The sequence below is a fragment of the Elgaria multicarinata genome, chromosome 8 (assembly GCF_023053635.1).
Source record: "Elgaria multicarinata webbii isolate HBS135686 ecotype San Diego chromosome 8, rElgMul1.1.pri, whole genome shotgun sequence".
NCBI classification, from domain to species: Eukaryota; Metazoa; Chordata; class Lepidosauria; order Squamata; family Anguidae; genus Elgaria; species Elgaria multicarinata.
The window spans coordinates 1,137,473-1,207,367 of NC_086178.1; the positions used below are offsets into that span (position 1 = coordinate 1,137,473).

Sequence of the window (69,895 nt, forward strand, 5' to 3'; positions counted from 1 at the left end):
TCTCCCCCAGCTGCCAGGGAGAGAAGAGGAGGAGGCCTCCGAGTGAGAGAGGGGACCTGCCGCCCTCCAGAGTCCCCTTCCCCTGCTCCTCAGACTCTGGCTGGCTCCCAGCCTGGCCTCCCAACCGGTTCCGTCGTTCCTGATTCTGGGAAATCCTCAACTGGCTCCTTCCTTCCAGCTGCCTTCAACTCCAGAGGGCTGCCGGACCCAATCCACTGGACCCGCTTCCCTGGATTCAGCTCCTGCCGCCCCTCGCCTCCTCTCCACGCCTCGCGCTACAGATCCCCAGTGCAGCCCCCTCTTCCTACGGCAGGGGCATCCGCACAGCGGAGTAGGTGGGCCGAAGAGGCTTGGGCTGCGGAAAGCCCTCTCCCGGCACAGCCCCGGGGGTTCGAGCGCCACTCGCCTGGTAGTACTGGCCCTGGGAATCGACACACCCGCAGCTGCTCTCGTTGACGCATCGGTCTCCGCTCAGGATGAAGCCTTCGTCACAGAAGCAGCCTTCCACGGGGAGTGGGCTGCAGGGGCCGGGCAGCGCGGGGGCAGCGCAGCTGGGAGCGCACCTGCGCCCGCAGCTCCGGTAGTGGCTCCCCGCAGGGCAGGAGAGGGCTGGAAGGGGAAAGAGGGCAGAGAAGGACTCAGGGGAGGGGAGCTCTATGCCGAGGCCGGCCCTGGCCAAATGTGCCTCTGAGGGCCACTGGCTTGCAGGGCGGGGAGGGAGCCCCACTTGGGGGCGCATCTCTCTCTCTTTTTCTCTCTCTCTCCACCCTCCGGCAGGTGACTTGCAAAAGCACCCGAAGGAGGCATCCACATAAGCAACCCAGCGAGTGCTGAACGGGACAAGCCGGAACAAAGAAGGCTGGGGAAGCCCCCTCCCTGCTTGCCCTAAACAGGAAGAGGCATTTTCTGCCTTGAACCTCTGCAAGCACGCAGCCGGGGCTCTCTGTGTGCAGCCAGCCCGGGGCGGAAGGGAGGCCAGGGAGTAGCAGCACTGCGCGCATGTTCAGTGCAGCGTGGGGGGGAGGGGGCGAAGGGGGGCAGGGAGGGGAAAAGAAAAGCATCTTGTCTGTTTGCCCCCCCAACCTGTCTGCCCTCGTGTCCCCAAGCCCAGCCCCATGGTGCCTCCTGCTCTGCTCCTGGCCCAGATCCCACCAAGGCTTCCCTCCCCGGCGCTGCTCACTCCCTAACGAAGGCCCAACATGAGCTTCGCGGCACCACTCACGGCAGAAGGTGGAGTTCCTCCACTCCAGGCACACGCCGGCGTTGGAGCACCGCTCTGCGTAGGCCTGCAGTCCGTTGCAGAGGGAGGTCTGCTGCCCGTTGGTGAGGCAGAGGTCGTAAACGCAGTTCTCAAAGGCGGGTGTTGGGTCTACCAGAGAGTGGCAGTGCCTGAAGATGCCTGGGCGAGGGGAGAAGAAGATGTCGACACGTCCAGAGCTCCGGAGAGCTCCGCCCTCCCCCGGCCCCCACTGCTGTTCGGTGTCACAAAAGCAGGTGCGTAAGCAGGGCGAGTGGTGTCTGCCACTGAGAGGACCCCTCCCGTGAAAGCTGGCAGGCGCCTCAGCCTTGGCAGGTGTGTTAGCATAGGTGCCTCCATTTTCTAAAGGAAGCTGTGAAGTAGCCATTATACAGCAGGCAAGATGTCATGTATGCGAGAATATCTCCTTGAGTGCATCCTTGCATCTGTCTTATCTAACATAAACAAGAGCTCCGGCTCCAGTATTCCTGTGTCAAAGTTAACTTCCTGTAACTTCCTGTAAGGCCAAAGGGATTGTTTACAGAACAGAGAGAATTGTTTAGCATAATTAGCTATGCCCCAGTGTTATGTTCTGATTGGTTAATGCTGCTACTGGGCCCTGCCCCTTGCAGGCTCAAATGCTCCACTGAATTCCCAATGTCTTTGTCTGATTGCTCCCTTTGAAGAGACCAGGCCTTGATTACTAATCAATAAAGCGCTTTTGAACCCTCTGTCGCTGGAAATATGGAGTCGTGCTTAGGGGCTGTTTGGATTTAGTCCCTGGGTGAAAGAACATTGATATAACAGGTGGAGATCCAGATCTGCCTGACCACGCCCCCAGGCCACTGCCCTTGTCTCGAACGTAATGCCTCCCCCACCCCACTCCCCCAAGGATCTCCGAACGAGGCTTTTCCTAGCCTTGCTACCCGGATCCTTTTGAACTGGACCAGCCAGGAATTGGACCTATTATTATTATTTATTTATTTATATAGCACCATCAATGTACATGGACCTGGGAGCTTCTCCATGCAAGGTGTCCGCTGTCTTCCGCGGAGCGCTGGCCTGGTTCAACAGGGGCTCAGAGCCAAGGTGCAGCTTCCCTTCATAAGGCCAACCCGCCCGCCTGCCCCACTCCCCAGTGTATCAGCTTCCACCTGAACCGTCCATTCATCTCGCACACGGAGCTTGGGATCTGGAGCGGCCAGGTCCCGTGTGCGTTCTCATCAGTGGCTAAGAAGTCTACCTGTTGGGTCGGTGATCAGGCTGCAGGCAGAGTCCCGCCGGATCTCACTCTCCAGCTCCGGTTTGCAAGGGGTTTCTGGTGGGCTGGAACATCTGCCGAAGGCAGGGGAAAGAGAGGCGGGCGTTGGTGCCGTTTCATGCGTGGTTCATGGGGGCTACATTTTTGTTGGGGTAGTTTGGGAGGGGGCTAGGAATATGCCCCCCCCCCTGCACCACACAGTGGATTTCAGAGCTCCCATTTAGGAGCAATTCCAGCAAAGCCATTTGTGGATTCAGCCCATGGAAAAGGGGGACAGGGGTGGGCACCTCACGGCCTGTGGCCTGCATGCACCTTTGACCCCACTCCAGGTGGCCTGTGGAGTCCCGCTGTCAGCTGGGAGGTGGGGAATGGATTGCTATTTTCCCAGTGCGGTAGGCGGGGGTCAGAGCAGGGAGAAGGGGCTTTAACTCCCCCGTCCCCCGTCCCACTATGTTCTTGCCACAAAAAACAGTTAAAGAAGAAAAGTCGGAAGAGCTGCCTTCCAGCAAGGCCTCTTGGAGCCCCCTTTCCCCCCCTTGCTCCCTGCCCGCATGGAAGCAGCCCACAAGGGCTCTGCACGCCACGCCTGGACCCCGGCCAGCTGGCACCACCCTGCTGCAGGCACAGGTGCAAAAGGCAGCTGCAGCCACAGGCGAGGGAGCACAGCGCTCCTGGCCCGGAGGATCCTGCGCTGGGCGGCCCACGGGGCAGCCCGGCCTCCTCGCTCTACCACCAGGTGCCTCCTCCGTGGAGCACCCACATGCCAAGTGCCACGTACGTGGTGAGGTGTCCATCTGGGACCAGCCAGCTCTCCCCCAGGAGGGTGGAAGTGTCCGCAGGTTGTCCGCTGGGCGTTAAGTTGTCGTCGCTGGGATCGCCGTTGAAATTGCCTTTGTGGGTCGAGAGAGAGAAGGGAAGGGAAAGGGGGGGGGGTGATGACGACTCTTCTTCTTCTTCCCGCGCTCTGGGTTCCCACCTGCCTGGCTATGGGAAGGGGGTGACTATGGGCGGCGGCCGCCTTCTGCTGGTCAGGTCAGGCGGCCAGGATGGCGCTTCGCTGGGGCTGCTACTGGAGCCCCCGGAACTGGTTGGTTGAGCCAGTGGGGTTGGAGGCATCATTCAGGGAGGGGCAGGAGGGAAGGAGCCGGCTGGTTCCACAGGAGAGTTGGTTATGAGGGGCTCCTCCGTGCCCAGTTGTTTTGGTGAGGCAGCAGAGGACCGCCGGAGTGGCTGGCTCTGGCCACTAGCATTGTTCCTGTGTTAATGGATTACCTGTGCATTTAGCGCTGCCGGTGGGCAATTGCTGTATTGCTTTATGTATAGCTCCCTGGTTGTAATTGAAGAAGGTGGTGGTTCGATTCAAATCTTTGCCAGTTTTATTCCGTTTAAGCCCCTTGGGAAACACCCAGGTAGAGGTTACAGGGCCATAATAGGCTGGCCCTGGGCTTCCTCTCCCCACCCCCCACACATCCCTTCCTGCTGGCAACAGTGAACTGGAGGAGAAAGAAGAGCTGGGCTCTGTTTGGGGGCGGAAGGAAGTGCAGGGAGGGAGGTGCAGGGGGTGGGTGGAGTGTGGGTGTGGGTGTTCTTCTCCGGGGATCACTGGAGGGTGCGGGAGGAGGAGGGTCAGCAGCCATAGCAGCTATCAGAATACTGTGCCGAGTTGTGGGCGAAGAAAAGACAAATTCTGGGACTTCTGTTAAGGTATTAAGCCCTTCTCACGCACCCACCTTTGAGAACAGTTAAGCGGGCAGGCAGATGAGCCAGGGCCTTTTCCGCGCGTCTGGAATGCGCTACCATCAGGGGTCCGCCAGACTCCAGCCTTGCAAGCTTTAATAGGGGCCCTCAAGAGCTCCATCACACCAGGGGTTAACAGGCTCCCTACCTTCGCGTCTTCCTTCCTCAGTTACTTCCTCTGTTCAAAAGAGGAAGGACACAAGGAGCCTGAGGTCCGTTGTGTCTGCTGCTCTAACGGCGCTGCTTCTCCTGCACACAGCAGCAGAGAGCAGCGATTCTGAGGTTAAAAAAAACATCGGACTTAACCAGGGTGTTTTTTTTGCCGCGGAAGGAAGGCCAGAAGGGGCGGAAGGGGCGCGGGAGGCGGACGGCGCCATGGGAGGGACCTGAGCAAACTCCATGAGGGCCCAGGAACGAGCGTGCAATAAAACTCTCGTCTCATGGAGCTCTTATACTTGCTTCCTCTGGGCCTTCTCCTCAGTAGGGTTCAGTGGACTATTCGGGGTTTTAGCTGAAATTGTGTTTTAGATTTAAGTGCTGCCGGGCCGGGCATTTTATTGCTGGTGTTCGTTGATTTTACTCATTTTTGTCCTGAGTCCAAATCCCTGGTCAGCCTCTGTTTAACTTGGGGCCTCTTTTCCATTTGCTCAAAGTGGCTTCCAGAAGATCTGCGGGATGCAGTCTGTAAACACTTCCAAGTTGGTTTGATGTTAAAGGCTGAGAAAAAAAACCTTTGCTATATATTGATAATCTTTGTTTTTCACATCTTTGTTTTTCACATCTTTGTTTTTCACAAAATCTATTTAATTCCCAAAGAACAGGTGTGTGTGTGTGTGTGTGTGTGTGTCAAATAGGATCAAGAAATCTTCACCAGTCTCCTAACAGAAATAAGAGCACTCTTGTGTGTGTATATGTGTGTAGGAAGCACGTGACGGGTCGAGTGGGGCGAGGAAGAGGGCTGATTGTGACCCACAGAAGCTGTTCTACTTTTTCCTGGCCTGGGATTTGGCACATGTCAGCAGGCTCATGGAACGAGCTGAGAAGGGGGAAGGTTATTCATGGGTCGCAGGGCAGGGCACGGCAGGGCAGGATAACGCACCCCCCCAAAGCTGATTAATTTAGGGCAAGAGGATTCCAGAGCCCATCCTGCTGGGAGAGAGTAAAGGTCCAGGGCTCACCACACAGGCCACAGAGTTGTCTCTTGAATTCAGGAGGCACGGAGACATCCACGTAATGGTTCCCATCAAATCGGACCTCCAGGCCAAAGTCTGTTTCCAGGAAAACGTAGCTGCCGCTGCTCTGCAACACAACCTTGTTGTTGGCAATGAAGACGGGCAGGTTGCGTCTGCTGCCATCGACCTGAGCAAAAAGTACACGACAGTTCAGGCCCTGCATGCCTTGGAGATCTCCAGGCTCTGCCCAGCTCCCAATAATAATAATAATAATAATAATAATAATAATAATAATAATAATAATAAATTTCTTACCCACCTCTCCGTTTGGATCGAGGCAGGGAACAACAATAAGTATAAATACATAAAATTGATTAAAAACATAGTACACATTATTAAAACATCCTAAAAGCATCCTAAAATTCCACTGGGTAGGCCTGCCGGAAGTAATAATAATAAATTATTATATTATTATTGTGACCAGGACCTCTGGAAGGAGCCCAGGAGTCCCCCTGGCATCTTCCCCCTCCACGTACCCACTCCGTGTAGGAATGGACTCTATAGAAGGGTCTGTCGGAGGCTGCGTTGCCCCTGTGGAACTCCCTGCACTTAGAGGACCAGGCATCTGCCTGGGCTCAGGTAAAACCTTTTCCTAGGGGCAGATTTGGTGGCCGAGGCCAGGCTCCGAAGGGTGGGAGATTCTCAGTAGGGCTCTTCTAAAGCCTGGTTTCATTTGGATGTAGCCAGGTCACTTTGAAAGTGTGACTCCGCCCCAAGCCTGTGAGGCCGGGGCGGGGCGGGGCGGGGCGGGCTAAACCTTCAAAGGACTGAATATGCTTTTCTGTTAAGCAAACTCTCCCCCAGAGCCCTCCGCCCTTGGGTATGTGTGGGGTAATTGGGCTGGGGGGGGGAGTGTGATGTGCAAACTGTTAAAGATCTATTTCTTCTATATTGGACCTCCAGGAAAACATTATTATTTTTAAAACGATATATCAAAATACGGTGCTGAGTTATGCACGAAGGAAAGCTAAACTTTGGGAACTCTATAAATTCAGGGGATGGAGAGGACCCTAGTTTTGGAGGCAGAAAGGGCCGGATTCAGCCCATGGCAGCATCTCCAGTTCAAAGGGTCCAAAGAACCACAGCGAACAAAGACATCTCTCTCTCTCTCTCTCTCTCTCTGCCTGAACTTCTAAAGAGCTGCTGCCAGTCAGAGCAGACAACACTGAGCTCCATGGGCCAATGATGTGAGTCTAGAAATGCAGCCTCAGATATTCAGTAGACAAATTTGCCTGATTTCCTTCTACCTGCTGCCATTTTCGCTCTTTGGGATCACTGAATCTGCTTCAGTGTACCCTGGGGAAAGGCAAGGGCCTGGAACTGCCACCCTCCCTGGCCAAAGAAATCCTATTCATTAACCCTCCCAGCTTTTGTGCCTTCACCAGGCATTGCCCACACAGTTTCAGCCTTAAAGACTAGAAGCTTGCCTTTTAAATGAGCAAGAAAGAAAGCTGAAATTCATTGGCAGCTAAGCTTTGCTGCAGCCTTAAACTGGCCCCGCAGTTGCTTTGGGCGTCCCACAGAATGGCAGCGGAGAACTCTGCTCCCCTTCTCCCCTCTCCGCTGCCAGTCCTTGAGCTGACCACCCTCCTTCCTGTCTGGCACACAGGACTGCAAACCTCCTGGGTAGGGACTGCATTGCTCAGGTATTCTGTGTGGCACCCATAGAATCATAGAATAGCAGAGTTGGAAGGGTCCTACAAGGCCATCACGTCCAACCCCCTGCTCAATGCAGGAATCCACCCTAAAGCATCCCTGACAGACGGCTGTCCAGCTGCATCTTGAAGGCCTCTAGTGTGGGAGAGCCCACAACCTCCCTAGGTCACTGATAACATAACCCATGGTAACTGGTAACATAACCTATGCGTGCTCTGTACGGGGGTAGGGGACTCCTTACATTGACTTTCCCATTCTTCAGCAAAGAAACCCGGTGGCCGTACACCGCCACGTGCACCGAATTGACGTAAGAGACGGCCGTGTTTGCTCCCCGGTGCTCGTTGGTGGTGGAGACGTCAAAGGCAGCTGGCCCACCGCTGGAGCTGTTGCAGACCTTGGCCAGGGTGTAGGTGCAGTTGCCCATGAAATCGTAGGCTCTGCCATCAAACGTGGTGTAATGGGGGTCCCCCGAGGCACTGCAGCTTCCTTGAGAGGAAGGAAGGAAGGAAGGAAGGAAGGAAGGAAGGAAGGAAGGAAGGAAGGAAGGAAGGAGAAATTAGCCCACTGGTGACCATGTCATTGCAGGAATGATGCTGCCCGGTGCTCGTGGCACTGCCGGCTCCAGTTTTTGGAGGGCCTTGGCAAAACACCCTCCACCGCCCCCTCAGTTGGGCCTGCCTTCTCACAGCCATGGTCACCGGCTGCTCTTGCTCCTCCTCCTCCTCTTTCTCACCATTGCTACCACTTGCTTCCTTGACAGGCAGAAAGACAGGAAACAATTGCTGCTTTGCATGTCTGCCACTGACTTGCCAGAACAAGAAGCAGGTGAACAAGCAGACTGCAAGGGAGAAGAGGAGCAGCCACTCCAGGGGGCTGTTGCCAACGAGCCTCTGCTGGAGCCTGGCCCCTTGGCAGGAGCCCTGCCACACACACACCCCTGATGTCGGCCACGGCTCCTGGAAGGGGATGCTCGCAAAAGCCAGGGATCGGAAGCAAAGGAGACAAGAGGATCTGACCACTTCCTCCAACATTCTCTTTCCATGAGTGGCCAGAGAGATTGCTCTGAGGCGCCCACAAGTGGGGCATGACGGCGAAAGCCACAGCACACACATACACACCACTTATCCCCAGCATATACTGCTCCTGCACTTGAAGGTTCAAGAGACGGAATAGCAAAGGTGTCACACTGCTGTGGAATTCTGATATTTAGAGTTCCATTTCTATGAATACCCAATGCCTGTTTAGAACCAAAACTAGGGTGACCCTATGAAACGGAGGACAGGGCTCCTGTATCTTTAACAGTTGTACTGAAAAGGGAATTTGAGCAGGTGTCATTTGTATATCACAGAATCATAGATTAGCAGAGTTGGAAGGGGCCTACAAGGGGCCTACAAGGGGCCTGCATTCAAGAGGCAGCTGGACAACCATCTGTCAGGGATGCTTTAGGGTGGATTCCTGCATTGAGCAGGGGGTTGGACTCGATGGCCTTGTAGGCCCCTTCCAACTCTGCTATTCTATGATTCTATGATTCTACAAGGCCATCTGCCCAGGAAAACATGCAGAACATAATGGGAACACATGGCAGGACCCAATCCGTTGAAGAGGACGCCTGTAGAAACCCCAATAAAAAGGATAAAGGGCAGCGCTAACTGGAATGCAGAGCTGGGAGGGGTTTTGGTGCATCTGCCCATGAAGTGATGAGTTTGCTTGTCAAACGTGTAGTAATGAGGGTCACTGGACACCAGACAGGACTCTGCGGAGACCCCCTTGATCAGCTGTTGGACACCCTCTAAGCTCAGCGGCCCAGCGCCATAGCTCTCCCTGAACCTGCAATACTTCAAGCCAATCTAAACCCACCCAAGAAGCTTCAGGTGACAAACGCCAGACGCAGACAGAGGGCACTGAATCAGATTCATTTCTGCTTAGGAAAAGAAAACCCTCCCTTTCGTGGAAAAGCGTTGAGACATGCATGAGCCAGATCTGCAAAGCAGTACTGGGAGCAGAAGCCCCGGGAGGCCCCGATCCTTGGAGACTCACCGAAAGAAGGAGAGGGTGCCGGGGTGCTTGTAGGACTCGTGGTAGTGGTGTCCGGGGGACTCGCGGTCGTGGTGTCCGGGGGACTCATGGTAGTGGTGTCCGGGGGACTCGCGGTAGTGGTGTCCGGGAGACTCCTGGTAGTGATGTCCGGGGGATTCTTGGTTGTGGTGTCCGGGGGACTCGCGGTTGTGGTGTCCGGGAGACTCCTGGTAGTGGTGTCTGAGGGACTCCTGGTAGTGATGTCCGGGGGATTCTTGGTTGTGGTGTCCGGGGGACTCGCGGTTGTGGTGTCCGGGAGACTCCTGGTAGTGGTGTCTGAGGGACTCCTGGTAGTGATGTCCGGGGGATTCTTGGTTGTGGTGTCCGGGGGACTCGCGGTTGTGGTGTCCGGGGGACTCGCGGTAGTGGTGTCCGGGGAACTCGAGGTAGTGGTGTCCGGGGGATTCGCGGTAGTGGTGTCCGGGGGATTCGCGGTAGTGGTGTCCGGGGGACTCGCGGTAGTGGTGTCCGGGGGACTCCTGGTAGTGATGTCCGGGGGACTCCTGGTAGTGATGTCCGGGGGATTCCTGGTAGTGGTGTCCGGGGGATTCGTGGTAGTGGTGTCCGGGGAACTCGTGGTAGTGGTGTCCGGGGAACTCATGGTAGTGGTGTCCGGGGGATTCGAGGTAGTGGTGTCCGGGGGATTCGCGGTAGTGGTGTCCGGGGGATTCGCTGTAGTGGTGTCCGGGGGACTCGCGGTAGTGGTGTCCGGGGGACTCCTGGTAGTGATGTCCGGGGGATTCCTGGTAGTGGTGTCCGGGGGATTCGTGGTAGTGGTGTCCGGGGGATTCACGGTAGTGGTGTCCGGGGGACTCGCGGTTGTGGTGTCCGGGGGACTCGCGGTAGTGGTGTCCGGGGGATTCGTGGTAGTGGTGTCCGGGGGATTCGTGGTAGTGGTGTCCGGGGGATTCGTGGTTGTGGTGTCCGGGGGACTCGCGGTAGTGGTGTCCGGGGGATTCGTGGTAGTGGTGTCCGGGGGACTCGCGGTAGTGGTGTCCGGGGGATTCGTGGTAGTGGTGTCCGGGGGACTCGCGGTTGTGGTGTCCGGGCGATTCGTGGTAGTGGTGTCCGGGGGATTCGTGGTAGTGGTGTCCGGGGGATTCGTGGTAGTGGTGTCCGGGGGATTCGTGGTTGTGGTGTCCGGGGGATTCGTGGTTGTGGTGTCCGGGGGACTCGCGGTAGTGGTGTCCGGGGGATTCGTGGTAGTGGTGTCCGGGGGACTCGCGGTAGTGGTGTCCAGGGGATTTGTAGTAGTGGTGTCCGGGGGACTCGCGGTTGTGGTGTCCGGGCGATTCGTGGTAGTGGTGTCCGGGGGACTCCTGGTAGTGGTGTCCGGGGGACTCGCGGTTGTGGTGTCCGGGCGATTCGTGGTAGTGGTGTCCGGGGGACTCCTGGTAGTGGTGTCCGGGGGATTCGTGGTAGTGGTGTCCGGGCGATTCGTGGTAGTGGTGTCCGGGGGATTCGTGGTAGTGGTGTCCGGCGGACTCGCGGTCGTGGTGTCTGGGGGACTCGCGGTCGTGGTGTCCGGGGGACTCGCGGTCGTGGTGTCCGGGGTGCTTGTAGGACTCGTAGTAGTGGTGTCCGGGGACCTTGTAGGAGTTGTGGTAGTGGTGTCCGGGGGAGTGGTTACAATGCCTGCGATGAGAAATGCCATTCAGTTTTTCCTGTAAGCTTACCTCCCAGGCTATACAGGGGTCTTGAGGCGGAAGCAATGGTCAGCGAAACCTGCCTGTAGCACGTAAATGTTACAGCTGAATACCCTCCCCCAGGCTGAAGGTACTTTACGCCACGGAATTGCCAAAGTTGACCCCCATGCGAGGCATGTGGCAGTCCCCCAGGAGAAGCTGCTCCATAAGGCTCTTCATGTCCCCCTGATCCCCAGGGTTGGTGAAAAGCTGGTCTTGTGAACTAGATGCACTCGGGTGATGCCAAAGACTTTGACTGGGCACAGAGAGGGAGGAGGCATTTCTGGGACATGGAACCCTACCAGCCCCTCTACCCAGCACAGTCTTCGCAGTGCTTACCTAATATGTCAGTGATTTTCATTTTTGATCGTCCCCCCTGTGCGCAGAAAAATAACCACTCTAGGCAGCAGCAGTGCCACTGATCAACCCTGAGACACTGGGGACTTGGCAGTCTTACCTGAGGAAGCCCAGCACCATGGTTCCCCCCTGAACCTGTAACATTTCGAGCTAATCTAAACCCACCCAACAAGCTTCAGGCAACAAACGACAGATGTGGAGGGAGGGCAAGGATCAGTTTCATTTCTGCTTAAAAAACAACAACTCCCCTTTTTGTGGAGAAGCGTTGAGACATGCAGGCGCCAGACCCGGAAAGCAGGACTGGCAGCAGAAGGAACGCCGACACCTGTTGAGGTCTCACGCTCGGGAGCCTGAGAGCAGCTCCACTCACCACAGCCGGTCTCCTTCCTCCAGTCGCCAAGGTCCACGCCGGACAGGTTGCACGCGGCAGCGTATGCTTCTAAGCTTTGGCAGAACTGCCCCGCATCTCCCTCGGTGGCACACTGGTCATACACGCAGCTCTCAAAGTGCAGTTGAGGCGGGATGGCCCAGTGACAGGCGGCAAAAGGCCCCTGGCTGGCCAGGATCACTCGGCAGAGGTCTTCGAAGCCCGCTTCCTCAGCAGGGTCGCAGGGACGGGGAATGACAGGTGAGGGGTCACACCTAGAGATCCGACCAGAAGGAACAAGAGGACACCATCACCTGCTTCGGTACGCACAGGGAAACCGGCCACCTAACTTCTGCATTAACGCGACCCTGGCAAGCCGTGGACTTTGGTGGGCTGAAACGGCGAAGGAATGAAAACATGACTGACTGGGCTCGTGGCCAGAGTTTGCTTTGTGGCGGAAATCCTGGTTCGCTCTGGCCCCGTCTTTGGCTCCTGTCCTTAGAACATCAGAGGAGCCCCGCTGGATCAGACCAAGGGCCTATCAGTCCAGCTTCCTCTTACCCACCGTGGCCAAGCAGCTGCTCCCGAAAGAAGGAGGGCAAGAGGGCAAAGCGCAGCCTCCCCGTTTGCTTCCCCGATCCACTGCTATTCATACACCTCTGTCGTGTCTCCACTTCCTTGCCTTTCTGTGTGTGTAAATTCAGTAGCCCCCCATGCTCTGACCCTTCATTCCAAGGGAGCCGTTCGGGCTCCTTGGCCGTTTCGACTGCCCTTATCTGCGCCTTTTCCAGTTCTACAGAAGGACACTGCGGCATCTCCCTTTTCAGGTGCAGGAACGCTGCGGCGGAGGGGCACAGAGAGCGACAGATGGTCCTTGGCGAGGGCCCCTGCTCCCAACACTTACGGCCAGCTGTCGTCCGTCACTCTCCAGCTCTCGCCAAACTCATTGGCATCGAGTTCCAGGATTCCATCCGGCCGTCGGAAGTCGTCCAGCTGGCTGCCGGAGTAGGTGCCGCACAGCCCACACAGGTGCCCCTTGTATCTCTCGTCCACTTGGACAAACAGCTGATGGTCACCGTCAAACATGGCCCGAAAGCCAAAGGGGCTGTCGACGACCACGTACGGAAGGCTTTGCTGCACTGTGATCCCCAGCTGCAGCCTCGCAGGAAGAGTCGCCTTTGCTCCGTTCACCTGGAGAAAGGACAACGGGAGCCCGCTCAGCCTCCGGCTCCCGCAGCTGCTGCTGCAAGGAACTCCGTCCAGCTCCTCTGGCCTCACGGGCCGCTTCCCTTCGACAGGCTGTACTTTCTAACTCTCCACTGGACATCTGCAGGGAAGCCCCCCTCCCCTCCCCTCGGCAGATGCCCTGAAGGGACATCTGAAGAACACCGGCACCCAGATATCGGTGCAGTTGCCAGTCGAGGCGCTACGTGGCGCTAGTCGTGCCCTGCACACACTCGGAGTCGGCAGGGCCGGGCAAGGCGTTGTGGGGCAAACATGCCCACCGGGACATCCCGGAGCTGCAGCCTGGCTCTGGCTGTGGGCTGCAATACTCACGTAGACCTCTTTGTTCTTCCTCAGGGCGATGTGCAGGTTTCCGAACGAGACAGCCACGGAATTGAGCGCCGTCCAGGCCTGGCTCCCGCGATGTTCGTTCCTAGTCGTCACCGAGAAGCGCTCGGAGGAATTGGTGCAGACCTCCACCGCTGTGTAATTGCACCCGCCCTGGAAGTGGTACAGTCTCCCGTCAAAGGTGATGTAGTGTGGGTCCCCGAAGATTTGGCAGGTGGCCTTGTCTGGAAAGTCGCAGCGCAGGATGCCATTCTGCACCGTGCAGATTTGGCCCGCTGGGCAGGTCTCCGTGCTACAATCTAAGGTGTTGTTGCCCACGCAGCGGCACCGTCCGACGCAGTCCGCTTTCCAGAACGTTTCTCCTTTCTGTGGGAGACGAGCAAAGGAGAAGCGTGAGAGCCGTGCCTCGTGGCTGCAAGCTGCGGCAGACTCCTGATCGCCAAAGGGCTTTGGCGGGGCCCGGGAACCCACCTCGTAATAGTTGTCTCCCGCCAGGCAGCCGCAGTCCGCCAGAGACACGCAGCGTCCCCCGCTAAGGACCAACCCTTCGTCGCACTCGCAGTCCTCCACGCAAGGTTTGCTGCAGTTCCCAGGGGCCAGCGGGCTGGAACAAGTGGCCGGACAGGAGCTGGTGCACGGGTTGTAGTGACTGTTGGCAGGGCAAGAGGGGCCTGCGAAGCAAAGCAAGAACCGTCAGTGCTTCCCGGCCAGGACGGACGACGCTTGGCAGTTGGGCCTCCCTGCCTACGCTCAGGGAGCCCGCGCCTGTCTCTAAAGCGGCAGGAAGATTCCAGGCGATAGCTGCTCTCCACGTAAATGACCTGCTTGAGCGTCAGCCCCCGGAAGTGATCCAGCAGGCCCCCTCCCCCAACTACTGCATGCCCCTCCTCAGCCTTCAGAGGCATTGCAGGGCGCTACTCACCGCAGAAGGTGGCATTCCTCCAGCTGGGCAGGTCCACGCCAGCTCTCTGGCAAGCGTCAGCGTAGGCCTCCAGTGCTTTGCACAAGGCCGGCTGGCTCCCCTGCAGGGCGCACAGGTCAAAGACGCAGCTCTCGAAGAAGCTCTCGGGGTTGATCACGGACAGGCAGACGGCGAAAGGCCCCTGGCTGCTCGTCAGTAGCCCGCAGAAGGCATCTGTCCTGTAAAGAGCCTCCTGCTGTGGGAGGCAGGGCGGGGTCGGGGTCGGAGGCGGCACGGGAACACCGCAAAAGGGGGGGTCGTACTCCGCGCCTGGAACTTGCCAGCTGTTTCCCAGCTGAGTGGTGCTCTTGGCCTGCTCTCCGTTGGGCATCATGCTGTCATCCTGACGGAGGCCGTTGAAGTTGCCGCACATGCCACAGGTCCTGTTGAAATAGGCGGTGGGCACCCTGATCTCCACCGAGGCGTCGGTGTCGTAGGAGACCGTCAGCCGGAAATCCGTCTCCAGGGTCACGTATCGGCCGCTCCTGCCCACGGTCACAGAGCCGTTCCGCTCCCGCACGGGCAGGGTTCTCCACACTTTGTTCACCTGCGGAGGGAGAAGTCACATGAAATCCACAACGCCTTTCCCAGAAGAAGAACTCCCCCGAGACCTCCTTGCGAACCAACGGCCGGGAGGGGGCGGGCTCCTGTTCACTTACCAGCACCTGGCTCGGGTGGTTTTTCAGAATCTCAATCCGCTGCCCGTAAACCTCCACCAGCACCCGTTGGACGTAGGACACGGACGGGTTCCCGCGGTGCTCGTTTTTGGCCTCGATGTTGAAGGAGGGCAGCCCCGTGCCGTTGCCACACAGCCTGGCCAGAGTGTAGGTGCAGCTGCCCATGAAGTGGTGCGTCTCTTTGTCAAAGGTGTTGTAGTGGGGGTCGTTATGGACGCGGCAGAGCCCGTAGGTGTGAGTGTAGCAGTCTGGGACCCCGTTCTGGACCCCGCAGTACTGATCGTTCGGGCAGGAAGCGTCGGAGCACTTCAGCTGGCCGCCTGGAGTGCGGCACGTGCATTTGGAAGAGCAGGTGTCGTCGGTCCAGAAGTCGGAGCCCACAGGGTAGTGCTTGCCCTGGTGCCAGCACCCGCACTGGTGGCTGGGCACACAGGTGCCGCTGTAGAGGAGGAAGCCGCTGTCACAGACACAGGCTTCCGCACAGGGCAGGCTGCAGCTGGCCGGAGCCGTTGGCAGCAGGCAGGTGGCGGGGCAGGCGTTGGCGCAGGTCTCGTAGTGGCTGTTGGGCTGGCAGAAAATGGCTGCGGAGAGAAAATGGGGCTCGGTCAGGTCTAATGAAAGCCTTTTCTCCATCGAGCCCAGGACTACCATGTGCTGGGCCTGGCAGCAGCTCCCTAGGACTTCTGGCAGCGGTCCCGCACAGACGATGCTGAGAACTGTCCCTGGGAGCTCATACAAGCTAGCGTTGGCCCAAGGGCCCTCTCCGCTGCACTGTTGCCCTAGCAGAGTGGCGAGGAAGACAAGCAGGTGTAGTAATGGCAGTAGGGACCCTAGATCGTTGTAAGGAGGAGGAGGAGGGGGCGTTCCTGTCGCCCAAGGAACCGCACTGCACACGGAAGAGAGAGGGAATTGACCCACGTGGAGCCCCGTATGAGCAGTGTCCCTGGAAAAATCACGGAGAGGAAGAGCTTTTCTCTGAAGAGGGTAGGAAGCCAACTGCCCCCATGCTGTTTGCGGCCCTCCCGAGCTCCCCCACCTGCCCAGGTATTCTTGTGCACCCAAGGGAGGGAGGCTGCGGGTGCCGCTGCTCCTCCTCAGAAACTTACGACAGAAGGTGGCGTTCCTCCAGGGCTCTACAAGAACCCCCAGGGACAGACAGGCATCTGCGTAGGATTGCAGGCTCCTGCAGAGGGAGCCAGGGTCCAGGTGCAGGGCGCACTGGTCGTAAAGGCAGCCGTCAAAGTGCCCCATTGGGTTGATGGTGCCGTGGCAATGCCTAAACGGCCCCGCCGCATCCGTGAGGAGTCCGCAGAAGCTGCTGCTCTGGGCGGCTTCCTTCTCAGCCTCCGTGCAGAGAGGAGGGGGCCCTGCGGAGCAACTGAGAGACAAAAGCACCACCGTGATTTGGTACCTGGCGTTCCACGTTGCGCGGAAACTTCATACCTCCGTAGGGTGAGCTACAAACCTGGTGAGGTTGGAGACCTGCCAGCTGTTCCCCAGGCTGGTGGAATCCGGCTCCCGTTCCCCGCGGGGATTCAGGAAGTCGTCCTGGGGGTTACCGTTGTAGTTTCCACACATGCCGCAGACAAGATCCTTGTAGGGACTCGGGAGCGTCACTTCCACTTGATGGTTTCCGTCATACTTGACTTTCAAGCCAAAGTCTGTCGAGACCACCGTGTAGAAGCCGCTGGGCAAGATTTGCAGACCCCTTTTCGGTGTGGAGGGGACGACGACTTCCTCCCCATCGACCTGGAGACAGGGGCAGGCACGGCCGTTAGAGACCGACTGGTGTCGGAGGGGCGTTCTAACGTCCCTTCTGCCGGGCCCACATCCATCCCCAGCCAGCACCACGTACCTTCGCCGTTCCCCCTTTCTCCAGGGTGATCCGGAGGCCTAGCACGTCCACGTCCACGCTCTGGACGTAAGACACCTGTGTGTTGCCCCCTCTGTGTTCGTTGGTGGCTTCCACGTTGAAGTAGGGCAGCGGAGGGCTGGTTTGGTTGCACAGCTGGGAGAGGGTGTAGGTGCAGTTGCCCATGAAGTGGTGCGTTTGCATGTCAAAGGTGTAGTAATGAGGGTCACCCGACACCACACAGGACCCTGCCAGGAAGGGAAGCGGGTCAGAAGCAGGCTCGTGTGGGAGACTTTGTAAACGGGAAGAATCGGAGACCAGCGTCTCTGCGCGTCCATTCCTCAACACAATGACAGGTGAATCTGCCCGTGAATGGGCCAAAGGGGCTTCCGCTTGCCCTGTCCTGGGCGCCGGACTCCTCTGTTCCGGGGAGTAAGGTAGGTGCCCCATGGCCTCTGCCAGCCGGCGGTTGCATAGCAACACAGCCCCAAGCCCAGAGTGCTCCCAGCTGCCTGGGAAGCCTGAGGGAAAGGAGACCCCCTTGATCAGCTGTTGGACACCCTCTAGGCTCAGCGGCCCAGCGCCATGGCTCTCCCTGAACCTGCAATAGTTCAAGCCAATCTAAACCCACCCAAGAAGCTTCAGGCGACAAACGTCAGAGGCAGACAGAGGGCACGGATCAGTTTCATTTCTGCTTAGGAAAAGAAAGCCCTCCCTTTCGTGGAAAAGCGCTGAGATACAGTATGCAGGTGCCAGACTGGGAACGGAAGGCCCAGGAGGCCTTGATCCTCGGAGACTTACCGAAAGAAGGAGGGGATACCGGGGTGCTTGTCGGAGTTGTGGTAGTGGTGGTGTCCGGGGTGGGGGTCACAGGGTCTGCGATGAGAAACGGCATTCAGTTTTTCCTGTAAGCTTACCTCCCAGGCGACTCAGGGGGCTTGGGGCAGAAACGATGGTCGTTGAAACCTGCCTGTAACACGTACACCTTACAGCTGAATGCCCGCCCCCAGCCTGAAGGTGCTTCACGCCATGGACTTGCCAAAGGTGACCCCCAGGCCAGGGATGCGGCAGTCCCCCAGGAGAAGCTGCTCCCTAAGGCTCTTCACGTCCCCCTGATCCTCAGGGTCAGTGCAAAGCTGGACTTGTGAACTAGACGCATTCGGGTGATGCCAAAGACCTCGACCGGGCCCAGAGGAGGAGGAGGCATTTCTGGGACGTGGAACCCTCCCAGCCCCACATATGGCCATAATATGCCAGGGATTTTCTTTCCCCCTCACTGCCGCCCCCCGCCCCCGCCGCTCTCAGGAAAACAGCCACTCTAGGAAGCCTGCCACACAAGGTTGCCAGGCCTTTGTCCCCACTGCATCTAGCAGCAGCGCCACTGATAAGCCCTGAGCAATGGGGGACTTCGACGCCTTACATGGGCAAGCTCCCTCCGATACGGAGATGTCATCCACCGCCACGTCACTGCGGAAGTCTTCTCCCCACACGCCTTCCAGGAGGATCTACAGAGAGGGAGCATCTCCAGTCAGTTTCATGGTTGGACAAGACTCTGCCCGAGGTGCCCGGCGTGCCGTGGCAGAGGCGGTGGCGCTCAGTCCAGTACCTGCACCCTTCCTCTGTGATCCACGCTGACTTCTGCCATCTGCCAGCGGTCGCCCTTGTTCCCGGTCTCGGACCAGGTCAACCGGGGTGGTTCACCGTCATAGATCACGTAAACGTGCAGCGCCATGGTGCGGGCCACGCCGTACATGTGGTACCAGAAGCGCAAGCAGTTGGGCCCGTGTAAAGTGCACACGGGGCTGAGCAGGCGTGCTACGTCCCCTGCGTTGGCGTTGGCGTCGTTGCCGTCCACGTAGATGAAATAACCATCTGCAATAGAGAAGCACGGGTCAAAGCGACGGACCTCCTGTGGGATGTGGGGAGACAGCCCGGCACTGTTCATGCTCCCCGGGGCCCCTGGCGGGGTGAGCCTTGTGCCCTCCCTACCAGCCCAGGTCATCTCCCTCACCTCCCGTGGTGTGGTCGAACGATGGTCCCGTGGTCGGCGAGGACGTCGGGCCCTTGTGCCGGGTCCAGTCTAAGCTGTCGGCGGACGACTGCGTCCAGGAGCAGAAGTCCACATCAAAGGAGCAGGAGAAGTTGCACTGAGAGGTCGCATCTGACAACGGCACACAAAAGAGACTGAGACGTGTCCCGGAAACCTCCGTCCAATCCCCTGACGTTGGGGAGCCCTTTTTGGAGCAATGTCAGGGCGGTTGGGCCAAATGTGTTACGCGTTCAGCCTACTGTGCTTATCTCTTCTCTCCCGCTGGCGTACACCCCTATCTTTCCGCATCCTCCCAGAGGGCACGCAACTCCAAGGGTCACCAGCACGGAAGAGCTAGTCGCCTCCCAGCGAAAGCCATCCAGGAAACAGCCTCCCATGCCTCGCAAAGCCTGCTTCCATTTTCCTACGCTCAGCATGACAAGTGGCTGCACCCTGGGGTTTCTGGCAGGATACAGCCCCCCCTCCCGTTCCTCCCTCCATCACCCTCCGGTGGAATCAAGCTCACGGTCAGAAAGGCGCTGAGACATGCAGGAGCCAGATCCGGAAAGCAGGACTGGCAGCAGGAGGAACGCCGACACCTGTCCAGGTCTCACGCTCGGGAGCCTGAGAGCAGCTCCACTCACCACAGCCGGTCTCCTTCCTCCAGTCGCCAAGGTCCACGCCGGACAGGTTGCACGCGGCAGCGTACGCTTCTAAGCTTTGGCAGAACTGCCCCGCATCTCCCTCGGTGGCACACTGGTCATACACGCAGCTCTCAAAGTGCAGTTGAGGCGGGATGGTCCAGTGACAGGCGGCAAAAGGCCCCTGGCTGGCCAGGATCACTCGGCAGAGGTCTTCGAAGCCCGCTTCCTCAGCAGGGTCGCAGGGACGGGGAATGACAGGGTCACACCTAGAGATCCGACCAGAAGGAACAAGAGGACACCATCACCTGCTTAGGTACGCACGGAAAAAACAGCCACCTAACTTCTGCATTAACGCGACCCTGGCTAGCCGTGGAATTTGGTGGGCTGAAACGGCGAAGGAATGAAAACATGACTGACTGGGCTCGTGGCCAGAGTTTGCTTCGTGGCGGAAATCCTGGTTCGCTCTGGCCCCGTCTTTGGCTCCTGTCCTTAGAACATCAGAGGAGCCCCGCTGGATCAGACCAAGGGCCTATCAGTCCAGCTTCCTCTTACCCACCGTGGCCAAGCAGCTGCTCCCGAAAGAAGGAGGGCAAGAGGGCAAGCTCAGTCTCCCCGTTTGCTTCCCCGACCCACTGCTATTCATACACCTCTGTCGTGTCTCCACTTCCTTGCCTTTTTGTGTGTGTAAATTCAGTAGCCCCCCATGCTCTGACCCTTCATTCCAAGGGAGCCGTTCGGGCTCCTTGGCCGTTTCGACTGCCCTTATCTGCGCCTTTTCCAGTTCTACAGAAGGACACTGCGGCATCTCCCTTTTCAGGTGCAGGAACGCTGCGGCGGAGGGGCACAGAGAGCGACAGATGGTCCTTGGCGAGGGCCCCTGTTCCCAACACTTACGGCCAGCTGTCGTCCGTCACTCTCCAGCTCTCGCCAAACTCATTGGCATCGAGTTCCAGGATTCCATCCGGCCGTCGGAAGTCGTCCAGCTGGCTGCCGGAGTAGGTGCCGCACAGCCCACACAGGTGCCCCTTGTATCTCTCGTCCACTTGGACAAACAGCTGCTGGTCACCGTCAAACATGGCCCGAAAGCCAAAGGGGCTGTCGACGACCACGTACGGAGGGCTTTGCTGCACTGTGATCCCCAGCTGCAGCCTCGCAGGAAGAGTCGCCTTTGCTCCGTTCACCTGGAGAAAGGACAACGGGAGCCCGCTCAGCCTCCGGCTCCCGCAGCTGCTGCTGCGAGGAACTCCGTCCAGCTCCTCTGGCCTCACAGGCCGCTTCCCTTCGACAGGCTGTACTTTCTAACTCTCCACTGGACATCTGCAGGGAAGCCCCCCTCCCCTCCCCTCGGCAGATGCCCTGAAGGGACATCTGAAGAACACCGGCACCCAGATATCGGTGCAGTTGCCAGTCGAGGCGCTACGTGGCGCTAGTCGTGCCCTGCACACACTCGGAGTCGGCAGGGCCGGGCAAGGTGTTGTGGGGCAAACATGCCCACCGGGACATCCCGGAGCTGCAGCCTGGCTCTGGCTGTGGGCTGCAATACTCACGTAGACCTCTTTGTTCTTCCTCAGGGCGATGTGCAGGTTTCTGAACGAGACAGCCACGGAATTGAGCGCCGTCCAGGCCTGGCTCCCGCGATGTTCGTTCCTAGTCGTCACCGAGAAGCGCTCGGAGGAATTGGTGCAGACCTCCACTGCTGTGTAATTGCACCCGCCCTGGAAGTGGTACAGTCTCCCGTCAAAGGTGATGTAGTGTGGGTCCCCGAAGATTTGGCAGGTGGCCTTGTCTGGAAAGTCGCAGCGCAGGATGCCATTCTGCACCGTGCAGATTTGGCCCGCTGGGCAGGTCTCCGTGCTACAATCTAAGGTGTTGTTGCCCACGCAGCGGCACCGTCCGACGCAGTCCGCTTTCCAGAACGTTTCTCCTTTCTGTGGGAGACGAGCAAAGGAGAAGCGTTAGAGCCGTGCCTCGTGGCTGCAAGCTGCGGCAGACTCCGGATCGCCAAAGGGCTTTGGCGGGGCCCGGGAACCCACCTCGTAATAGTTGTCTCCCGCCAGGCAGCCGCAGTCCGCCAGAGACACGCAGCGTCCCCCGCTAAGGACCAACCCTTCGTCGCACTCGCAGTCCTCCACGCAAGGTTTGCTGCAGTTCCCAGGGGCCAGCGGGCTGGAACAAGTGGCCGGACAGGAGCTGGTGCACGGGTTGTAGTGACTGTTGGCAGGGCAAGAGGGGCCTGCGAAGCAAAGCAAGAACCGTCAGTGCTTCCCGGCCAGGACGGACGACGCTTGGCAGTTGGGCCTCCCTGCCTACGCTCAGGGAGCCCGCGCCTGTCTCTAAAGCGGCAGGAAGATTCCAGGCGATAGCTGCTCTCCACGTAAATGACCTGCTTGAGCGTCAGCCCCCGGAAGTGATCCAGCAGGCCCCCTCCCCCAACTACTGCATGCCCCTCCTCAGCCTTCAGAGGCATTGCAGGGTGCTACTCACCGCAGAAGGTGGCATTCCTCCAGCTGGGCAGGTCCACGCCAGCTCTCTGGCAAGCGTCAGCGTAGGCCTCCAGTGCTTTGCACAAGGCCGGCTGGCTCCCCTGCAGGGCGCACAGGTCAAAGACGCAGCTCTCGAAGAAGCTCTCGGGGTTGATCACGGACAGGCAGACGGCGAAAGGCCCCTGGCTGCTCGTCAGTAGCCCGCAGAAGGCATCTGTCCTGTAAAGAGCCTCCTGCTGTGGGAGGCAGGGCGGGGTCGGGGTCGGGGGCGGCACGGGAACACCGCAAAAGGGGGGGTCGTACTCCGCGCCTGGAACTTGCCAGCTGTTTCCCAGCTGAGTGGTGCTCTTGGCCTGCTCTCCGTTGGGCATCATGCTGTCATCCTGACGGAGGCCGTTGAAGTTGCCGCACATGCCACAGGTCCTGTTGAAATAGGCGGTGGGCACCCTGATCTCCACCGAGGCGTCGGTGTCGTAGGAGACCGTCAGCCGGAAATCCGTCTCCAGGGTCACGTATCGGCCGCTCCTGCCCACGGTCACAGAGCCGTTCCGCTCCCGCACGGGCAGGGTTCTCCACACTTTGTTCACCTGCGGAGGGAGAAGTCACATGAAATCCACAACGCCTTTCCCAGAAGAAGAACTCCCCCGAGACCTCCTTGCGAACCAACGGCCGGGAGGGGGCGGGCTCCTGTTCACTTACCAGCACCTGGCTCGGGTGGTTTTTCAGAATCTCAATCCGCTGCCCGTAAACCTCCACCAGCACCCGTTGGACGTAGGACACGGACGGGTTCCCGCGGTGCTCGTTTTTGGCCTCGATGTTGAAGGAGGGCAGCCCCGTGCCGTTGCCACACAGCCTGGCCAGAGTGTAGGTGCAGCTGCCCATGAAGTGGTGCGTCTCTTTGTCAAAGGTGTTGTAGTGGGGGTCGTTATGGACGCGGCAGAGCCCGTAGGTGTGAGTGTAGCAGTCTGGGACCCCGTTCTGGACCCCGCAGTACTGATCGTTCGGGCAGGAAGCGTCGGAGCACTTCAGCTGGCCGCCTGGAGTGCGGCACGTGCATTTGGAAGAGCAGGTGTCGTCGGTCCAGAAGTCGGAGCCCACAGGGTAGTGCTTGCCCTGGTGCCAGCACCCGCACTGGTGGCTGGGCACACAGGTGCCGCTGTAGAGGAGGAAGCCGCTGTCACAGACACAGGCTTCCGCACAGGGCAGGCTGCAGCTGGCCGGAGCCGTTGGCAGCAGGCAGGTGGCGGGGCAGGCGTTGGCGCAGGTCTCGTAGTGGCTGTTGGGCTGGCAGAAAATGGCTGCGGAGAGAAAATGGGGCTCGGTCAGGTCTAATGAAAGCCTTTTCTCCATCGAGCCCAGGACTACCATGTGCTGGGCCTGGCAGCAGCTCCCTAGGACTTCTGGCAGCGGTCCCGCACAGACGATGCTGAGAACTGTCCCTGGGAGCTCATACAAGCTAGCGTTGGCCCAAGGGCCCTCTCCGCTGCACTGTTGCCCTAGCAGAGTGGCGAGGAAGACAAGCAGGTGTAGCAATGGCAGTAGGGACCCTAGCTTGTTGTAAGGAGGAGGAGGAGGAGGGGGCGTTCCTGTAGCCCAAGGAACCGCACTGCACACGGAAGAGAGAGGGAATTGACCCACGTGGAGCCCCGTATGAGCAGTGTCCCTGGAAAAATCACGGAGAGGAAGAGCTTTTCTCTGAAGAGGGTAGGAAGCCAACTGCCCCCATGCTGTTTGCGGCCCTCCCGAGCTCCCCCACCTGCCCAGGTATTCTTGTGCACCCAAGGGAGGGAGGCTGCGGGTGCCGCTGCTGCTCCTCAGAAACTTACGACAGAAGGTGGCGTTCCTCCAGGGCTCTACAAGAACCCCCAGGGACAGACAGGCATCTGCGTAGGATTGCAGGCTCCTGCAGAGGGAGCCAGGGTCCAGGTGCAGGGCGCACTGGTCGTAAAGGCAGCCGTCAAAGTGCCCCGTTGGGTTGATGGTGCCGTGGCAATGCCTAAACGGCCCCGCCGCATCCGTGAGGAGTCCGCAGAAGCTGCTGCTCTGGGCGGCTTCCTTCTCAGCCTCCGTGCAGAGAGGAGGGGGCCCTGCGGAGCAACTGAGACAAAAGCACCACCGTGATTTGGTACCTGGCATTCCACGTTCCGCGGAAACTTCATACCTCCGTAGGGTGAGCTACAAACCTGGTGAGGTTGGAGACCTGCCAGCTGTTCCCCAAGCTGGTGGAATCCGGCTCCCGTTCCCCGCGGGGATTCAGGAAATCGTCCTGGGGGTTACCGTTGTAGTTTCCACACATGCCGCAGACCAGGTTCTTGTAGGGACTCGGGAGCGTCACTTCCACTTGATGGTTTCCGTCATACTTGACTTTCAAGCCAAAGTCCGTCGAGACCACCGTGTAGAAGCCGCTGGGCAAGATTTGCAGACCCCTTTTCGGTGTGGAGGGGACGACGACTTCCTCCCCATCGACCTGGAGACAGGGGCAGGCACGGCCGTTAGAGACCGACTGGTGTCGGAGGGGCGTTCTAACGTCCCTTCTGCCGGGCCCACATCCATCCCCAGCCAGCATCACGTACCTTCGCCGTTCCCCCTTTCTCCAGGGTGATCCGGAGGCCTAGCACGTCCACGTCCACGCTCTGGACGTAAGACACCTGTGTGTTGCCCCCTCTGTGCTCGTTGGTGGCTTCCACGTTGAAGTAGGGCAGCGGAGGGCTGGTTTGGTTGCACAGCTGGGAGAGGGTGTAGGTGCAGTTGCCCATGAAGTGGTGAGTTTGCTTGTCAAAGGTGTAGTAATGAGGGTCACCCGACACCACACAGGACCCTGCCAGGAAGGGAAGTGGGTCAGAGGCAGGCTCGTGTGGGAGAGTGTGGAAACGGGAAGAGTCGGAGGCCAGCGTCTCTGCGTGTCCATTCCTCAACACAATGACAGGTGAATCTGCCCGTGAATGGGCCAAAGGGGCTTCCGCTTGCCCTGTCATGGGCGCCGGACTCCTCTGTTCCGGGGAGTAAGGTAGGTGCCCCATGGCCTCTACCAGCCGGCGGTTACATAGCAACACAGCCCCAAGCCCAGAGTGCTCCCAGCTGCCTGGGAAGCCTGAGGGAAAGGAGACCCCCTTGATCAGCTGTTGGACACCCTCTAGGCTCAGCGGCCCAGCGCCATGGCTCTCCCTGAACCTGCAATAGTTCAAGCCAATCTAAACCCACCCAAGAAGCTTCAGGCGACAAACGCCAGAGGCAGACAGAGGGCACGGATCAGTTTCATTTCTGCTTAGGAAAAGAAAGCCCTCCCTTTCGTGGAAAAGAAAGCCCTCCCTTTCGTGGAAAAATGCTGAGATACAGTATGCAGGTGCCAGACTGGGAGCAGAAGGCCCAGGAGGCCTTGATCCTCGGAGACTTACCGAAAGAAGGAGGGGGTACCGGGGTGCTTGTCGGAGTTGTGGTACTGGTGGTGTCCGGGGTGGGGGTCACAGGGTCTGCGATGAGAAACGGCATTCAGTTTTTCCTGTAAGCTTACCTCCCAGGCGACTCAGGGGGCTTGGGGCAGAAACGATGGTCGTTGAAACCTGCCTGTAACACGTACACCTTACAGCTGAATGCCCGCCCCCAGCCTGAAGGTGCTTCACGCCATGGACTTGCCAAAGGTGACCCCCAGGCCAGGGATGCGGCAGTCCCCCGGGAGAAGCTGCTCCCTAAGGCTCTTCACGTCCCCCTGATCCTCAGGGTCAGTGCAAAGCTGGACTTGTGAACTAGACGCATTCAGGTGACGCCAAAGACCTCGACCGGGCACAGAGGAGGAGGAGGCATTTCTGGGACGTGGAACCCTCCCAGCCCCACATATGGCCATAATATGCCAGGGATTTTCTTTCCCCCTCACTGCCGCTCCCCACCCCCGCCGCTCTCGGGAAAACAGCCACTCTAGGAAGCCTGCCACACAAGGTTGCCAGGCCTTTGTCCCCACTGCATCTAGCAGCAGCGCCACTGATAAGCCCTGAGCAACGGGGGACTTCGACGCCTTACATGGGCAAGCTCCCTCCGATACGGAGATGTCATCCACTGCCACGTCACTGCGGAAGTCTTCTCCCCACACGCCTTCCAGGAGGATCTACAGAGAGGGAGCATCTCCAGTCAGTTTCACGGTTGGACAAGACTCTGCCCGAGGTGCCCGGCGTGCCGTGGCAGAGGCGGTGGCGCTCAGTCCAGTACCTGCACCCTTCCTCTGTGATCCACGCTGACTTCTGCCATCTGCCAGCGGTCGCCCTTGTTCCCGGTCTCGGACCAGGTCAACCGGGGTGGTTCACCGTCATAGATCACGTAAACGTGCAGCGCCATGGTGCGGGCCACGCCGTACATGTGGTACCAGAAGCGCAAGCAGTTGGGCCCGTGTAAAGTGCACACGGGGCTGAGCAGGCGTGCTACGTCCCCTGCGTTGGCGCTGGCGTCGTTGCCGTCCACGTAGATGAAATAACCGTCTGCAATAGAGAAGCACGGGTCAAAGCGACGGACCTCCTGTGGGATGTGGGGAGACAGCCCGGCACTGTTCATGCTCCCCGGGGCCCCTGGCGGGGTGAGCCTCTTGCCCTCCCTACCAGCCCAGGTCATCTCCCTCACCTCCCGTGGTGTGGTCGAACGACGGTCCTGTGGTCGGCGAGGACGTCGGGCCCTTGTGCCGGGTCCAGTCTAAGCTGTCGGCGGACGACTGCGTCCAGGAGCAGAAGTCCACATCAAAGGAGCAGGAGAAGTTGCACTGAGGGGTCGCATCTGACAACGGCACACAAAAGAGACTGAGACGTGTCCCGGAAACCTCCGTCCAATCCCCTGACGCTGGGGAGCCCTTTTTGGAGCAACGTCAGGGCGGTTGGGCCAAATGTGTTACGCGCTCAGCCTACTGTGCTTATCTCTTCTCTCCCGCTGGCGTACACCCCTATCTTTCCGCATCCTCCCAGAGGGCACACAACTCCAAGTGTCACCAGCACGGAAGAGCTAGTCGCCTCCCAGCGAAAGCCATCCAGGAAACAGCCTCCCATGCCTCGCAAAGCCTGCTTCCATTTTCCTACGCTCAGCATGACAAGTGGCTGCACCCTGGCGTTTCTGGCAGGATACAGCCCCCCCTCCCGTTCCTCCCTCCATCACCCTCCGGTGGAATCAAGCTCACGGTGAGAAAGGCGCTGAGACATGCAGGCGCCAGACCCGGAAAGCAGGACTGGCAGCAGGAGGAACGCCGACACCTGTTGAGGTCTCACGCTCGGGAGCCTGAGAGCAGCTCCACTCACCACAGCCGGTCTCCTTCCTCCAGTCGCCAAGGTCCACGCCGGACAGGTTGCACGCAGCAGCGTACGCTTCTAAGCTTTGGCAGAACTGCCCCGCGTCTCCCTCGGTGGCACACTGGTCATACACGCAGCTCTTAAAGTGCGGTTGAGGCGGGATGGTCCAGTGACAGGCGGCAAAAGGCCCCTGGCTGGCCAGGATCACTCGGCAGAGGTCTTCGAAGCCCGCTTCCTCAGCAGGGTCGCAGGGACGGGGAATGACAGGTGAGGGGTCACACCTAGAGATCCGACCAGAAGGAACAAGAGGACACCATCACCTGCTTAGCAACACACGGGGAAGGGGGGCGGAGCTTGGCGGCCATGGAGACGGCGGGTTTCTTTTGAGGCTCTAATCGGCTTCGCCGGGAAAAGCAATTATCTCTCTTTTAATGGGCATAAATCTTTGAGCAAATGATGGAAAAAGGACTATAAATGCTGCCGGTGTTGGAAAAAGCTGAAGAGATAAGGTGAGACAGACGGAATGTTTGTATAAGCTTCGGCTGCAAAAGTGAAAGTAAATCAAACTGGTCTGTCTGTTGGTGTGGCGCAGTTTGGAAAGAAAGAATTTGTTTTTGTTAGATGCTGAACTGATTTATAGTGATTCTCTCCTTTCATCTTCTATCTTAAATGGAAAAGACTGAAATACTGGCTTTGTAAAGTGGAAGCTTTTTGCTGTAATTATCGTCGTGGCGAGAAGGGGGGGTGTAGGGGTGGAAGAAAACAGCATTCGGTGAGGGTGATGTGGGATATTGATAGACTGTGTATGATTAGTTCTGATCCCCTCTAGTGAATGCTGTTGTGAATCGGATATATCCCCCCCCCCTTGGGAAGAAGGAAGAGTGTTTAACACACAGAAGATAAGCTAGTAAAAGCCACCAAGAAAGTGAGCTGGACTCTAGGATTTATGCCCTGCCCAGAAGCGTCCTATGTCTCACATTAAAAGGAGAATTAGAAAGGAGTGGGAAAGGTTTAATACACAAAAAAAGAAACCATCCAATCATAATCTCTCCCACCTCTCCCACCTGGAAAATACAGTCCCTGAAGTAGAACAGGAAGACGAAGATATAGGCCCAGTTTTCTTAGACACAGTACCAAACAAAGAAAAAAACATGGCTGAAGGGGGAGAAGCAATTGGCAGTCAGCCACCCTCTTTAGTGGAAATTAAAGCGGCAATAGCGGAGAATAATACCGTTATTTTTAAAAAAATGGATCAGCAAATGGATGTTTTTAGACAACAAATGCGTGTTCTGGCTGATAAGACATCTGAAAATTCAGACAAGATCAAAGATTTGGAGGCAAAAGCTGATTTGGGCCAGAAGAAGCAAGAGGCTTTTGAAAAATCAACTAATATTCAATTTAAAGATTATGAAATAAGACTGATAGCCTTGGAGGATCAATCTCGTAGATCTTCAATTCGAATAAAACAGCTGAAGCAGACACAAGGAGAAGATCTAAGAGAAATCATTCTGAATTGGTTCAAGGAGCTGATGCCTGATATACCAATAGACGGATCGGATTTGGATCGAGTCCACCGTGTGGGGGGGCAAAACTACAAAGGGACTAGAGACATTTTGGTGAAATTTGGTAACTATTACAAAAAAGAGCAAGTTATGAAAGAATTGAGATCTATGGCTCAGTTGCAGTACAAAGGCAAAGCAGTGCAAATTTATAATGATCTCTCTCAACACACACTAAATTGGAGACGCAGTATTAAACCAATAACTGAAACATTAATGAAGAATAAAATTCCTTATGCATGGGGTTACCCTGTTTTTCTAAGATTTACATATGGGAGGGGGGAACACAGAGTAACCTCACTGGATCAAGGTAAAGAGTTGCTGAAGAGGCTGGGTCTGTATGGGGAAGCAAGTGGGACTGGAGGGGGGGGGAACGAGGCTGGGACATCTGGGGAGTAATAGAATTGTTAATTATGTCTTGAGATAATTACAAATAGAAATGCCAACATAGAAACTTGCCGGCCAGGCGAAGCACTGCCTCCCCCCCCCTTTAAAGTAGATGGCTGGAGTATTAGACTCACGGGGATATGGAGGGGGGATCAGAGTGGGGGGGTGGGGAGGGGGGGAAGGTAGGAGGGGAGGGGCTGGGGTAGGAGGGTGGGGGTTTGTTGTATGGAGTTTGTGTTTTTATGTAAGTAAATTTGAGTTGCAGAGCACAAGGGATCGGAAGAGATTTCAAAAGGGTGAATATGGATAAAAAGATAAAAGTATCAACACTCAATGTTAAAGGTTTGGGGGCAGTCGTGAAAAGGAGGAGAATAGAACAAATGTTTAATAAAGAAGGATCGGATATTATAATGGTCCAAGAAACACACCAAGGCTCCGAGAATTCGAATATGATAAAATTAAAGTGGTTAGCTTATTATGAAAAGTCATTAGGGACATAAAAAAAAATGGAGTGGCCACTTTGATTTTAAAAAAAAGTGGGTTTATATTAGAAGAAACAAAAAAGGATGATAATGGCAGATATCTTATGTTAAAAGGTAAAATTGAAGGAAAGGTATATACGCTAATTAATGTGTATGCCCCAAATGAGAGACATAGAGAGTTTTTTATAAAGCTATTTAAAGAAATAGAAGAATTCAAGGAGGGGTATGTCATATTAGCTGGGGACTTTAATATGGATATGGATAATAGATGGGACAGGTCAAATCCCACTAATGTTGAAAAGAGGAATAATATAACTATATTGAATAAACTAGTAAAAGAAAATGATTATTCAGATTCGTGGCGTTTACTCAATGGGACTAAGCCTGGATTCTCATACTTTTCCCCAGTTCATCATACATACTCCAGGATAGACTATATATTTGTCTCAAAAGATTTTGCAACGAAGATTTGTAAAATGGAAAGGGGGGTAATAAAAGTAACTGATCATGCCTTGTTAAGCTTAGAATTTACAGTTAAGAAGAATTATAAAGAGGCATATAGATGGAAGTTGAATACAAAAATATTGAAATATAATAAAGTGGTAGAGAAAATTCAGAAGGAACTGTCAGAGTCATGGGAAATTAATGAAAAGGGAGGAACAGTTGGGTCAGTCGTTTGGGACACCATGAAGGTTGTAGTAAGAGGAATTTGTATTAGAGAAACGTGCAGCTTAAAAAGACAACAACGTGCAGAGCAGGAAAAGTTAGAGATAGAAATTAAAAATTTGGAGGAAGAATATTGGCGAGGTAAAGATAAATATAAATTAGTAGAAATACAAGCTAAGAAGAAACAATTAGAAAATTTAAATATAGAGGAGGTTCAAAAGAATTTAATGTATATGAAAAGGGAATATTTTGAAAATAGTAATAAGAATTCTAGGTTGCTTGCCAGACTCACACAAAAAGAAAAAGGGAGGAATGGGATAGAAACATTGAAAGATAATCGAGGGAACTACTGTCATACAATGAAAGATAAAATAAAAAATTTTCAGGAATTTTACCAGGAATTATATAAGGGTAAAGAAACTCAACAAGAAAAGGTGGAGGAGTATATTGGAAATTTATAAAGAATGGAATAAAATCAGAATATAAAGAGTTAATGGAGAAAGTAATAACTCAAAGAGAAGTTGAAGAGGTTATTGATAATTTAAAAGTTGGTAAATCACCGGGAGCAGATGGTTTAGGACCAGAATATTATAAGGTCTTCAAAGAATTTTTAGTTCCAAAATTAATGGAACTTTATAATAGGATATTATTAGGAGAGAAGATACCTGAATCATGGGAACATTTATTGATAATTCTGATCCCAAAACCAGATAAAGATTTGACTAATCCCGATTCTTACAGGCCTATTTCGTTAATAAATCAGGATGCTAAATTTTTCACATCTATTATGGCTAAACGGTTAAATAAATTTATATCAGAATATATAGGAGAAGATCAATGTGGGTTTGTGGTAGGAAGGCAGATGCATAATCTAGTGGGAAGAGTTTTAAATGTAATAAATGTAATAAAAAAATCAAATATCAAGGCAGGAATTATGGCATTGGACATTTTTAAAGCTTTTGATTGTGTGAGCTGGCAGGCATTAAAGATTATTATAGATAAATTGGGATTTGGAAATAAATTTAAAAGTGTAATAGAACAGTTATATTCCCAAAATACAGCTGTAGTGGTGGTAAATGACGGACTCACTGAAAAGATACGACTAGCCAGAGGAACAAGACAAGGATGTCCGCTCTCGCTGGTCCTGTTTGTAATGGTTATGGAAGTTTTGGCGAAGGCACTAAGGGAGGATGAAGAGTTAGAAGGAATTGGAGAGGTAAGGGAAATAAAGTTAAACATGTTTGCGGATGATACTTTATTGACCATTAAGAACCCAATAAGAAAATTAGAAAGAATTAAATATCAGTTGAGGGAATTTGAAGAAATTATAGGGTTAAAAATAAATTGGTCTAAATCAGAGATGATGTTGTTTAATTATACTAAGAAGGAAGAAAAGGATTGGGAACATAAGGGAATAGAAATGAAAGTTAAGGAAGAGATTAAATATTTGGGAATTAAAATTACAAAAAATCTAGAGAATCTTGAAAGGGAAAATTTAACGAGGTTAAAGAAGGAGGTATTAGAGAAATTGGAGAAATATAAAAGATTAAATTTATCTTGGTTTGGAAGAATAGCCTTAATAAAAATGAAGATATTAGCTAAAATTAATTTTGTGTTTAGGATATTACCAATAAAAATATCAGAAACTGAGATAAAAAGTTGGCAAAATCTTATTTTAAAATATTAAAAGAGAAAAGTAAAATGAAATTAAAGGATTGGTTAAGAGATATAAAAACAAGAGAGGATATGGAAAAATTGTTAAAGGAGAAAAAATTATCTTGGTTAGAATATGGGCAATTAGAACAATGGAATAAAAAGTGGATTAAAGATAATAGAGTTTGTAGAAAGATGACGAAGTTTGAAGAGTTAATAGTAAATAAGGAAAAAGGGAAAGGAGGTAGTATAGTTTTAAAAGGGTTAATGAGTGAAATATATAAATTATTGTTAGAGAAGGAGTTTAGAGAGAACCCAGAGAAAATGGTATGGGAGTCAGATTTGAAGGTACAAATAGGGCGACAGAGCTGGGAGGGACTATGGAAACAAAGAGTGTTGAGAAGTTTATCAGTGAGAATAAAGGAGAACTATTTTAAAATTTTATGGAGGTGGTACCTAACCCCGATTAGATTGAATAAGATAAATGATCAGCATTCAGCAAATTGTTGGAGAGGTTGTGGGGAAAAAGGAACGTATTTACATATGTGGTGGCAATGCAAATATGTACAAAGATTATGGAAGATGGTGTTTTCAGAAATTGAAGAAATAGTGGGAATGAAAATAGAACAAACACCAAAGATTGCATTGCTGTCACTATTTGAAGATATAAAGTGTGGAAAAGGAACTATAGAGCTGATATCGAGTTTGCTGGTTGCAGCACGATTGATGGTAGCTAGGAACTGGAAGATTCAAGGGGAATATTCTATTGAAGAATGGTACAAAGAAGTATGGGATATAGCCATTAATGATAAATTGACATGTAATATTAAGTGGAGAAAAGGCGTAACTAAAATAAATGAATTTGAAGGAATCCGGAAACAGTTCCTAATATTTGTGTTTACTAAGGGAAGTGGGAAACCGCCAGCAGAAGAAACGATCAGATTTTGGACTCAGGAATGATCCCGAGGTGGGGTGTGCACTTTTATGTTAAGAATGATTATGTTGTAGTATGATAATGTATAGGTAATAGTTATTCAACATATATGCACTCAACATTTATTCAATATGTATGTACCAGTTGTTTGATGTTTCTTTTTTATTATTATTATTATTCTAATGTTTTATGTATGTTTATATAGTGTAGAAAATAAATAAAAATTATTAAAAAAAAAAAAAAGGAACACACGGGGAAACCGGCCACCTAACTTCTGCATTAACGCGACCCTGGCTAGCCGTGGAATTTGGTGGGCTGAAACGGCGAAGGAATGAAAACATGACTGACTGGGCTCGTGGCCAGAGTTTGCTTCGTGGCGGAAATCCTGGTTCGCTCTGGCCCCGTCTTTGGCTCCTGTCCTTAGAACATCAGAGGAGCCCCGCTGGATCAGACCAAGGGCCTATCAGTCCAGCTTCCTCTTACCCACCGTGGCCAAGCAGCTGCTCCCGAAAGAAGGAGGGCAAGAGGGCAAGCTCAGTCTCCCCGTTTGCTTCCCCGATCCACTGCTATTCATACACCTCTGTCGTGTCTCCACTTCCTTGCCTTTCTGTGTGTGTAAATTCAGTAGCCCCCCATGCTCTGACCCTTCATTCCAAGGGAGCCGTTCGGGCTCCTTGGCCGTTTCGACTGCCCTTATCTGCACCTTTTCCAGTTCTACAGAAGGACACTGCGGCATCTCCCTTTTCAGGTGCAGGAACGCTGCGGCGGAGGGGCACAGAGAGCGACAGATGGTCCTTGGCGAGGGCCCCTGTTCCCAACACTTACGGCCAGCTGTCGTCCGTCACTCTCCAGCTCTCGCCAAACTCATTGGCATCGAGTTCCAGGATTCCATCCGGCCGTCGGAAGTCGTCCAGCTGGCTGCCGGAGTAGGTGCCGCACAGCCCACACAGGTGCCCCTTGTATCTCTCGTCCACTTGGACAAACAGCTGATGGTCACCGTCAAACATGGCCCGAAAGCCAAAGGGGCTGTCGACGACCACGTACGGAAGGCTTTGCTGCACTGTGATCCCCAGCTGCAGCCTCGCAGGAAGAGTCGCCTTTGCTCCGTTCACCTGGAGAAAGGACAACGGGAGCCCGCTCAGCCTCCGGCTCCCGCAGCTGCTGCTGCAAGGAACTCCGTCCAGCTCCTCTGGCCTCACGGGCCGCTTCCCTTCGACAGGCTGTACTTTCTAACTCTCCGCTGGACATCCGCAGGGAAGCCCCCCTCCCCTCCCCTCGGCAGATGCCCTGAAGGGACATCTGAAGAACACCGGCACCCAGATATCGGTGCAGTTGCCAGTCGAGGCGCTACGTGGCGCTAGTCGTGCCCTGCACACACTCGGAGTCGGCAGGGCCGGGCAAGGTGTTGTGGGGCAAACATGCCCACCGGGACATCCCGGAGCTGCAGCCTGGCTCTGGCTGTGGGCTGCAATACTCACGTAGACCTCTTTGTTCTTCCTCAGGGCGATGTGCAGGTTTCTGAATGAGACAGCCACGGAATTGAGCGCCGTCCAGGCCTGGCTCCCGCGATGTTCGTTCCTAGTCGTCACCGAGAAGCGCTCGGAGGAATTGGTGCAGACCTCCACTGCTGTGTAATTGCACCCGCCCTGGAAGTGGTACAGTCTCCCGTCAAAGGTGATGTAGTGTGGGTCCCCGAAGATTTGGCAGGTGGCCTTGTCTGGAAAGTCGCAGCGCAGGATGCCATTCTGCACCGTGCAGATTTGGCCCGCTGGGCAGGTCTCCGTGCTACAATCTAAGGTGTTGTTGCCCACGCAGCGGCACCGTCCGACGCAGTCCGCTTTCCAGAACGTTTCTCCTTTCTGTGGGAGACGAGCAAAGGAGAAGCGTGAGAGCCGTGCCTCGTGGCTGCAAGCTGCGGCAGACTCCGGATCGCCAAAGGGCTTTGGCGGGGCCCGGGAACCCACCTCGTAATAGTTGTCTCCCGCCAGGCAGCCGCAGTCCGCCAGAGACACGCAGCGTCCCCCGCTAAGGACCAACCCTTCGTCGCACTCGCAGTCCTCCACGCAAGGTTTGCTGCAGTTCCCAGGGGCCAGCGGGCTGGAACAAGTGGCCGGACAGGAGCTGGTGCACGGGTTGTAGTGACTGTTGGCAGGGCAAGAGGGGCCTGCGAAGCAAAGCAAGAACCGTCAGTGCTTCCCGGCCAGGACGGACGACGCTTGGCAGTTGGGCCTCCCTGCCTACGCTCAGGGAGCCCGCGCCTGTCTCTAAAGCAGCAGGAAGATTCCAGGCGATAGCTGCGCTCCACGTAAATGACCTGCTTGAGCGTCAGCCCCCGGAAGTGATCCAGCAGGCCCCCTCCCCCAACTACTGCATGCCCCTCCTCAGCCTTCAGAGGCATTGCAGGGCGCTACTCACCGCAGAAGGTGGCATTCCTCCAGCTGGGCAGGTCCACGCCAGCTCTCTGGCAAGCGTCAGCGTAGGCCTCCAGTGCTTTGCACAAGGCCGGCTGGCTCCCCTGCAGGGCGCACAGGTCAAAGACGCAGCTCTCGAAGAAGCTCTCGGGGTTGATCACGGACAGGCAGACGGCGAAAGGCCCCTGGCTGCTCGTCAGTAGCCCGCAGAAGGCATCTGTCCTGTAAAGAGCCTCCTGCTGTGGGAGGCAGGGCGGGGTCGGGGTCGGGGGCGGCACGGGAACACCGCAAAAGGGGGGGTCGTACTCCGCGCCTGGAACTTGCCAGCTGTTTCCCAGCTGAGTGGTGCTCTTGGCCTGCTCTCCGTTGGGCATCATGCTGTCATCCTGACGGAGGCCGTTGAAGTTGCCGCACATGCCACAGGTCCTGTTGAAATAGGCGGTGGGCACCCTGATCTCCACCGAGGCGTCGGTGTCGTAGGAGACCGTCAGCCGGAAATCCGTCTCCAGGGTCACGTATCGGCCGCTCCTGCCCACGGTCACAGAGCCGTTCCGCTCCCGCACGGGCAGGGTTCTCCACACTTTGTTCACCTGCGGAGGGAGAAGTCACATGAAATCCACAACGCCTTTCCCAGAAGAAGAACTCCCCCGAGACCTCCTTGCGAACCAACGGCCGGGAGGGGGCGGGCTCCTGTTCACTTACCAGCACCTGGCTCGGGTGGTTTTTCAGAATCTCAATCCGCTGCCCGTAAACCTCCACCAGCACCCGTTGGACGTAGGACACGGACGGGTTCCCGCGGTGCTCGTTTTTGGCCTCGATGTTGAAGGAGGGCAGCCCCGTGCCGTTGCCACACAGCCTGGCCAGAGTGTAGGTGCAGCTGCCCATGAAGTGGTGCGTCTCTTTGTCAAAGGTGTTGTAGTGGGGGTCGTTATGGACGCGGCAGAGCCCGTAGGTGTGAGTGTAGCAGTCTGGGACCCCGTTCTGGACCCCGCAGTACTGATCGTTCGGGCAGGAAGCGTCGGAGCACTTCAGCTGGCCGCCTGGAGTGCGGCACGTGCATTTGGAAGAGCAGGTGTCGTCGGTCCAGAAGTGGGAGCCCACAGGGTAGTGCTTGCCCTGGTGCCAGCACCCGCACTGGTGGCTGGGCACACAGGTGCCGCTGTAGAGGAGGAAGCCGCTGTCACAGACACAGGCTTCCGCACAGGGCAGGCTGCAGCTGGCCGGAGCCGTTGGCAGCAGGCAGGTGGCGGGGCAGGCGTTGGCGCAGGTCTCGTAGTGGCTGTTGGGCTGGCAGAAAATGGCTGCGGAGAGAAAATGGGGCTCGGTCAGGTCTAATGAAAGCCTTTTCTCCATCGAGCCCAGGACTACCATGTGCTGGGCCTGGCAGCAGCTCCCTAGGACTTCTGGCAGCGGTCCCGCACAGACGATGCTGAGAACTGTCCCTGGGAGCTCATACAAGCTAGCGTTGGCCCAAGGGCCCTCTCCGCTGCACTGTTGCCCTAGCAGAGTGGCGAGGAAGACAAGCAGGTGTAGTAATGGCAGTAGGGACCCTAGATCGTTGTAAGGAGGAGGAGGAGGGGGCGTTCCTGTCGCCCAAGGAACCGCACTGCACACGGAAGAGAGAGGGGATTGACCCACGTGGAGCCCCGTATGAGCAGTGTCCCTGGAAAAATCACGGAGAGGAAGAGCTTTTCTCTGAAGAGGGTAGGAAGCCAACTGCCCCCATGCTGTTTGCGGCCCTCCCGAGCTCCCCCACCTGCCCAGGTATTCTTGTGCACCCAAGGGAGGGAGGCTGCGGGTGCCGCTGCTGCTCCTCAGAAACTTACGACAGAAGGTGGCGTTCCTCCAGGGCTCTACAAGTACCCCCAGGGACAGACAGGCATCTGCGTAGGATTGCAGGCTCCTGCAGAGGGAGCCAGGGTCCAGGTGCAGGGCGCACTGGTCGTAAAGGCAGCCATCAAAGTGCCCCGTTGGGTTGATGGTGCCGTGGCAATGCCTAAACGGCCCCGCCGCATCCGTGAGGAGTCCGCAGAAGCTGCTGCTCTGGGCGGCTTCCTTCTCAGCCTCCGTGCAGAGAGGAGGGGGCCCTGCGGAGCAACTGAGACAAAAGCACCACCGTGATTTGGTACCTGGCGTTCCACGTTCCGCGGAAACTTCATACCTCCGTAGGGTGAGCTACAAACCTGGTGAGGTTGGAGACCTGCCAGCTGTTCCCCAAGCTGGTGGAATCCGGCTCCCGTTCCCCGCGGGGATTCAGGAAATCGTCCTGGGGGTTACCGTTGTAGTTTCCACACATGCCGCAGACCAGGTTCTTGTAGGGACTCGGGAGCGTCACTTCCACTTGATGGTTTCCGTCATACTTGACTTTCAAGCCAAAGTCCGTCGAGACCACCGTGTAGAAGCCGCTGGGCAAGATTTGCAGACCCTTTTTTGGTGTGAAGGGGACGACGACTTCCTCCCCATCGACCTAGAGACAGGTGCAGGTTAGAGACCGTTAGAGACCAACTGGTGTCGGAGGGGCGTTCTAACGTCCCTTCTGCCGGGCCCCCAGCCAGCACCACGTACCTTCGCTGTTCCCCCTTTCTCCAGGGTGATCCGGAGGCCTAGCACGTCCACGTCCACGCTCTGGACGTAAGACACCTGTGTGTTGCCCCCTCTGTGTTCGTTGGTGGCTTCCACGTTGAAGTAGGGCAGCGGAGGGCTGGTTTGGTTGCACAGCTGGGAGAGGGTGTAGGTGCAGTTGCCCATGAAGTGGTGCGTTTGCTTGTCAAAGGTGTAGTAATGAGGGTCACCCGACACCACACAGGACCCTGCCAGGAAGGGAAGCGGGTCAGAAGCAGGCTCGTGTGGGAGACTTTGTAAACGGGAAGAATCGGAGACCAGCGTCTCTGCGCGTCCATTCCTCAACACAATGACAGGTGAATCTGCCCGTGAATGGGCCAAAGGGGCTTCCGCTCGCCCTGTCCTGGGCGCCGGACTCCTCTGTTCCGGGGAGTAAGGTAGGTGCCCTATGGCCTCTGCCAGCCGGCGGTTGCATAGCAACACAGCCCCAAGCCCAGAGTGCTCCCAGCTGCCTGGGAAGCCTGAGGGAAAGGAGACCCCCTTGATCAGCTGTTGGACACCCTCTAGGCTCAGCGGCCCAGCGCCATGGCTCTCCCTGAACCTGCAATAGTTCAAGCCAATCTAAACCCACCCAAGAAGCTTTAGGCGACAAACGTCAGAGGCAGACAGAGGGCACGGATCAGTTTCATTTCTGCTTAGGAAAAGAAAGCCCTCCCTTTCGTGGAAAAGCGCTGAGATACAGTATGCAGGTGCCAGACTGGGAGCAGAAGGCCCAGGAGGCCTTGATCCTCGGAGACTTACCGAAAGAAGGAGGGGATACCGGGGTGCTTGTCGGAGTTGTGGTAGTGGTGATGTCCGGGGTGGGGGTCACAGGGTCTGCGATGAGAAACGGCATTCAGTTTTTCCTGTAAGCTTACCTCCCAGGCGACTCAGGGGGCTTGGGGCAGAAACGATGGTCGTTGAAACCTGCCTGTAACACGTACACCTTACAGCTGAATGCCCGCCCCCAGCCTGAAGGTGCTTCACGCCATGGACTTGCCAAAGGTGACCCCCAGGCCAGGGATGCGGCAGTCCCCCGGGAGAAGCTGCTCCCTAAGGCTCTTCACGTCCCCCTGATCCTCAGGGTCAGTGCAAAGCTGGACTTGTGAACTAGACGCATTCAGGTGACGCCAAAGACCTCGACCGGGCACAGAGGAGGAGGAGGCATTTCTGGGACGTGGAACCCTCCCAGCCCCACATATGGCCATAATATGCCAGGGATTTTCTTTCCCCCTCACTGCCGCTCCCCACCCCCGCCGCTCTCGGGAAAACAGCCACTCTAGGAAGCCTGCCACACAAGGTTGCCAGGCCTTTGTCCCCACTGCATCTAGCAGCAGCGCCACTGATAAGCCCTGAGCAACGGGGGACTTCGACGCCTTACATGGGCAAGCTCCCTCCGATACGGAGATGTCATCCACCGCCACGTCACTGCGGAAGTCTTCTCCCCACACGCCTTCCAGGAGGATCTACAGAGAGGGAGCATCTCCAGTCAGTTTCATGGTTGGACAAGACTCTGCCCGAGGTGCCCGGCGTGCCGTGGCAGAGGCGGTGGCGCTCAGTCCAGTACCTGCACCCTTCCTCTGTGATCCACGCTGACTTCTGCCATCTGCCAGCGGTCGCCCTTGTTCCCGGTCTCGGACCAGGTCAACCGGGGTGGTGCACCGTCATAGATCACGTAAACGTGCAGCGCCATGGTGCGGGCCACGCCGTACATGTGATACCAGAAGCGCAAGCAGTTGGGCCCGTGTAAAGTGCACACGGGGCTGAGCAGGCGTGCTACGTCCCCTGCGTTGGCGCTGGCGTCGTTGCCGTCCACGTAGATGAAATAACCGTCTGCAATAGAGAAGCACGGGTCAAAGCGACGGACCTCCTGTGGGATGTGGGGAGACAGCCCGGCACTGTTCATGCTCCCCGGGGCCCCTGGCGGGGTGAGCCTCTTGCCCTCCCTACCAGCCCAGGTCATCTCCCTCACCTCCCGTGGTGTGGTCGAACGACGGTCCTGTGGTCGGCGAGGACGTCGGGCCCTTGTGCCGGGTCCAGTCTAAGCTGTCGGCGGACGACTGCGTCCAGGAGCAGAAGTCCACATCAAAGGAGCAGGAGAAGTTGCACTGAGGGGTCGCATCTGACAACGGCACACAAAAGAGACTGAGACGTGTCCCGGAAACCTCCGTCCAATCCCCTGACGCTGGGGGAGCCCTTTTTGGAGCAACGTCAGGGCGGTTGGGCCAAATGTGTTACGCGCTCAGCCTACTGTGCTTATCTCTTCTCTCCCGCTGGCGTACACCCCCTATCTTTCCGCATCCTCCCAGAGGGCACACAAATGCCGGTTGCTTACCTGTAACTGTAGTTCTTCGAGTGGTCATCTATGCATTCACACATATGGGCTTTGCGCCTGCGCAGAGACCAGACCGGAACCTTCTATAGCTGAGTGGAACGTTTTTGGCGGGAACCCCTCCCCCACGCTACCGCGCATGTCCATGGGGTTCCCGCCCTTACCTCAGTTTACAGGAGTCCGACATTGTGCCCCCATAAACATGAGTGTAATTTCAATAAAGTACATTCCACGTATAACTGTGTCATTTGTAGGTCTCACACCACCAAGTGGGGATGGTGGGTGGGTTGTGTGAATGCATAGATGACCACTCGAAGAACTACAGTTACAGGTAAGCAACCTGCATTTCTTCTTCGTGGTCTCTATGCATCACACATATGGGCGAGTAGCAAGCTGACATACCTTTGGAGGTGGGTTGGTGCATCATCTGAAGATCTCCGAGAGCACTGTCCTTCCAAATGAGCAGTCCTGCCTCGCACGGGTGTCCAAACTGTAGTGCTTGACAAACGTGGATGGAGTGGACCACGTTGCGGCTCTACAGACTTCTGTCAATGGAACACCTCTGGTGAAAGCCACCGATGTTGAGACGGCCCTTGTAGAATGAGCTGTCACAAGCTTTACTAGCTCTAATTTAGCAATAGAGTAGGCCAATTCGATTGTCTCCACTATCCAGCGTGACAACCGCTGGCAAGAGACAGGGAGTCCCTTAGAAGGCTCACCATAACAAATAAACAATTGCTTTGTTTTTCGAAAAATGTCTGTCCTGTCTTTGTAAAAAGCAAGAGCCCTTCTTACATCGAGAGTATGCAATGAAGACTCAAGAGGTGTAGTTGGATTAGGAAAGAAAGCAGGAAGAGTAATATGTTGGGACAGATGAAAAGTTGACACTACCTTAAGTAGGAAGGCTGGGTCTGTGCGTAGCACAACCTTATCCTTATGGAAGATAGTGTAAGGGACATCTATCCTAAGAGCTTTAAGCTCACTTGCACGTCTTGCTGATGTGATGGCTACTAAAAAGACAGTCTTTAAAGTAAGCAGCCTAAGGTCTGTCGAAGCCATGGGTTCAAAGGGCTTGCGTGTCAGTGCTTGTAGCACAACTGACAGGCTCCATGGCGGCACGATACTTTTCACAGGTGGTATCGTGTTCTTCAGACCTTTTAAAAATTTCTTGGTTGTTGGATGGATAAAAGGTGTAAAACCATCTATGCCCCGGTGAAAAGATGTAATCGCAGCCAGGTGAACTCTGATGGATGTAAGCTTAAGTCCTTGCTGGAAAAGTGTCAATAAATAATTGAGAATCAGGGATAAGTGGCAAGATTCTGGTGTTTGGTCCTTTACTGATGCAAAGTTCTGAAATTTTTGCCACTTTGCTGCATAAGATTTCCTTGTGGAGGGCTTTAGTGCTGCCAATATAATGTGGTCCACAGTCAAAGCTCTGGTTCCAGAGGAGGAGTGGTTGCTATCCTCCATGCAGTCATCTTGAGGGTCGACAGATCTGCGTGTCGAACCCTGCCCTGGTGTTGAGACAGTAGCTTCGGTATCGATGGGAGCCTGATGTAATCCCCTCTCGATAACCGAAGGGCGTGAGAGAACCACGTCTGTCGAGGCCACCACGGTGTGACCAGGATGCAATTGGAGTTGTCCATCTGGATCTTGGCTAACACTCTTGTCAACAGTGGAAAGGGAGGAAACATGTACAGGAGATTTCCTCTCCAAGTCCTGGTGAAAGCGTCTCCTAGAGAGCGCTTTCCTCTTCCTGCCCTGCTGCAATACCTGGCGCAAATTGCGTTGTCTTCGGTGGCGAAGACATCGACAACAGGGCGGCCCCAGTACCGAAAAAGACTTTCTCAGACTTCGACATCGAGCTCGACATGGAAGGACCTGCTGAGAGAGTCCACAATGACGTTCTCCTTGCCGGCTACATGGATTGCAGTCAGGTAAGTCCTTCTCTTTATGCACCAGTTCCATATCCTGAGTGCAGAACGGTTCAGAGGGTGTGACCTTGTTCCACCCTGCCTGTTGATGTATGCTACTACGGTAGTATTGTCCGTCGCGATCAAGGCATTTTGACCTTCGATCATCTGTGCAAATGCTTTTACTGCATTTTCTACTGCCAAGAGTTCGAGGTGATTGATGTGATGTTCTCTCTGGAATAGAGGCCAACGACCTTGAGAGGTGAGGGAGTTGCAATGGGCTCCCCATCCTTCTAGGGATGCATCCGTTGTGATCGTTACCGAAGGTGCGTCTTGTAGGAATGGAACGCCTTTGAGAAGAGTCGACATCGAGAACCACCATTTCAGAGATGCTCTCACTTGTTTCGGTATCGAAAGGTAAGTTCGTTGAGCATTGTGCCTGAGATCGAAAGTCCTCAAAAACCAGGCTTGCAATACCCTCATTCTGAGTCTTGCAAATCTGATGACTGCCGTAGTAGCCGCCATCAGACCTAATAGTCTCTGAACTGTCCATGCCGAAACCTTTCGGCGGCTCTCGGTATCGATGGCTAACTGCTGTAAGGTGTTGGCCCTGGTTGACGGTAAGTATGCCCTCCCATCTCGAGAGGATAGGGTTACCCCTATGAAGTCCAATCTCTGCTGTGGAGTCAAAATGGACTTTTCGTGGTTGACCCACAGCCCCAACGAGTCCAACAGGTTGAGGGTGGTTAGTATGTCTGACTGGAGCGCCTCGCTGCTGTCCGCTACGAGGAGCCAATCGTCCAGGTATGGATAAACGTAAATGCCTCTCTGCCTTAGGTGGGCGCATACCACCGCCATGACCTTCGTGAAGACCCTCGGTGCCGTGGCCAATCCGAACGGAAGAACGGTGAATTGGTACTGGGATGCACCGATCGAAAAACGAAGGTAAGCTTGATGCGACTTCCTGATGGAGATATGGAAGTACGCATCCTTCAGATCCACCACTGCGAACCAAACCCCTTTTTGTAGGAGCTGCAGAATAGAAGTAACCGTTGTCATACGGAACTTCCTCGGGGTGATGAACTTGTTCAGTTGTCTTAAGTCCATGATCGGTCGAAGACCTCCATCTTTCTTCGGGACCGTGAAGTAACGGGAGAAAAATCCCTGATTGAATTCCTCTGCAGGTACGGGAGAGATAGCTCCCTTCGACAGTAAGGTCTGTACCTCGAGAAGCAGAGGGCGGGATGGAGCCGTTACTTTCACGCCGGAAAAAGGAGGAAGGGCATCGAGCTCGATGGCATAGCCCGAGTTGATGATAGTGAGCACCCAGGAGTCTGTTGTTATTGACTCCCATTGATGGTAATGGGGTGCTAGGCGGTTCGCAAAAGGGAGTGGATCTGGGGCCGAAGAGTCAAACACGCTGCTTCTTGCTGAAGTCAGGTTGCCGCTTGTCCTGCTGGTATCTGCCCTGGTAAGGCCTCTTCCTCTGCAGCTGTTGTTGTTGCTGCCGAGGTTGAGGCTGGTATTGGGGCCGATGCTGTTGCTGTTGCATCGGAGGTCTCCATTTTCTCGGTCGGTACCGTGTCTGAGAAGGAACAGTAAACCCCATCTTCTTGGCTGTTGTTCTAGCCTTATAGATGGAGTCCAGCGTGTCATCGGTTTTAGTATTAAACAGACCTTCCCCATCAAACGGCATGTTCTCAATTCTTGCCTTGGTTTCGTTGGTGAGATTGGAAGATCTAAGCCACGCATGCCTCCTCAACAATATGGCCCCCATCATTGATTTTGAATGACAGTCCACCTGGTGTCGAGCGGTGGACAACTGTTGTCGAGCTATACCAGTTGCTTCATTCTGAAGAACTCTTGCCACCTCTCTCTTATCCTCTGGGAGGTGATCACACAAGTTACCTATCTTCTCCCAAAGGAAAAGTTGGTAACGCGCCATAGTTGCCTCATACGCTGATGCTCTAATACCCAACGAGGATGAAGAGTAGACCCTTCTACCAGTAATGTCTAATTTTCTGCCTTCTCTGTCAACCGGAGCAGAATGTGCCTTTTGGGACTGGCCCTGTGCTGACTCGACTACTATTGAGTTCGGCTTGGGGTGCTGGACTAAAAATTGTGCACCGTCTTCCTGAATCTTATACAGGGTCTCTAGGCATTTTGATGTTGCCTGAGTCGCCGTCGGTGTCTTCCAAGTTAACTGCGCTGCCTGCTTTAGCGCGTGTGGGAGAGGGATTGCTATCCTCTGGTTCGTGGTAGTCTGGAACACATCGTAGATACGATCTACCACCGACTCATTAGCTTCCTGAGTCTCTATCCCCAATGCTCTGGACATTCGCAGCATATGGTCTGCGAACCTAACCATGTCGTCTGAGGGGGAGGAAGGGTCTCTATCATGGACCTCATCCTCCGGTGACGGGAATGATGGAGCGGCCGACACACCCGATTCCGAGTCCGAAGGATAATTTTCCTCGGGTGACGATACGGTGACTAGGTGCAAGTCCTGTCGATACCGCAGGGATCGCCACAGTCGATGCCGATGGTTGTCGATGAGGCGTCGATACCGTTGCTCTTTGAGGCGCTGGTGATGGAGGCAATGGAAAGCGGCACACCCTAGTTGTAGGCGGGGGAAGAGCATAGTAATCCTCCCGCGGATAGTGCTGTTCCTGAAAGTACCTTTGGGGGCGATATCCCTCCCATTGGTATTCGTCATCTCTAGCCTGAGGGTCAGAGTAGCGAGAAGCTGCCTCCCAATCACGGCGTGGTGTTAGCCTTGGAGATGGCAGCAACTGGAGTTCCCGCGGTCGAGGGGGCTGCTGAAAAGACGCTGCCGACACCGAATCTCTCAATTCGCCCTCTGATAGGCTGGACGGGCGTGTCGGTATCGTGGCGGTTGGTACGGAATGTGGCCTCGATACCGAGGGTGGTCTCGATATCGAAGCGGCAGGTGCAGCGGGCGGAGTAGATTGACTCCTGACTGACTCTAATGGACGAGGCGACGGTAAGGAGGTTCTCTCCGCGTCCCTCTTTCTCTTCTTTTTCTTCTTCTTCTCGATCTCGGAAGAAGGTATCGGAGTTCTGGCTCTTTTAGACACCTTTTTAGCCTTTGAACTCGACAAAGACCGACCAGGCGTGAGGGGTATCTCAGCCCTATGAGCTCTGGTCTGCACTTCAGTGCTTTGGTCTGACGATTTGTCTGGTGCGGTCTTAGTAAGTGCCGTTTTATGAGTTACGAACTTATGAGCCGGTCTTCTCCATTGCAGGGGCCTCCGCGGCCTTAAGAGCCTTTTCCCAAAGAACCGAGCGGAGTCAGTCTGCTCGATGTTTTCTAGTTTGCTTTGTAAAGGCCATACAATGATGGCAAGTCACGACAACGTGCCCTTCACCTAAGCACAATATGCAAAGGGAATGCCCGTCTGATGGTGGGAGCTTAGCCCCGCACTTCAAGCACTTTCTAAACGGTGCTTTCAGTGCCATACAGGCCTCACACGACTAAGTCGCTGAGGAAAATCTAAACTACAAAAACTATTTATTTATTATTATTATTATTATTATTATTATTATTATTATTATTATTATTTTGGATAGACTAAAAGAGAAAAGAACGCCGAAGCGAGAAAACGAGAGAGAAGAGAGAGAATTGAAATAAAGAAGATGTTTTAAAGACAAAAAACGCTAAGAGGTTGGTTCTATGGTCTATGCACAATGGCGGACGACGAAGAACTGAGGTAAGGGCGGGGACCCTATGGACATGCGCGGTAGCGTGGGGGAGGGGTTCCCGCCAAAAACGTTCCACTCAGCTATAGAAGGTTCCGGTCTGGTCTCTGCGCAGGCGCAAAGCCCATATGTGTGATGCATAGAGACCACGAAGAAGAACTCCAAGGGTCACCAGCACGGAAGAGCGAGTCGCCTCCCAGCGAAAGCCATCCAGGAAACAGCCTCCCATGCCTCGCAAAGCCTGCTTCCATTTTCCTACGCTCAGCATGAGATACAGCCCCCCCTCCCGTTCCTCCCTCCATCACCCTCCGGTGGAATCAAGCTCACGGTGAGAAAGGCGCTGAGACATGCAGGCGCCAGATCCGGAAAGCAGGACTGGCAGCAGGAGGAACGCCGACACCTGTCGAGGTCTCACACTCGGGAGCCTGAGAACAGCTCCACTCACCACAGCCGGTCTCCTTCCTCCAGTCGCCAAGGTCCACGCCGGACAGGTTGCACGCGGCAGCGTACGCTTCTAAGCTTGGGCAGAACTGCCCCGCGTCTCCCTCGGTGGCACACTGGTCATACACGCAGCTCTCAAAGTGCAGTTGAGGCGGGATGGTCCAGTGACAGGCGGCAAAAGGCCCCTGGCTGGCCAGGATCACTCGGCAGAGGTCTTCGAAGCCCGCTTCCTCAGCAGGGTCGCAGGGACGGGGAATGACAGGGTCACACCTAGAGATCCGACCAGAAGGAACAAGAGGACACCATCACCTGCTTCGGTACGCACAGGGAAACCGGCCACCTAACTTCTGCATTAACGCGAGCCTGGCTAGCCGTGGAATTTGGTGGGCTGAAACGGCGAAGGAATGAAAACATGACTGACTGGGCTCGTGGCCAGAGTTTGCTTTGTGGCGGAAATCCTGGTTCCCTCTGGCCCCGTCTTTGGCTCCTGTCCTTAGAACATCAGAGGAGCCCCGCTGGATCAGACCAAGGGCCTATCAGTCCAGCTTCCTCTTACCCACCGTGGCCAAGCAGCTGCTCCCGAAAGAAGGAGGGCAAGAGGGCAAGCGCAGCCTCCCCGTTTGCTTCCCCGATCCACTGCTATTCATACACCTCTGTCGTGTCTCCACTTCCTTGCCTTTCTGTGTGTGTAAATTCAGTAGCCCCCCATGCTCTGACCCTTCATTCCAAGGGAGCCGTTCGGGCTCCTTGGCCGTTTCGACTGCCCTTATCTGCACCTTTTCCAGTTCTACAGAAGGACACTGCGGCATCTCCCTTTTCAGGTGCAGGAACGCTGCGGCGGAGGGGCACAGAGAGCGACAGATGGTCCTTGGCGAGGGCCCCTGCTCCCAACACTTACGGCCAGCTGTCGTCCGTCACTCTCCAGCTCTCGCCAAACTCATTGGCATCGAGTTCCAGGATTCCATCCGGCCGTCGGAAGTCGTCCAGCTGGCTGCCGGAGTAGGTGCCGCACAGCCCACACAGGTGCCCCTTGTATCTCTCGTCCACTTGGACAAACAGCTGCTGGTCACCGTCAAACATGGCCCGAAAGCCAAAGGGGCTGTCGACGACCACGTACGGAAGGCTTTGCTGCACTGTGATCCCCAGCTGCAGCCTCGCAGGAAGAGTCGCCTTTGCTCCGTTCACCTGGAGAAAGGACAACGGGAGCCCGCTCAGCCTCCGGCCCCCGCAGCTGCTGCTGCAAGGAACTCCGTCCAGCTCCTCTGGCCTCACGGGCCGCTTCCCTTCGACAGGCTGTACTTTCTAACTCTCCGCTGGACATCCGCAGGGAAGCCCCCCTCCCCTCCCCTCGGCAGATGCCCTGAAGGGACATCTGAAGAACACCGGCACCCAGATATCGCTGCAGTTGCCAGTCGAGGCGCTACGTGGCGCTAGTCGTGCCCTGCACACACTCGGAGTCGGCAGGGCCGGGCAAGGCGTTGTGGGGCAAACATGCCCACCGGGACATCCCGGAGCTGCAGCCTGGCTCTGGCTGTGGGCTGCAATACTCACGTAGACCTCTTTGTTCTTCCTCAGGGCGATGTGCAGGTTTCTGAATGAGACAGCCACGGAATTGAGCGCCGTCCAGGCCTGGCTCCCGCGATGTTCGTTCCTAGTCGTCACCGAGAAGCGCTCGGAGGAATTGGTGCAGACCTCCACCGCTGTGTAATTGCACCCGCCCTGGAAGTGGTACAGTCTCCCGTCAAAGGTGATGTAGTGTGGGTCCCCGAAGATTTGGCAGGTGGCCTTGTCTGGAAAGTCGCAGCGCAGGATGCCATTCTGCACCGTGCAGATTTGGCCCGCTGGGCAGGTCTCCGTGCTACAATCTAAGGTGTTGTTGCCCACGCAGCGGCACCGTCCGACGCAGTCCGCTTTCCAGAACGTTTCTCCTTTCTGTGGGAGACGAGCAAAGGAGAAGCGTGAGAGCCGTGCCTCGTGGCTGCAAGCTGCGGCAGACTCCGGATCGCCAAAGGGCTTTGGCGGGGCCCGGGAACCCACCTCGTAATAGTTGTCTCCCGCCAGGCAGCCGCAGTCCGCCAGAGACACGCAGCGTCCCCCGCTAAGGACCAACCCTTCGTCGCACTCGCAGTCCTCCACGCAAGGTTTGCTGCAGTTCCCAGGGGCCAGCGGGCTGGAACAAGTGGCCGGACAGGAGCTGGTGCACGGGTTGTAGTGACTGTTGGCAGGGCAAGAGGGGCCTGCGAAGCAAAGCAAGAACCGTCAGTGCTTCCCGGCCAGGACGGACGACGCTTGGCAGTTGGGCCTCCCTGCCTACGCTCAGGGAGCCCGCGCCTGTCTCTAAAGCGGCAGGAAGATTCCAGGCGATAGCTGCGCTCCACGTAAATGACCTGCTTGAGCGTCAGCCCCCGGAAGTGATCCAGCAGGCCCCCTCCCCCAACTACTGCATGCCCCTCCTCAGCCTTCAGAGGCATTGCAGGGCGCTACTCACCGCAGAAGGTGGCATTCCTCCAGCTGGGCAGGTCCACGCCAGCTCTCTGGCAAGCGTCAGCGTAGGCCTCCAGTGCTTTGCACAAGGCCGGCTGGCTCCCCTGCAGGGCGCACAGGTCAAAGACGCAGCTCTCGAAGAAGCTCTCGGGGTTGATCACGGACAGGCAGACGGCGAAAGGCCCCTGGCTGCTCGTCAGTAGCCCGCAGAAGGCATCTGTCCTGTAAAGAGCCTCCTGCTGTGGGAGGCAGGGCGGGGTCGGGGTCGGGGTCGGAGGCGGCACGGGAACACCGCAAAAGGGGGGGTCGTACTCCGCGCCTGGAACTTGCCAGCTGTTTCCCAGCTGAGTGGTGCTCTTGGCCTGCTCTCCGTTGGGCATCATGCTGTCATCCTGACGGAGGCCGTTGAAGTTGCCGCACATGCCACAGGTCCTGTTGAAATAGGCGGTGGGCACCCTGATCTCCACCGAGGCGTCGGTGTCGTAGGAGACCGTCAGCCGGAAATCCGTCTCCAGGGTCACGTATCGGCCGCTCCTGCCCACGGTCACAGAGCCGTTCCGCTCCCGCACGGGCAGGGTTCTCCACACTTTGTTCACCTGCGGAGGGAGAAGTCACATGAAATCCACAACGCCTTTCCCAGAAGAAGAACTCCCCCGAGACCTCCTTGCGAACCAACGGCCGGGAGGGGACGGGCTCCTGTTCACTTACCAGCACCTGGCTCGGGTGGTTTTTCAGAATCTCAATCCGCTGCCCGTAAACCTCCACCAGCACCCGTTGGACGTAGGACACGGACGGGTTCCCGCGGTGCTCGTTTTTGGCCTCGATGTTGAAGGAGGGCAGCCCCGTGCCGTTGCCACACAGCCTGGCCAGAGTGTAGGTGCAGCTGCCCATGAAGTGGTGCGTCTCTTTGTCAAAGGTGTTGTAGTGGGGGTCGTTATGGACGCGGCAGAGCCCGTAGGTGTGAGTGTAGCAGTCTGGGACCCCGTTCTGGACCCCGCAGTACTGATCGTTCGGGCAGGAAGCGTCGGAGCACTTCAGCTGGCCGCCTGGAGTGCGGCACGTGCATTTGGAAGAGCAGGTGTCGTCGGTCCAGAAGTGGGAGCCCACAGGGTAGTGCTTGCCCTGGTGCCAGCACCCGCACTGGTGGCTGGGCACACAGGTGCCGCTGTAGAGGAGGAAGCCGCTGTCACAGATACAGGCTTCCGCACAGGGCAGGCTGCAGCTGGCCGGAGCCGTTGGCAGCAGGCAGGTGGCGGGGCAGGCGTTGGCGCAGGTCTCGTAGTGGCTGTTGGGCTGGCAGAAAATGGCTGCGGAGAGAAAATGGGGCTCGGTCAGGTCTAATGAAAGCCTTTTCTCCATCGAGCCCAGGACTACCATGTGCTGGGCCTGGCAGCAGCTCCCTAGGACTTCTGGCAGCGGTCCCGCACAGACGATGCTGAGAACTGTCCCTGGGAGCTCATACAAGCTAGCGTTGGCCCAAGGGCCCTCTCCGCTGCACTGTTGCCCTAGCAGAGTGGCGAGGAAGACAAGCAGGTGTAGCAATGGCAGTAGGGACCCTAGCTTGTTGTAAGGAGGAGGAGGAGGAGGGGGCGTTCCTGTAGCCCAAGGAACCGCACTGCACACGGAAGAGAGAGGGAATTGACCCACGTGGAGCCCCGTATGAGCAGTGTCCCTGGAAAAATCACGGAGAGGAAGAGCTTTTCTCTGAAGAGGGTAGGAAGCCAACTGCCCCCATGCTGTTTGCGGCCCTCCCGAGCTCCCCCACCTGCCCAGGTATTCTTGTGCACCCAAGGGAGGGAGGCTGCGGGTGCCGCTGCTACTCCTCAGAAACTTACGACAGAAGGTGGCGTTCCTCCAGGGCTCTACAAGAACCCCCAGGGACAGACAGGCATCTGCGTAGGATTGCAGGCTCCTGCAGAGGGAGCCAGGGTCCAGGTGCAGGGCGCACTGGTCGTAAAGGCAGCCGTCAAAGTGCCCCGTTGGGTTGATGGTGCCGTGGCAATGCCTAAACGGCCCCGCCGCATCCGTGAGGAGTCCGCAGAAGCTGCTGCTCTGGGCGGCTTCCTTCTCAGCCTCCGTGCAGAGAGGAGGGGGCCCTGCGGAGCAACTGAGACAAAAGCACCACCGTGATTTGGTCCCTGGCGTTCCACGTTCCGCGGAAACTTCATACCTCCGTAGGGTGAGCTACAAACCTGGTGAGGTTGGAGACCTGCCAGCTGTTCCCCAGGCTGGTGGAATCCGGCTCCCGTTCCCCGCGGGGATTCAGGAAATCGTCCTGGGGGTTACCGTTGTAGTTTCCACACATGCCGCAGACCAGGTTCTTGTAGGGACTCGGGAGCGTCACTTCCACTTGATGGTTTCCGTCATACTTGACTTTCAAGCCAAAGTCCGTCGAGACCACCGTGTAGAAGCCGCTGGGCAAGATTTGCAGACCCTTTTTTGGTGTGAAGGGGACGACGACTTCCTCTCCATCGACCTAGAGACAGGTGCAGGCACGACCGTTAGAGACCAACTGGTGTCGGAGGGGCGTTCTAACGTCCCTTCTGCCGGGCCCACATCCATCCCCAGCCAGCACCACGTACCTTCGCTGTTCCCCCTTTCTCCAGGGTGATCCGGAGGCCTAGCACGTCCACGTCCACGCTCTGGACGTAAGACACCTGTGTGTTGCCCCCTCTGTGCTCGTTGGTGGCTTCCACGTTGAAGTAGGGCAGCGGAGGGCTGGTTTGGTTGCACAGCTGGGAGAGGGTGTAAGTGCAGTTGCCCATGAAGTGGTGAGTTTGCTTGTCAAAGGTGTAGTAATGAGGGTCACCCGACACCACACAGGACTCTGCGAGGAAGGGAAGCAGGTCAGAAGCAGGCTTGTGTGGGAGACTTTGTAAACGGGAAGAATCGGAGACCAGCGTCTCTGCGCGTCCATTCCTCAACACAATGACAGGTGAATCTGCCCGTGAATGGGCCAAAGGGGCTTCCGCTCGCCCTGTCCTGGGCGCCAGGTTCCTCTGTTCTGGGGAGTAAGGTAGGTGCCCCATGGCCTCTATCAGCCTGCGTTTGCACAGCAACGGAGGCCCAAGCCCAGAATACTCCCAGGTGTCCTGGAAGCCAGAGGTAAAGGGGACTCTCTTGATCAGCTGTTGGACACCCTCTAAGCTCAGCGGCTCAGTGGCCCAGCACCGTGGCTCTCCATGAAACTGCAACACATCAAGCCAATCTAAACCCACCCAAGAAGCTTCAAGCAACAAAGGCTATGCGGCCTGCACAGATCGGTTTCATTACTGCTTAGGAAAAGAAAACACTCCCTTCTGTGGAAAAGCATTGAGACACGTAGGCGCCAGATACCCAAAGCAGGACTGGGAGCAGGAGGCCCAGGAGGCCTCGATCCTCGGAGACTCACCGAAAGAAGGAGGGGGTGCCAGGGTGCTTGTAGTAGTCGTGGTTGTGGTGTCCGGGGTGGGGGTCACAGGGTCTACAATGAGAAATGGCATTCAGTTTGTCATTTATTCTTAAATCCCAATTTATGTCATAACCTTTGAAAATACATAGCCAGGCTGAAAACGTTTACACCCGCATGTCCATGTCCTAGAAGCTCTCCATCTTTCCAGACTGCAGACCAATACCCGGGTGCTGAACAAGCAGGACCTAGTCATGTTCCTGTGAGAACCATCCTGGGATCCACCTAGGTTGGTTTTCAGAGAATGTTTCCATTCCCCCTTCCTGCTTTTTAACTGATGTATTTATTAGTTCCATTTGTACACATTGTCAAAATGTCAGTCAGTATGAAATACTGGCGGGTGTGTAAGAGAAGGTCAGCAGTTTATCTGCAAGAGGTTCCTCTCATTGTTAGAATAGAAGGAACATCAATCATATCTGATTTTTCATTTCCCATGGCTGCCCTTTGATTTATAAAATCATAGAAGCCTAGAATAGCAGAGTTGGAAGGGGCCTCCAAGGCCATCAAGTCCAACTCCCTGCTCAATGCAGGAATCCACCCTAAAGCATCCCTGACAGATGGTTGTCCAGCTGCCTCTTGAAGGCCTCTAGTGTGGGAGAGCCTATGACTTCCCTAGGTCATTAGTTCCACTGTCGTACTGCTCTAACAGTCAGGAAGTTTTTCCTGAAGTCTAGTTGGAATCTGGCTTCCTGTAACTTGAGCCCCTTATTCCATGTCCTGCACTCTGGGAGGATCAAGAAGAGATCCTGGCCCTCCTCTGTGTGACAACCTTTCAAGCATTTGAAGAATGCTCTCATGTGTCCCCTCAATCTTCTCTTCTCCAGGTTTAACACGCCCAGTTCTTTCAGTCTCTCCTCATTGGGCTTTGTTTCCAAAGCTGACCCCTGGCGCTCAAGTCACTTCTTCCTTTCCGTTTCTATCATACCTCAGCAGCTCACGGTGCACATGTCGTTGTCCCCCCACCTCCCCTCCCAGCATCATATCCTTGCAATAGCCCTTTGAGGTGGGCTCATCTGAAAGGGAGAGTGATGATTCCATTGTCACGGGTGGGGCTTCATAGCTGAGTCGGGATTTCAACACCCTGCCTCCGTATCCATCCCGACACAACTCCTATCCGCTACTGTACACCATCTCATTAAATGATTAGTCTAAGTTTTGAGGCTTGGTATTTGGGATGTTGTATGGAAGTCCTGCTGATTTCTGAAAAGGAAATGTTTCGTTACTCCACTGGTGCTTGTTCCTCTAGTGGGGCATATAATGGTTAGGCCCTGGTTAGGCCTCATCTAGAGTATTGTGTCCAGTTCTGGGCTCCACAATTCAAGAAGGATGCAGACAAGCTGGAGCGTGTTCAGAAGAGGGCAACCAGGATGATCAGAGGTCTAGAAACAAAGCCCTATGAAGAGAGACTGAAAGAACTGGGCATGTTTAGCCTGGAGAAGAGAAGATTGAGGGGAGACATGATAGCACTCTTCAAATACTTAAAAGGTTGTCACACAGAGGAGGGCCAGGATCTCTTCTTGATCCTCCCAGAGTGCAGGACACGGAATAACGGGCTCAAGTTAAAGGAAGCCAGATTCCAGCTGGACATCAGGAAAAACTTCCTGACTGTTAGAGCAGTACGACAATGGAATCAGTTACGGAGGGAGGTTGTGGGCTCTCCACACTAGAGGCCTTCAAGAGGCAGCTGGACAACCATCTGTCAGGGATGCTTTAGGGTGGATTCCTGCATTGAGCAGGGGGTTGGACTCGATGGCCTTGTAGGCCCCTTCCAACTCTGCTATTCTATGATTCTATGATTCTATGGGGCCAGGTTACCTGAAGTATCCTTGCCTCCCATATACGTCTGTCTGGACCCTAAAATCCGCCTCAGTAGTGCTTCTCCAGGAGCTCCCACCAAAAGAAGTGAGGTGGATGAACTACGAAGAAGAGGGCCTTTTCTGCTGTGGCACCCCAGCTGTAGAATGAGTTTCCCAGAACGGCTCCCCTGCACCTGCATTGTGCTCTTTGGGGCATCAGGTAAAGACCTTTTAATTTTCCCAGGTGTTTTAGTTTTTCTGTTTCTGATTTAAATCTGGCATTGTATTTTAAATCTTTTCACTGCAGCTAAGTTCTACTTGGTTATTATTTTATTTTTATACTGTTGATTTAAACGTAATTTATTTATTTATTTATTTATTTATAGCACCATCAATGTACATGGTGCTGTACATAGTAAAACAATAAAACAGCAACACCCTGCCACATAGGCTTACATTCTAATAAATGCAGTGTGGTGTAGTGGCTAAGGTGTTGGACTGGGAGTAAGGATGTCCGGGTTCTAGTCCCCACTTGGCCATAGAAACCCAATGGGTGACTTTGGGCCAGTCACATACTCTCAGCCCAACCTACCTCACAGGGTTGTTGTTGTGAGGATAACATGGAGAGGAGGAGGGTCATGTACACCGCCTTGGGTTCTTTGGAGGGAAAAAGGTGTGATATAAATGTAATTAATTAATTAATTAAACAATAAGAAAGGGAAGAGAAGGCACCAAACAGGCACAGGGGACAATAAAACTAACAGTGTAAAAAGTAAGATCAAAGACAAGTTCTAAAAGCTGTAGAAAAAAAGAAAAGTTTTCAACTGAGCTTTAAAAACTGTAATTGAAGTCGTGGTTCCCGAATGCTCTGGAAGAGAATTCCAGGCATAAAGGGCAGCGGGAGAAAATGGACGGAGCCGAGTAAGAGAAGTGGAGGCCCTTGGACGGGCAAGAAACATGGCATTTGATGAGCGAAGAGCACAAGCAGGGCAATAATGTGAGATGAGAGAAGAAAGATAGGAAGGAGCTAGACTGTGAGAAGCTTTGAAAGTCAACAGGAGAAGCTTATATTGGATTCCGAGGTGAATTGGAAGCCAATGAAGAGATTTCAGAAGTGGAGTAACATGGTCAGAGCGGCGAGCCAAGAAGATGATCTCAGCAGCAGAATGCTGAATAGAGACCAACGAACAGACATGAGAGGAAGGAAGGCCGGTCAGGAGGAGGTGGCCATAGTTTTATATTTGATTTTATTGTCTTGTGTTTTATTTATTTATTACATTTATATACCACCCCATAGCTGAAGCTCCTCTAGTTTTAATTGTTGTGATCCACCCAGAGAGCTTCGCCTATTGAGCAGTATAGAGATGTAATAAATAAGTAAGTAAATCATGGCCGTGCGTGGATGTGCGTGGGCACTCTATGTGCAGCCCCCGGCCCCTCCGCAGACACTGACTGGACGGAGGTGGTTCCAGGGCTCCAAAATGCCACGCGCGTGCAGCACCTGGTGAAATTTCCTCTTCATCACAACAGTTAAAGCTGCAGGAGCCCTGCCCTCTTGACTAGATACAAACAGCACCTGCTGAAATTCCCTTTTCTATACAGCTGTTAAGGATACAGGAGCCCAGTCCTCCTTTCTGTAGGGTCACCCTAGAAATGATGCCTCGTAGAAGGTGGCCCGGGGGCCCCTTGGTACCCTATTGATGCTTCTGGGGACCCACAGACCTTGCCCCACAGCACTCCCTGTAACGGCTTAACCAGTACAGGGGGAAACTGAAGCCGACAAAATCCATCTTCCCCATTCAAGCCCTTCAGCTTTTCCCCAGGGGGCAAAATCCAGCCAGTATCGCTGATTAAAGCTGATTAGGGCTGAAGTGTCAAGTCATTAAACCCCTGACTGATTAACTAGTTTATTCAACTGCAGGAGAGGGTTGCAATTAGGGTAGGGCCCGGTGGCAAGAGCAAAAATATAAACTACCAACTGATATACCCTGGCGTTGCTCAGGGCCCCTAAGATATATGTTTGTGAGGTAATCATCTTAAAGTAGCAGGCCGGTGCCAGGCCTGTGAGGTAACCTTTAAATAAATTAAATTCATTTTTTCCCCTTTCTCTCACCCTCACGACAACCCTGCAAGGTAGGCTGGTGCTAGGCCTGTGAGGTAACCTTTAAATAAATTAAATCCATTTTTTTCCTCTCTCACCCTCACGACAACCCTGCAAGGTAGGCTGGTGCTAGGCCTGTGAGGTAGCCTTTAAATAAATTAAATCCATTTTTTTCCTCTCTCACCCTCACGACAACCCTGCAAGGTAGGCTGGTGCTAGGCCTGTGAGGTAACCTTTAAATAAATTAAATCCATTTTTTTCCTCTCTCACCCTCACGACAACCCTGCAAGGTAGGCTGGTGCTAGGCCTGTGAGGTAGCCTTTAAATAAATTAAATCCATTTTTTTCCTCTCTCACCCTCACGACAACCCTGCAAGGTAGGCTGGTGCTAGGCCTGTGAGGTAGCCTTTAAATAAATTAAATCCATTTTTTTCCTCTCTCACCCTCACGACAACCCTGCAAGGTAGGCTGGTGCTAGGCCTGTGAGGTAGCCTTTAAATAAATTAAATCCATTTTTTTTCCTCTCTCACCCTCATGACAACCCTGCAAGGTAGGCTGGTGCTAGGCCTGTGAGGTAGCCTTTAAATAAATTAAATTCATTTTCCCCTCTCTCACCCTCACGACAACCCTGCAAAATAGGCCATTGCTAGGCCTGTGAGGTAACCTTTAAATAAATTCATTTATTTTTTCCCCTTTCTCTCACCCTCATGACAACCCTGCAAGGTAGGCCGGTGCTAGGCCTGTGAGGTAACCTTTAAATAAATTAAATTCATTTCCCCCCTCTCTCACCCTCACGACAACCCTGCAAGGTAGGCCGGTGCTAGGCCTGTGAGGTAGCCTTTAAATAAATTAAATCCATTTTTTTCCTCTCTCACCCTCACGACAACCCTGCAAGGTAGGCTGGTGCTAGGCCTGTGAGGTAGCCTTTAAATAAATTAAATCCATTTTTTTCCTCTCTCACCCTCACGACAACCCTGCAAGGTAGGCTGGTGCTAGGCCTGTGAGGTAACCTTTAAATAAATTAAATTCATTTCCCCCCTCTCTCACCCTCATGACAACCCTGCAAGGTAGGCCGGTGCTAGGCCTGTGAGGTAACCTTTAAATAAATTAAATTCATTTTCCCCTCTCTCACCCTCACGACAACCCTGCAAAATAGGCCATTGCTAGGCCTGTGAGGTAACCTTTAAATAAATTCATTTATTTTTTCCCCTTTCTCTCACCCTCACGACAACCCTGCAAGGTAGGCCGGTGCTAGGCCTGTGAGGTAACCTTTAAATAAATTAAATTCATTTCCCCCCTCTCTCACCCTCACGACAACCCTGCAAGGTAGGCCGGTGCTAGGCCTGTGAGGTAGCCTTTAAATCGATTAGATTCATTCATTTCCCCCCCTCTCTCACCCTCACGACAACCCTGCAAGATAGGCCAGTGCTAGGCCTGTGAGGCAACCTTTAAATAAATTCATTTATTTCCCCCCCCTCTCTCACCCTCACAACAACCCTGCAAGGTAGGCCAGTGCTAGGCCTGTGTGGCAACTTTAAACCAGATTAAATTAGTTTCTCTCTCACACCCCCCTGACGAAGGCCAGGGCCGCCTTGCAGCCCCAGCTCTCCATGGCCTGCTTGACCATCTTCTGCTGGGGCTCTTGGCAGGAGCCAGGAAGCCTCCAAGAACAGCTGGGTCAAAGGCCTGCGCCTGCCTCGGCCTGCGCTTCTCGCCCACCAAGTGCTCCAGCAGGAGGCTGCACTGAAGCACCAGGCCCGGCCTGGGCACTTGCCTCCCTCGTCGGGCCTAGTCAGGCCTGAGGAAGAAGCCGCCGCCATGATTTCCCTTGTCCCCACAGAAAATGAAAACTACAACTCCCAGCATGCCTTTCACCACGGTGCCTGCCTTCCCTAATAGAGTCCTGCCACTGAGGCTCATGGGAAGTGTAGTCTGGCCAAGCCAATACATGCTGCACTGTGCAAGTGTGCCCGTGGGTAGGCCATGAGGGAGCCAGCAGCCTGGGCAGATAGTTAGTCGAGGATGGGCCCAGAGCCACAGCCTCCTGCCCTCCCGATGGTGCCTACTAGCGACCAAGGCAGCCGGCCCCAGGCGCTCGCCCTTCAGGCCCAGGATGGCGAGCCACTTCCAGATGATGGCTACCAAAGCCCAATAAGTCTCCCCTCCCGCCCAAAGCCTGCTGGGAGTTGTAGGCGTAAGCCTAGCTCCCTGAATAACGTGTTAATTTTTGAACACCAAAAAAAGAGAGGAACCCTGCTGTGAAAACGCTGCGGGTGGGGGGGGGGAGGATCCAAACATCAAAGAACTGTCTGAGTATAATGAATAAGTCAATAAAAGGTTCTACTACGATGTAAATGAATGTGTATTCAAATACAGTGACACCATTATATAGCAACTCCTCTTTTACAAATACATGATCAAGAGTATCATTAGCACTTCAAAAAAGTGCATCTTTTACATGTTTGCAATAAATAAAAGCAATAAATAAAAGCAATAAATAAAATGCAATAAATAAATAAACAAATAAATAAAAGAGGAGTTGCTAAATCTAATGGTGTCATTGCATCTGAACACACATTCATTTGTGCTTTTTATATTGTATTTTGTATTTGTGTTTTAAAATTGTTGGTTGTTTTATTGTGCTCTTCATGGTTTTAATTTTTGTGAACCGCCCAGAGAGCTTCGGCTATTGGGCGGTATAGAAATGAAATAAATAAATAAATAAATTCATTTACATCGTAGTAGAACCTTTTCTTGACTTATTCATTACACTCAGACAGTACATTGATGTTTGAATCTTTGAACACCGTCAGAGGTGTGATGAGAAACAAATGGAGAGTTCTGGGCCTTCTTAGTTGTGGCACCTGGCTTGTGCATTAGTTTTTCCCAGGCAGGCTTGCCTAGTGGCTGCATCAATGGCTTTCCAGTGCCAAGTGACTTGATAAGATTTTTTTATGCTGCATTCCGCCCCCCACTCCCACCCCGGTTGTACCCTAAACCACAACATTCCAAGACAGATGCAGGAATTACTGGATAAAGTTTATGAATATGTTGTAAAAGCCTGACTATTTTAAGACCAGTAAAACTGCTGTTTAGTACGGCTGATTCCTTCATGCAAGGCAAATATCAGGAGAGAATTTCCACAACCTCCCTAGGTAAGTGATTCCATTGTCGTACCGCTCTAACAGTCAGGAAGTTTTTCCTGATGTCCAGCTGGAATCTGGCTTCCTTTAACTTGAGCCCATTATTCCGTGTCCTGCACTCTTCTCAATCCTCCCTGAGTGCAGGACATGGAATAATAGACTCAAATTAAAGGAAGCCAGATTCCAGCTGGACATCAGGAAAAACTTTCTGACTGTTAGAGCGGTACGACAATGGAATCACTTACCTAGGGAGGTTGTGGGCTCTCCCACACTAGAGGCCTTCAAGAGGCAGCTGGACAACCATCTGTCAGGGATGCTGTAGGGTGGATTCCTGCATTGAGCAGGGGGTTGGACTCGATGGCCTTGTAGGCCCCTTCCAGCTCTGCTATTCTATGATTCTATGATTCTATTCTGGTTGCTACTGAAAAGCTGAGGCAGAGAACGGATCACTGACCGCAAGGCCCTCTCCTGACAGCCACGTTGTCCAACGCCGCGTCGCCATATTCCGTCAGCCCTCGGATCGCGTCGAAGGCCACCTGGGGAAGAGTTAAAGGAACATAGGAAGCCGCCTTCTACTGAGCCAGGCCCTGAGTCCATGTAACCCAGTACGGTCAACACTGACTGGCAGCCGTGTCTGGCCAGGGTTCCAGGCAGGATTCTCTCGTAGCCATTCCTGGAGATGCTGGCAGGGATTCAACCTGGGACCTTCTGCTTGGAAAGGATGTGCTCAACCACGGAGCTACAGCCCTTCCCTAAAGGCCATGCTGGCTTGGGGTGATGGGAGTGGCAGTCCAACACATCTGCAGGGCACCAGGTTGAGGAAGTCTGGCCCTTATAGCCTGTCCTGCTCCATGAGTTTGTGCAATCCCCTTTAAAAGCAAACCATCGCTGCATTTTGTGGTAGTCAATTCCATGCACTCCACAACATATGGAAAAGGAACGTTCTTTGGTCTGTGCTGAATCTACTGGGCCACCAGTCCCGTTGAGTGACCCTTAATGTGTTGCAGGAGAGGGGGGAAACATGTGGTCTATTTACTTTCTCCATGCCGTGCATAATTGTCTAAACCTGCCTCTCACATGGCATTTGTGACCTGCAGCCCAGGGGGTCAGCTGTAGGCGAGCTTTTCCCACCCCATGGCTGACGAAGGTGGTCATTGGGTCAACAATGTGAAGTTTCCCCCCGCTTTGTCTGGACAGCTGCCAGTGAGTTGGGTTGCAGTACAGATTTCAAGGATCTGCCTTTTCTTAAAGCCATTATAACAATGTCCTACAATCAGTTAGGGCCCTGTCACGTGGGAGGCTTTGCCTTCCATTGGGTATGGATTAGGAGGGTCAAATGTCCATGGGCCAGAGGGCCCATTGGCATTACAAGTGCCTCTCCTACTCCACTTTCTCTTTCACATTAACAATGATCAGACATTTCCATTCAATAAGCTCAAAGGCAATCCATTTTGCTGGTGATGAACAACATGAGACCCTCCTCCATTCCTAGTAGTAGTAGTAGTAGTCGTCGTATATTTATTTGTAATCTGCCTTTTCCCCAATACTGGGAGTCAAGGCGGCTTTACAAAATTAAAACATTTACAATTAAAACATATAAATAGAAATATGCAAACGTTAAAAATAGAATTAAACTAGTAGTTGACTCTTACTTCAACACTGGCAAAGGGCAGGCTAGCTTGGGAGGGGGGCAGCCAGGCCGTGGGCACGCACAGTTCTGTATGCACCCTGTCCCTCAGCACCTGCTGCCTGAAGGGGCTGCCTCGCTCTGCCCCACTCTGACTGGCCGGCCAGGACCCCAGGCCAGGAGAGAATGAGCCTTTGTTTCAGTGAGACGTGTGAGACGGTTGTGCCCAGAGAATGGTGCCACAGCTGTGGAACCCCAAGGACTCCCACCAAGTCACATTCTGTCTTTTCAGGCAGTTGTCGTTGGCACAGGAATTCATTGTGTTGATGCTGCTTCTATTGTGTTTTTTAATTGTTTTGTTTTTAGATGTATGGTGTAACAAAAGACAAGCCTCTCTCTATACATATAACTCAGGGTCGAGTCCTATGAAACTGATGGGTGGGAGATTCAGGACAGGTAAAAGGAAGGCTTTGATGGCCTTGAAGGCCCCTTCCAACTCTGCTATTCTATGATTCTATGACTTCTTCACAGAGCACAGAGCTAAATTATGGAATTTGACTACGGAGTTAAACTATTTGAGATACAGTGATGGCCTCCAACCTGGTTGGTTTTAAAAGGAGATTAGATCAATTCATGGAGGATGAAGCTATTCATGGCTACTAGTCCTGATGGCCACAGATGCTTCCTCCAGGATCATTTCCTGGGGAACAACAGCAGAAGCAGACTTTGACCCCATACTCTGCTTCTGGACTCCCCACTGGGGAATCTGGTTTGCTGCCTCAGGAAATAGGGGTGCCCGGCTGGAACGGGATTTGGACTGACCCATTTGGCAGGGCTCTTATTACGTCCTGGGATTTCTCCCACCACCCCATCTGATTTTCCACATCACTATAGAAAAAGGCAATTAAGATATTTCAGAAATAAATAATGCCGCCGCCTGCCATCCTTCCGGGCTTCTCAATGTTGGCTGCGCAGCTCAGTCTTGGGAAGTACAGCGTGCTTTTACATACGTTACCTTGATGCGGCTCTCCGTCGCAAAATACGCCTGTGTGGATCCGTACAGCCACGCTGAGCTCTGGCTTCCCTTTCGACGCCACACCACAGATTCCTCAGCCCCAGCCAAGATGACGATATTCAGCTCATTCAGATCTTCTGAGCCAAACATGTGGTACCGGAAATCTATGCATATTTCTCCAGAGACCACAAGCTCTGGGCTCTCGAGTCGGTTGGTGTCGAATGGAATCAGGTTACTCGCTTCTTGGTAGATGAAGTAGCCTCCTGAGTGAGGAAAAAGAAAGAAGCCCAGAAAGGCCATGAACTGCCCTGTATGGACTTAGCCTGGAGTGCTGCCTTGGAAGTGAACTGCGGCCAGTTCTGGAGTGGAGCAGTGAAGAGTAACAGCGTAGCAAGCAAGATAAAATACGACAAAACGGGGAAATTCCACTGAGGAATTCTCTGAATAGCAACAACAGCAGAACTGATCCTAACAAAGTGAATGTTGCCGTTATCGTATCGAGGCTGCTTCCAGGAGCTGGAGCTGAGACCCAAGGCGCTGGGCAGGATGGCCCCACTGTCTGAGGTGTGGTGCTTAAATTACACAAAACTGTCATGAACTGCTCCCTTTCCGTCCCTTTCTCCATCCTGTGTCCATTTGTAGTGGGGTACATATTTTGTTCCCAGGAAACCTGAGGTACATTTTGTCAGACTTTGCTGTAGCCAGACGGAGGGGTTTGTTTTGTAATACTGGCATGAGGAGAGTCCAGAGTCTGACCAGCCTGTGCCACTAAGCTCAGGGGCAGAGACCCAACAAGGCCCTTCAGCTCTTCCTTTGCCCCCAGAGTGTTTAGTGGATTCTGTAACGACAGTAGGCAGCGAAGGGCTTCATGCATCAGCCTGTGGCGCGCAGCAGTGCGAAGGAGGAACACCTGTGGAGAACCAGGTGGGGCAGCCATTTTAAGTTCAGGCATAATAAGAATTGCACAGCGTTAATTAAATCTATTTGCCAGCCAGATACCCTTCAAGTCCTTGAGTCACATTTCACAAAGTTTGCAGCAGCAAATATTACACTTCCTCTCCGGCAGGCTCAGCCATTTTGCCTGGCCTTTTTCATGGCCTTTCGAAGGAGAGGCCATGAATGCAGCTGGACCCTTCAGTTCTGTGCTAAGGAGCTCCATCACACCAGCAACTTATCGCACACTCGCCATGCCTGGTATGTGGTTTTGCAGCACGGTGCTCACATGACGCCGTGCCTGTCCTGCACTCATCTCGCCCCTCTCCCCGTTGCGTTTTATTTTGCGGCGGGGGAAAGTCTGGATTATTTTCCGCAAGTGACTTTAATGCGCCCTTAAGCCTCCGTGTAGTGCTGTCCCCTGGCTTTTTCCTTTGTTGGGGCTTTTGTGCTTTTGATTGGAGTCTTGATGACTAAAGGGGAGGGTGGGCAGTTTTTAAAATCACACACACACACTTAAACCCTTTCCCTGATAGTCCACCAATGCGAAAGTCCACCTGTTTCATTTGTGAAGGATGTATTTTCCTTTACTTTGATCATGTGAAGCGGGACCAAGAGAAGAGCCTCCTCAGAAGTTATGAAAACAAAGCCCTATGAAGAGAGACTGAAAGAACTGGGCATGTTTAGCCTGGAGAAGAGAAGATGGAGGGGAGACATGAGAGCACTCTTCAAATACTTAAAAGGTTGTCACACAGGGGAGGGCCAGGATCTCTTCTTGATCCTCCCAGAGTGCAGGACACGAAATAACGGGCTCAAGTTAAAGGAAGCCAGATTCCAGCTGGACAGCAGGAAAAACTTCCTGACTGTTAGAGCAGTACGACAATGGAACCAGTTACCTGGAGATGTTGTGGGCTCTTCTCCCACCCTAGAGGCCTTCAAGAGGCAGCTGGACAACCATTCTATGGTTCTATGAAAACCCAGGAAGATTTTGTATGGGAAAAGGTGGCCTTTCCAGTAGCCTGGTCCCCAGCTGTATGGGGCTTTATAGGTCATAGCACTTTGCAGGCACTTTGAATGCAGGCACTTTGAAGAGCCTGCAAACAGACTCTTTGAAAACAAGTATGTATCAGCAGTTAGGATCAATGACCTCCCTGTTCCCACACCTGTATGCATGATTATAAAACATTAACTGTGGGTGTCAGGCGGGTGCAGGGCAGGCTGTGTGCTACCATTACAAAGGTTGCCTTGCAAACAGCTGACCTGCCCTGGATGCCTGCAGCTGGGCTCACGTTGAGCAGAGGACCGGTGGGAGAGATGGCGAAAGGGAGCCTGTGTCAGCTGCTTTCCCATCAGAGAAGTAAAAGATACAGTAATTTGCATCTTTTGCCTCTGGAGGCAACAACTGGGTGTGTGAGGGTGGGATCCTAAGTGGACAAATGGCTGGGAAGAAAGGATTAAAGGGTCTCTTCCTCCTCCCCCCCCCTTCCTACATCTCCATCTAGTCTTCTGCTCAACCTAAGGCCACCCATGGCTGCTTTAGCCCTGATGGTTGTGTGCCATCTCCAGTAGTCAAGGCAATAAGCCTGTGTGCACCAGTTGCTGGGGAACATGGGCGGGAGGGTGCTGTTGCACCATGTCCTGCCTTGTTGGTCCCTGGCCAATGGCTGCCTGGCCCCTGTGTGAACCGAGCGCTGGACTAGATGGACCCTGGGTCTGACCCAGCATCAGGGCTCTTCTTAGGTTCTTAAGGAGTGGAGGAGAACAAAAAAGTCATGGTGCTAGACATCACACTGTGTAACACTGCCTGGCCGGCGCTGTTTCTGCAGCAATCAAGGAAGTCCTTGCCCTATGGCACTGGGGGGTGGGGAGGGGGTGGGACTGATGCCTAGAAGCCCACAGAAAATAGATTAGGCCAACCATATGCAGTGTGTGAGCCTGACATCTCTTACTAATGGCAGAGGGCCACAGAGAAGCACAGAGAGACTCTGTGTCAATGCTGCAAACTGTGGAAAGGTGGTCAAATAAAAATCAGAATGTTTCCATCCATATTCCTCCCTTTCCCCTTCCCAATTTGGTGTGCATTTTGTTAGTTGCAATAGAAGCAAGCAACTTACTTCCATCTGGATAATCGCCACTCGGCCCCGTTCCAGGCGTAGGCGTGGCATGTTTAGTCCGAATCCAGGTTCCTTGGTGCCTTCCACAGGTTTGCGTCCAGTCGCAAAAGGGTTGGGAATTGTTGTTGAAGTCACACCTGGCAAGGTAGTCTGAAACAAGGAGGCATCGTGAGATAGGGAGGTGAGCTACCCCGTGGGCACCAGGACAGGCGCAAGAGTCATTCACCACGGGATAGATGCCTACCTGTACCAGGAGCCCAGATTCCCAAGCCAATAGCTGATCCTCTTTCTTCTACCCTGCTGAGGGAGATATAAGTGGATTAGGTGGTTTTTCTATAAGTGGGTTAAGTGTTTTTTCTACCACTGAGATATAGGACACACACACACACACTCTTCTGGAATTTCTAGACTAATACAAAACTTACAATATACCAATAAAAGCATGATATAATAAAAACAACTCAATATAATAAAAACAACACAGCATCTTTCATAGAGCAATTAACTGAGAGGCAGCAAAACCATAAAACTATAAGGAAGACAGCAACAACCCTGGGCAAATAAAAATGCCTTCACTTGGCACCAAAAGGACTGTAAAGTCAGTCCAGCTGAACTGCCCTAGGCAGAGCGGGCCAAAGCCACCACAGAAAGGCCTTCTTCACTCCTGCAGAGTGCCAGTTTAACATCGTTTATGGCAAGCTAAAAGCATGCTGAATGTGGCACAGATCCCAGAAGGGATCTAGAGCTCCATCACACCTACTTTTTCTCCCTGGTCTGTATCCACGATTTCCACCTCCGTTTCATTAGCGCGTCAAGCTTTCACGTGCGTGCGTTCTTGCGCTATTTTGCCTGGTTTACATTTCCACCTGCCCCAGCTGGCGCTTCCTGGTATCGCCACTGTGCTCGCCCCACCCTGCCCCTTTTCCTTCCCCCTCGCTCTGGTTTTGTTGTCTACTGTTTTAATGATTCAGGGTTTGATTGATTAGGCGCAGTTTCTGCCTTTCGAGGGGAGAAATTGCAATGAGACTGGGGTTGGAGCAGCGGAAGTACATTCAAGCAACTCAGCACAAGCTCAGTCGTTTGAGCAACTCGGCACGCACCCTTCTCTTTCGTCAGCAAGACCTCCCTTCAACGTAGACAGCCTCAAGAAGGGAGGTTCTGCGACATAGCACGAGGATGGCAATACACGGGGATGGAAGGGCGGTTCTGTTCTGTGTGGAAAGAAAATGCCACACTTTTCCCGCCTTAGAAAAACACGGAAAATGGAGGGGAAGAGGCGAAATGACTGCAGGACAGGGATGACATTGTGTGAGGGTCACGGGGCAAAAGCATTGCCATAAGACTTGCCTTCTTGAGTGACAACCCTGGTCCATCTAGTCTAGCACTGTCTGTCATTCAGCAACAGTGAGACAGATGCTTTGGAAAAGCTCTCAGGCAGGACACAGAGGAGGAGAAGTGATAGCAACTGTGTTCATTTGGACATCAAAGGAAATTAGGAAGACTAGAAGGAGGTAGGAAAAACTAGGAGGTCCAATCAGAGTGGAAGGTTGGAAAAGGGCAGGAAGTTGGGGTGTCTGATGCTCAGAAAAGTGCAGAGACTTGAGGTGCACTTTTCTGAGCGAGGAGAGACTGAAAGAACTGGGCATGTTTAGCCTGGAGAAGAGAAGTTTGAGGGGAGACATGGTAGCACTCTTCAAGTCCTTGAAAGGTTGTCACACAGAGGAGGGCCAGGTTCTCTTCTCGATCCTCCCAGAGTGCAGGACACGGAATAATGGGCTCAAGTGACAGGAAGCCCGATTCCGGTTGGACATCAGAAAAAATTTCCTGACGGTTAGAGCAGTACAACAATGGAACCCATGTTCTAGGGAGGTTGTGGCCTCTCCCACGCTAGAGGCCTTCAAGAGGCAGCTGGAAACCCATCTGTCAGGTATGCTTTAGGGTGGATTCTTGCATTGAGCAAGGGGTTGGACTTGATGGCTTTAGAGGCCCCTTCCAACTCTACTAGTCTATGATTCTATGTAGGGTGACCATATGAAAAGGAGGACAGGACTCCTGTAACCTTCGTATAGGAAAGGGAATTTCAGCAGGTGTCATTGTTATACATACAGCACCTTGTGAAATTCCCTCTTCTTCACAACGGTTGAAGCTGCAGGGGCCCTGGCCTCTTTTGTACCTTTTTAATGCAACTGTTAAAGATATAGGAGCCCTGTCCTCCTTTTCATATGGTCACCCTAATTCTATGAGGTCTTTTCAGGGTGTTTTCTGCATTGGCCCCCACCTCTGGAATGAATTGCCGTTGGCAGTCCGCCAAACCCAGTCATTCGAGACTTTGAGGAAAGCCCTGTAAACGTACTACTTTGTTTTGGCCATCCCCTGATTATAGGACTTGGCCTTAGCTGCAGTTGTGTGTTGTAAGTTTTGTTTTATATCGGTGTTGTTGTTTTATTACCATCTTATTTATTTATTTATTTATTTATTTATTGCATTTGTATACTGCCCCATAGCCAAAGCTCTCTGGGCAGTTTACATAATATTAAGACACTTAAAAACAATATACATACATTAAAAAACCCCAAAACATACAATATACACATACGTTTAAACCCACATTTATAACAACTTTGGTTCCATTGTTGTATGCTGGGAACCAAAGGGAATGGGTCTGGTTCAGAATGGATTTAAATTATTTCTCAGCCTTCTGTATAATGGATTAATGATTGTGTTTTTACCGTCTTAATGATGTCGCCACTGTTTCTCATTGGGTCTGTGACCGTATAATAAGGGATGATGATAAATTATGGAATTATGGATTTAGGAAGCACCTCAGGAAAAAACTTCCTGACTGTTAGAGCAATATGACAATGGAACCAGTGACCTAGGGAGGTTGTGGGCTCTCCCACTATAGAGGCCTTCAAGAGGCAGCTGGACAACCATCTGTCAGGGATGCTTTAGGGTGGATCCCTGCATTGAGCAGGGGGTTGGACTTGATGGCCTTGTAGGCCCCTTCCAACTCTACTATTCTATGATTCTGCACATCTAGTGCCCATTCTCCCACCACCACCTTCCAGCATTCAGGCCATTGCTAGCTTTAATTATGTTCCACTTAGAGCAGCCTGACGCCTACCAAGCGGTGACAGTCCAGCCGCAGGGAGAGCCCTCTTCAGGCCACCTTTGGGCTCCGGCCTTTGAGATGACCTTCGGCTCACACGGCCCACCCTAAACCTTCTCCCCCACCCCGGGTATTTCCTATGGGAGGCTTTTCCAAAGGAAACATGCCATGCTTCTTTTTAAATGGCTGTTTTAACATTACCAAAAGGAAGAAAGAAAAAAGGAAAGTCTCTTGTGTATGTGCTCCTCTCCTCAGCAGTGCTGTGGTCATTTCTGCAATGTAAAACAAACTGGGCAGACAGCTGTCCCCTTGCAACAAATGCTCAACCTTTGCGTGGGGACAAAACTCTGCACAACTAACATTGGATTGGAGCTAGCAGTAGCATAGTTCAGGGGTCCCTAAGTTTTTTTAGGTCAGTGTGGGCACATTTGACAGAGTGTTGTGGGTGCTCTCACAAAATGGTTGCCATTGGGTGAGGCTTGTCCATTCTTAAAACGGCTGTGAAAATTATTTATTTATTTATTTAATTTATTAATTACATTTTTATACCACCCAATAGCTGAAGCTCTCTGGGCGGTTCACAAAAATTAAAACCAATATAAAACTCATTTTCCAGAAGGCAAATGGGTGAGATGAAAAGAAAAGTAGCTTGTTCAAGAACTTAAGTACAAGGCAGAGCTCTAAATCATAAAACACTCCCCGACACTTGGGGGTTGTCTTGATGGTGACACATGGGTGCTGCATAGGGTGACCATATGAAAAGGAGGACAGGGCTCCTGTATCTTTAACAGTTGTACTGAAAAGGAAATTTCAGCAGGTGTCATTTGTATATATGGAGAACCTGGTGAAATTTGCCCTTCATCACACCAGTTAAAGCTGCAGGAGCCCTGCCCTCTTTTAAATCTGGTCACTCTAGTATAGCTCCAGCACTTTTAACTGTGGTGATGAAGAGGGAATTTCACCAGGTTCTCCATATATACAAATGACACCTGACCTGCTGAAATTCCTTTTTCTATGCAACTGATAAAGATACAGGAGCCCAGTCCTCCTTTCCACAGGGTCAGCCTATACATGCTCCTCTGCAAAAGGGAAACTCCTGACCCTTCTCCCCACACCAAAGGCAGCGCATGGGCATTCCGGTGGCCATTCAGCTTAGTGACCCACCCTTTGCCCTCTGCCCAGGTGGGTGGCGACCAATCAGGGATCACCATCTGCCCGGCGGCTACACCTCCACATAGAGGATGGAGCGAGGTTAGACAGTCGAAGGGCCATGTTTGCCTCACTCCATCCAGCAAAGTCGGGGTAAATCCCTGACTTTTAAAATGTGGGGCTTCTCTGGGAAGCCCCACGATGGCTTTGAGGTGGCTGCTGTGTCGTTTAATCGACGCAGCACCATCACGGAGCCACCTCAGGGCTTCCAGAGCATACAGACAGCCCCTTGGTAACATACCAACCTCCCAATTATTATTATTTTAAATCTTAAAAAATGATATTAAAATCAGGAGGAGCAGGGTACCTGGCAGGTGTTGAGAGAGGTGCCCGCAGGCAAATTGATACCCCAGGTACCATGGTGGAGATCCCAGTATAGTGTGAAGCAAAACATTTCCCCCCAACAACCTCCCCTAGCAAACCTTTACAGGGCAAAAGCTCTGGGAGGGAGCAATTTAGAACAGGGAACTGGTGGCCAGGGTAAGGGTGAAAAAACCCCACTTACACCCACTTCCATACTTTAAATTTTCCCCTCTCCCCGTTTGTACAGCAGTTTTCCTTTTTGGGGAGAAGAAGGTGTCAAGTCATTATTAAACGCAATAACGCTAAAGCTATATAGTTTGTCCCCCAAAATTGATCTAACACTTTGAAGCGTTAATAGCACTTCACATGCATTCTACCAGTGATCTTTATGAGCACACCGCATGTCATGCCTTGCACATTCCCTCCACTTC

The 69,895-nt window shown here is 53.7% G+C and overlaps 2 protein-coding genes across 2 annotated transcripts; both read right to left on the reverse strand.

The window, feature by feature from the left end:
* Positions 1-21,819: 21,819 nt before the first annotated feature.
* On the reverse strand, positions 21,820-23,176 carry LOC134402346 (IgGFc-binding protein-like). The gene is made up of 2 exons (XM_063131746.1): positions 22,526-23,176; positions 21,820-22,413 (listed from the first exon to the last, which is right to left on the reverse strand). The coding sequence occupies exons 1-2, from the start codon at positions 23,174-23,176 to the stop codon at positions 21,820-21,822; spliced, it is 1,245 nt and encodes a 414-aa protein (XP_062987816.1).
* A 41-nt stretch (positions 23,177-23,217) lies between these two features.
* On the reverse strand, positions 23,218-24,846 carry LOC134402347 (zonadhesin-like). Its single transcript, XM_063131747.1, has 5 exons — positions 24,400-24,846; positions 24,010-24,293; positions 23,583-23,924; positions 23,465-23,489; positions 23,218-23,322 (listed from the first exon to the last, which is right to left on the reverse strand). Exons 1-5 carry the CDS (start codon positions 24,844-24,846, stop codon positions 23,218-23,220), a joined length of 1,203 nt encoding a protein of 400 aa, XP_062987817.1.
* Between the last annotated feature and the right edge of the window lie 45,049 nt (positions 24,847-69,895).

Bases quoted from the DNA above. Each gene is read 5' to 3' on its own strand.
- LOC134402346 (XM_063131746.1), bottom strand. From the start codon at position 23,176: ATGGAGAAAAGGCTTTCATTAGACCTGACCGAGCCCCATTTTCTCTCC. The intron at 22,414-22,525 runs GTAAGTGAACAG...CTCCCTCCGCAG, and splicing joins ACCACCCGAGCCAGGTGCTG to GTGAACAAAGTGTGGAGAAC.
- LOC134402347 (XM_063131747.1), bottom strand. From the start codon at position 24,846: ATGGGGCACCTACCTTACTCCCCGGAACAGAGGAGTCCGGCGCCCATG. The intron at 24,294-24,399 runs GTACGTGATGCT...CCCTGTCTCCAG, and splicing joins AGAAAGGGGGAACGGCGAAG to GTCGATGGGGAGGAAGTCGT. The intron at 23,925-24,009 runs GTTTGTAGCTCA...CTTTTGTCTCAG, and splicing joins CAGGTCTCCAACCTCACCAG to TTGCTCCGCAGGGCCCCCTC.